Below are 72,089 nucleotides of genomic sequence, written 5' to 3'. Positions count from 1 at the left end.
CAACAGTAACATTCCTTCACTTGTTGAGACAAAAGCATATAGAAAAATAGAAGTTTAATAAAGAGAAACATTTGACAATCACATTTGAGAAAGAAGAGAACTCAGTGGAGATTCAGTCAAGAATTTCCTCTTTTAAATATGTATTGCCACCTCCAAATGTAGAGTCAAATAAATGAAATAGAGTGACAAATAACTTAAGGAAAATGCCCACCTGCTACCGGCCCAATGTCAAGTTAATGAAACCCCAAACATGAGAAGGGTACATGCAGCACTGTTCACTAAATGACTCTTTCTTTGTAAGTTGGAAGGAAAAGATGATTCATTTTTCCCACCTGTTTAGGGACAGTATTAACTATTGGCTCTCATAAATACAGGGTCTGGGGCAACCTTTATTTCTTTTGACCTACTGGGGACTTTGAACCAAGGAAGAAGCCAAAATCACTGCATTCCCATCAAACCCTACTGAGAGAATTATAGAACTTCGATGGAAAGGAGATTCAAGTAGATGGAGTTACCAAATTGGAATTCAAGATAGGGTGACATAGACTCACCCTCCTAGTGATAGCCTTGGCTCCACAGTGCACACCTTTCTTATTGGGGAACCATTTACATTGAAGGCTTTTGTCTTTGATAGGTTGCTTGAACGAAGACCTCTGGACTCAAACCCACCACCCAATCAAAGTAAAAAGAAGTACCAAGGATGTCAGTTTAAAAGTACTTTAATCTGATTGAAAAGCATCCTGACCAAGTGGAAATTAATTTCTAAAATACTCTCCAATTCCTGATATCACTCTTATATCTGTGAAGGAACAAGATAACAATAAAGGGGATTCCATTGACTCATTAAAAATAAATCTTCAATCAAATAATGTGTGGTTCTCTACTCTGGATGGTAACACATTGAAGTTCTTTCCACTGTGGAACTCCAGAAATTGTGTGGGTCAACCAGTTGGTAACTAATAATATGGGCAATTATTTGGTTCTCTCAAAAGTCTGCTTAACTCAAGAAAGAAGTTGTATTAGTGAAAGACTGCATAGACAATTGAAAAACAATAGAAGATTCACACATTTCATTCATTCATTCATTCAATTCAAGTTATTTTGGAATAAACCATAAAATGTTACTTGCAAAAATAAAACAAACATTAAGTTCCTTAATTTCATATGTAAAAAATATAAAAATTTAAATAAGCTTAAAACCATGGTAAGAATGTCACTCATAATGACCATGCAGCCCTTAAATATTTGATGATTTCAAATAAGAAATTTTCGTACTTAGTTGTTTTCATCAGTCTGAAAGCTTCATCAATAGTTTTTATTTTAATTTCAGACATTTAATCTGGTAGATACATGAGGGTGTGCTCTGGATACCATGGATTTAAAACACATGATTACAAGCAGTTGTATGTTGAACATTACAATTGGAACCAAAACAATGAATCATAATTGGTGGGTTGTAAGACATGTGATTTATGAGTTTAATATCACTAATGGCATACCACATCAATTGGCAATTAATTTACATTTTATTTACAATAGCGTCTTATCCAGAATCAGGGAAACCCAACAGATTTCAATGATCTTCAGAAAGCCTTTCTGTGAGCTCAATAGATAACTTGTGCTGATGAATTTCAGATAAAAGAAGTTATTATTCTTGGAAATACTCAACAATATACTTTGCAGATAAAAATCAGAAAAGGACTAACCTTATTCATTGAAGAAGCTTTTATTAATCTAAATAATATTCTCCAGCAACAAAGACTTTCACTACATCCAATTCCATTTGTACATATAAGACACAACACAATACCATCTGAATATTGTTTGATAATAATGATTTACAAAGCTACATTTTTTCTCAAGCCACCTTAGTTAGAGTGGCAGTCAATTGCAAACGTTTTTCAATGGACTTAAATCCTATTGTTAGTGAGATACCTGAGCTATAACAGTACTGATGGTCAGGCCAGAAAGATTCTATACTTGAAAAGGGTGTATTTGAACGTAAGCTCACATTGCCACTATGGGATGTAGGACATTAACTGTGATACTTTAGAAGATGAAATAGTGTTTTGGGTTTCCAGAATCTATCCCGCTACTAAGGAATCATTTGTCCAGGTAGATATCATAAATAGAGATTTATTCACAAAACTTAAAGATACTTCAGAAATTGACACTCCAGAAATATCCCCAGATTCATTTTAGATGTCCAAAGACAGGTCAGTCTGGATGATGCCTATGAAATAGATGAACAAAGACAACAATTGAGGCAAGTGTTTCAGAAAATGTTCTCTGTCAATACATATGACTGTAGACATACATCTCTGCATTACAGAACAATGTCTATGTACCCTGACATGGCATTGGTATTTGTAAAACAGCAAGGTTCTGACTTGTGTCCATGGAATCACTCCTGGAGATTATTAAACATTTGGGAACTCATTTGGTCATTTGCCCAATTGTAATTAACTTGTATAATTCACAACTAGAAATATTAAACCCAATTGGCAGTGGAGAACGTGTGCAGACCTTAAAGAAAAGAATAGGAGTGTACACATGTCAAGGAGGCCTCTCAGTTAAATGGATTATGATTTGTGGTGGCATAGAATGAGAAGTCTGACATTTATTGTTTTGGCTATACATTTGTATTCACCAAAATAAATGCAATCCTAACTATCCCTAACTAGAGGTGTTTTCTCTACCTCAACCAAACTAAAACCAGGGTCTGTCAGGGGAAAGGGGGAAAATGGGAAAGGGAAAATTGACTCTTGAGGTTGATCCGGTGTTGAGAACATGGTGCTTTGAGGGGTGCCTCGATGCTGCGAAAGACAATTTCCAAAGGATGCTGTTCTCTGATTATCAGCTTTTGTCAATTCCATTTCCTCTCTGGTCACTTAAACACAAACCACTAAATTAACAGAAGAGTTATTTTTCTAACACAGGAGAATGACTACCTTTTCCTGGTAAAAAAGTCTGTCACTGTTCATGTTTGCCAAACTTCCAAAAATATAAAGGTACTAGGAGCATGACTCCCTTCTCCGAGTCGACCAGCTAGATTTAGCAAGCTTTTCTTGAAAACTGCCTTCCAACTTTCCCAACCGGTATGAGGGGGAAACTCTCCAAGCTTTCCTTGACTCTTCAATGTTTTCTTGAGTTTACTTCAGTTTTAGATTCTTCATCAACTCTTTAAGTTCTTTCAATGGATTGAGTTTTCTCTCTTTTTGAACACTGTCCTTTAAAATGCCACACAAAGATGAGGAAGAGACTCCCTGAGCTAGCCTTGATTTTCCAATGTTTTATAAATCTTCTTCAAATTGCTCCCCCCACTCCCCTGGGACAAGGAAGAGGCTCCCTGGGTTCTTCTTGACTTTTGAATCCCACAATCTTATGTAACTGATCCTTCAACTTTCCCCCACTGGGAAAGGGAGAGCTCTTTGACTTTTCAATGCTTTATCAATCTTCTTCAAACTGCCCACACTGGGACAAGGAGGAGGCTCCCCACGTCCTTCTTAACTCTTCATTACCACAGTCTTATGGAGCTGACTAGGGAGTTGCATCACAAAATGATCTACTTCTCTCTTGACTTCTAGTTTCGTCATCTCAAGTTTTCCTGGCCCCCTACCAGGCTTACTACCATTCCCAATACCTTCCCTCGAAGAACTCCTCAACGGGTTCGCAAGCGGTTTCAGGTTCATTCTTTCTCTTTCTTCTCCTGTTCTTCATCCGCATGCTTGACTTTGCTACTGGCGGTCTGGGTACATGTTTTGGACCAAACAATCCACCTGTTACAGGTCACGCAACCACCAAAATTCCTTGTACTTCCGATGCAATCACCTACACGGCTATGTAGTAGGCTAGTGTTGCCGGTCGCGGCATAGTTCTTGAACTGCACAGTCCACCAGCTAAAGGTCACACCACCACCACACTGACTCTCAACTTCTGGGTTGTCAACTCCCAGCCAACGGGCAAGACACTTTCCTGGCATCCCTCAGTTCTTTCTTGTCACTTCATACTGCTGCTTTGAGACAGTCTTGGACCGCCCTGTTTCCAACTAGTCGGCTTTTTGGCAGCCTCCTTTTTTGCCGACTTCTTTCTCAGGTTGTACCCTTTGTCCTTCTTTATGGTTTAGCTCAAGTATCTGGGACTTCTCCAGCATAACATCACGACAACAGCTAGTCAAACACTCTTCATGCTTGACAGTAGCGTTATTGGGATCTTCTTTTTCGTCCCAGTACCTATCATAGTGAGACTGTCTGACACAATACAGTAACACATAGTCTCGGACTCTTGGCTTAGGTACGCCAGAGGACTGGGGGTTACCACGGGCCCACAGTCTCAGCTGCCAGGGCCCAACAACCCGCCCCAGTATGCAAATGGAGGACTCAGCTAGGGCCAAGTTAGAACTGTTGTTTATTACACAGACATGGATCATACAGGACATTTGAAAATTCCCAGAATCACTGCTCCCGAGTCAGTGTCAGGGAATTTTGTTTAATTTCAATGTCACAACATGTTCCCTTACCCAAAATACTTAAGAATCTGCCTGGTTGGATGATTGGGGTGGTATCACCTATGGACTGCTCCTATAGATATTGGGTTATTGGTCCTCAAATGTCAGGTGGCTGCCCTACCCCTCCCCAAGAAACTATCTATTACATTGTTGTAGGGTTGCAGGATTACCATTGGCCCTTAACCTCTGCCATTCACCCTTGGATTTATGTTCCCTGATTGGCTGGATCTGATCTCTCAGGCCTGGCACCCAACTCTGTTCTCAGTGCTCTTTGCATCTTCTCAAGGTGATGAGAATGACTATGTGTTCCCAATGTAACTACCACTTTTGCCTGTGACAGTGCCCACAGGGTTGCAATGTTGTTAACGATTCCATGTTTCACTTACTGTCAGTGTTGCTGACAACCGTTTGTCTTTGCACCACGGGTGAATGACCATTGTCTAGCTCAGCTGCATCACATGGTTGGGGACCACCAAATCGAGCTCTCATGTCTCAAATTTATGAGAATTAATCCTGTTTTTTTGCAGATGGCTCCTTGGTGTTTCAGGTTTGGAAGTTGCTGCTTGTCTCTGTCCTTGGCTGCAAGCCCTGGCCTGCTGTTCTGTGCAGCCTGGTTCTACTTTCCCTCATCTCTCGCCCTATGGCTTGTGGCCTCACGTAATCCTCATTGTAATTATACTGTGATTTCTACATAGTTATACAGTGCTATGTTTCCCATAGGTTAGTCGTATTTGGTACTTCTAGGCTCCTTACATGATCATGTAGTTACATAGGGTTAGTTGCGATAAGCAGCTGGAAGCTTGCTGTGCATCTCTTCGTTTGCCTTGCGTCCAGCGTTTCTGCACTTGGCTAATGAGAAAAATAATAAAAGCTTTTGACAGTATGTATACGTATCTGTCCTCTATCGACAGAATTGTGTAAACATGTTCTTTGTGTGTGCATGTGGTGCATGTGTATGTTCATGTACTTCATGCATGGATGCGCGTTTACTTTGTGACTAAAGTTACTATGTAGTGGTGTCACTAATGTCATCAGCACAATGGATTCTCATTATTAGTTGACATCATCCATCGAGGATTCTGGGTCCATAACCATTGTTGAGGCACCTGTGTCCAAAAACACATTCACTGGATAAGGTTTGAATGGTTGTCTAAGAGGTTATCTGTCTGCATATGTGGATGTCACTGGCCCTCCTGGAGGCTATCCGAATAGTGAGTTGCTTTGTGCGCTCTTAACTGTTCGGGCTGCCATATTCCTGGGCGTGAGGAGGTGCATTCCAGGGACCCTCTCTTCAGTCCCCCATCTGGTCGACTTGTTGACCAAACCACCATACTTTGTCACCATTGCTTTGGTAGCCATTTCTTAGTTACTTCTCCAAGATGCCCAAAGTAATTTGCATGGTCATTGAAACACAAGGTCATATAACTTCAATCCCCTTCCGGGTTGCACCATACCCATTTCGCCCACTATCTGTTGTCAAAGGGATTGTCGAATGTTATCATCTCAGCAGGGAACAGTGGGCACTCCTTTATCTTTGCCCTTAGGTTATTTCATTCTTCCAATAGCTTGTCCTTTCCTTCGCCACTGTTTATATCCACTAGCACTTTCATCCTTATAATTTTCTTAGTAGTTTTGTGACATTGTGTAATGCAGATCCTAATCACACACAGTCCTAATAGTACTAATATCAGTAATCCCTTCAATCCATCCGCTAACCATGTTGGCATCCATGACCATTTGTATGTCAACCGTCTCTGGTCTTTTCCTGTTCCCTTGGCTGGCTTCCTCCTTCATTTTGGCATGCTTTTTCGATAATCTTGTCACTGCTTATGTCAGTATGCCATTCTTTCCATCATTTGCTGGCACGAACGTGCAACAGGAACTCCCGATCTTGGCACAAACTCCTCCTTCCATTGCTGTGAGAAGGTCTAGAATATATCTGTTCTGGAGAGCCATCAACCTTACTGCCCGGTGCTATTATTTTATCATGCTGAAGCCATTTACTCTAGAGTTTATTGTCTGCATCAGCTCCCATCTTGTTATCTGCAACCACTTCACGTTTGTGTACCTTTACAGAGCTAGAAATACTGACACAAAAACCATTTCTCTCCTACTGAACAGCCAGTGTTCTGGTGGCACATCCTCCAGTGATGCTTCTGATGCTGATGAGAAATAGTTGTCTATTTTCACTCTGCTCACTTCTACTGACATTTTAGGGAAGCCATCCATCTTGATGTCCTTTTTTGGCACCACCACTGCTGGAATATTGATGTGAACCAGTGAGGAAACTCCTACACAGTTGGGTGGAAGCTTCTCTAAAGTTTTGGATCCCCACACCCAATAGTGATCCATTAAGACAGCTGTGCCAACCTTTATTGCTGGATGCTTTTCTGGGTACCTGCACTCTGCATTTTCTCCAACCTTCACTGCAATGTCATTCTGAAAACATAATACTGTGTTTTCAGTCGTATTATGGACATTGGTCCAGCTTCATTGTCCAGCCAGGTCAGTAACTTTGTGCTCATATCCCATTCCTTCAGGCCCTTGTCATTTTCTCTTTGTACTCTGTTTACTGGTGCCTTGTAAGGCAGGGTTGGGTTTTGGTTTTACCATGTGGGGTTGGGAAAATAAGGTTCCTGACCCAGATGCCTGCCCTTGACCTCAGGAGAGGAGTTCCTCCCCATGAGATTCTGCTGCATGTCACCTCGCCTAGGATAACTATTGGTTAGCGGTCTCACCTCCCTAGCCTCATTTCTTTTGTTTTTTTTGTTTAAAATGCCGACCTAGTTCAAGAGCAGCAGAGCACTACACAGAGTGTGGTTAGTCAGCATTTGGACTAGCAGTATTTAACTAGCAGCGCAGTACTGTAATGTCTGTGCATTAATATGTGTGTCCATTGGAATTAGTCCTTTGTCAGGTGTTGTTGAAAGAGCTATGTTTTGATAGATTTGCGAAATTGGATAATTTTGTGGGCATTCCAAGCCAACACCGGGACAGAGTTCCAGAGGGTGATTGCATGACAAGGGATGGATTGTTTGCAGGTCCTCTCTTTGCAGATGAGTTGTGATTCAAGCTGGTTGGTCGAGTTGCTGTGTGAGGAGCATGTGCAACCACATATGTGGAGCTTAGTCTCCAGGAACGCTGTGTGTAGTCATGACTGCTTTGTAGATGATACATGCAGTCTTGAACAGTATCCTGGTTTGGAGTGGAAGGCAATGTAGTTCACATAGGATGGGGATGATTTGCTCAAATGTCCATGCTCCTGTAATATGACATGCTGCATCATGGTGGGCTGCTTTTAGGGGAGCCAAATGAACAGCTGGAAGCACTGTGAGGAGAGTACTTTACCCATCGATGTGTGAAACCATCACAGCCTGCACAACTGTCTGGAAGTCTTGTGGTGGGATGGAGGGTTTGATTTTTTAAAGGTTAGAGATTCTGAGCCAGGCTATTTGGGACTATTTGGCCATGTGTGTCTGGAAGGAAAGGCTGCTGTCAATGCTTATGCCTAAGAATTTTGCTGAGTCTGAGAGTTGTGTACCAAATCCTTCTAGCCGCATATCATTGAGCCATTGTTTTTAGTGGGCAAACCGATGAGGACGAATTTAGTCTTGAATGGGTTTAGTTTGAGGTTGGTGGTTGACATCCAGGTCTGGTTGATGGCTAGGCAATCGCAGAGATTAATTATGTCCTGCACTCTATTTACTCTCATGTACAACTTGCTAACGCTATTTACTCTCATATACAACTGAGTATTGTCTGCGTATTGGTGGATGGCTACATTGGGATCATTGCAGTGAGTACTGAGAGGCTCCATGTAAAGGTTACAAAGGATTGGTGAGAGGGGACTCCACAGGAGACCTTGAGTTAGTTAGAATGCAACAAGTTCATTCAGACAGCTTGGTATCTGCCTGTGAGGTAGGAGGTAAACCAATTCAGGACAGTACCAGAGAATCCCATCCTGTCGGCAAGGAGGGAAAGAAGGATGAGATGGTCAATGGTGTTGAATGCAGCTGAGAGGTCAAGGAGGAAGAGGAGGTATGAGTCGCTGTTATCCATGATTTGGAGGGCATCATCCACCGTCTCGATGCTAACTTTGGGCAGAACCCTGACTGTCATTTAGGAGAAGGAGGAGTAGCAGTAGTAGCGATTAGTTTGCAGGTGAAATACAAGATAGCAGATCATGCCTTTGGTCCTATCAGGCCCGAACAGGTACACGCAGGTCAGGTCCTTGTCTTTGCCCGTCCTGTGCTGAGGATGCCGCCAATGAGAACGCCTAAGGAGGAATGATTAAATAGTTTGTGGTTGAAGCAACTGAGTGGCACAACCTGGTCATGTGACCAACAGCCTACTCAATGCTGTCTGCCTGGAGCTGGTCGAGAATCCATAAGTAGAGGATTGGAAGGCGTGAAAACTGCCGTTGGGCGGAGCAACTTAGTGGCAGGGCCTGGTCACGTGATCAGTAGCCTACTCAATGCTGTCTGCCTGGAGATGGCCAAGAATCCTTATTTAGAAGCATGGAAGGTGTGCAAACTAGTGGTGGGCCCCCTCTGGGTAGAAGTGAGGCCATCTGAAGGATGGTCACAGATTGCACAGATCCAGAGTTCTTAAGTATACCCTGCTCACAATTTGACTAATGTATATTGTCTCAGTATTCTGTGAACACCAATATAATTGAATTAATTTAAGATATTATTAATGTGTTTCAGTTAATTAAAACTTTACACATTTGATTTGAAAACAAACTATACAAAAGAAAAAATGACATATATTAACAATCCATATAGACAAATTAATAAATCACATTATACAACCAATATAAAACACTTTGTTTTCGATTAACAAATCAAAACTATCATTCCCTATTACCTAAAAATGAAATGATACTCGCTCATCACATTTATATAAAAAGATACACTAAAATACACTTTCATCATTTTCATAATTTCCACTTTGTAACCATATCACCAAACTAAAATCCACGGTGCCCATAATTTCACATTTCATCAATTTTTGGATGTTGTTGAGACCCACTGTGGGTAACTTCAATACTACTTCAAAGCACATTCTATATAATGCCATCTGGAGGGATTTAGCAGGCGAATTTGGACATTGTATGCAAAAATCTTGGGCCTTAATCGAGTCAAGATTATAGAACTTAGGTATCTACAATGCACAAATCATATTTCAGAGCAGACTGTTAGGACATGTTTGGCTGACTCCACATGCTTCTTTTTTCTACAGATTCTATGGAATCTTTCAGTGACAGGGATCTTCAACAGCGGGCCTCGTACAGCCAAAACGGGCAAGCAGTTCAGCCGCAAAAACAGTAGGAACCGTCTCAGAACCTTTGATGGAGACAAGGTAAGGTAAGGTAGGCCTGAGGTTTCTTAAACGTTTAAACCATGTAAATTACAATCCCATATGACTTTAAACTTAGTAGATGGTCAACATTACTGCCCTAATACCACAGTTCCAATGTTCTTGTTATTTCCATTTTGTTTGAATGGTAGTTCGTATTCCAGTCCGGTTTCCAACCCACATAATCAAATGTTTGTTGGACTTGCCTGAGAAAGGCAATACATACTTGGTCTCCATCTCTTTCCCCATAGAAAACCAAAGGTGTTCTTTTAGGGAATTCCTGGCCTTCAGATATAATAGTACCCTTTTTAAAGTCACAAAAGACTTAAGTGAGATCAGCCCCAATTCTAATCTGATAATTTCTATGGGTATGCAAGATAGAAGACCTAATAATCTTTCTCCAATACATGCTTTCAATTTTTTTTAATCATTCTCAATTATCCATAGTTAGACCCTCCAAACCATATGTCACTGCTGTAATAGAACATTACCAATACAACATCCTTGCCCGTCAAGGAAAATCCACCAGTTCTTCTTAAATTTTGTAATATTAATGTGGTTAGCTGCCTGGCCCTCCTAGTGCATTCTTTAACACATTCACCATATTCCTTCTGGGATTCAATTGTTATTCCCAGGTATGTATATTGATTGGTATACTCAATTAGATCACCCTTAATACTTAAATGCGTTCTTGCTATACCTTTCTTACCAAAAAAGATGACCTGGGTTTTATTTTTGTCAATGGTCAGCTTGTTTAGTTGTACGTACAACCATAATGTCTCAGCAATCTGTTTAAGACCTGTAAAGGTACGGTCCAAGATGACCAAATCAACTGCGTAGGCCAGGTCGGAGCAGGCATTTCCATCAATCTTCAGGGGAGAGCCACCCGCTCTACCCAAAACAACAAACAGATCTGCCAGGAAAAGATTGAACAGCAAAGGGGCCATGACACAACCCTGCTTCACTTCACAGCTTACCCCTACAGGGCTGGTCATGCCACCCTCACCGTCCAATCTCACCTGCACCATGTTGTTCCCATGGAGAAGTATCACAAAGTAGAAAATATCCTCGGGACAAAGCAGTCATTTTAGGTTGTGCCGGACTGGCTCTGCTGATACAATCAAAAGCCGCTTTAAGGTCAATAAACATGGCATACGGGCTAGGATTATCTTTTATACTAGTTATTTCAGTTAACATATCCATGACCTGTAAGTTGATTATTGTGTAGCAACCCGCTCTAAAACCAGAATCTATTCAAGATGCCAGACTGGTCCACCGAACTCTGCATTTTTTGGAACAAAAAGGATGTGATCAGATATGGGTTTATAGTTTCCTGGGTCCAGCATGTCTTTCTTCTTATACAATGGTATCAAAATGGCAGTCCGCTTGATTGGGTAGTCTGTCCGCTTTCCAAGACTTTATCTAACAGCCTGCCCAAAGTTTTTGCCAATAGTACCGGTTCCTGCTTTAAAATCACATTGGACAGACTGTTAGGACCTGGAGTTCTAGATGATTTCAGTCTTTTAATTTTGTACACAATATCCTCCTTTTCTATAATAAACCTGTTTTTGTTTGTGTACCTATTATGATTATTTAGTGAACATCGCTCCATCTTGCCGGTCTTACTCAGTTACTTCACCCATTGTATCTCACCAATCGGGCCAATAGTCATTATAGTCTTGGGCCCCTTTGCCTAAAACAATACATGCCATATACCCCGACCATTTCTAAAGAGTCAATGCCTTAATCAAACATTGCCATTCCTTCATTTTACATGTGTTCTTCCACCAGTAAACATAATTACTATATTTATTTGTAATTCTTTTTATTGTAACTAGTACAGCTGAATTGTCTGTACTACTGCTTTTAATCTGGCGTATCTCTTGCTGCATTTCGCGTTCCTTTTCTCTAATAATGTGGTCATATTTCCTTTCAAATTTACCCTAAAGTACTATTTGCGAGGCAATATAATGCCCGTTCTCCATTGTGAAATATGAGATCCATAGTTCGACCTCTTCCCCATTCATTCGGTCGATGTCGGTAAGCAGCAGAGCAGCATCCCTTGCAATAGTTTCAATCAACCCTGGACACGTTTCTAGCAGACCATTTAATGTTGTTTCCAGAGTAATTCATTTCAATGCTGCCCCCTCCTGAGCCATTTGGGCCTAGATTTTCTATAACATATTGTAATGTGACCGTTGCATGGTCACTAAAAGCATTTTCCCTTATACACAAACCTACAACCTCAGACAGCAACAGGGAGCTGGTAAAAAAATAGTCCCAAATGGTTCACCTATTCCCCAGTCTTCAAGTGTAATTACAATGGTGATAACCGTCAGTGCGCCAATAAAGCATATTAAGATCACACCTAGTGACTTCATCCACCAGTTCCCTACCCTGAAAGATCGATCTTGGAGCATAGTGCTCCTAGCATCCTGATGTAAGCTAGGACATAACTCTTGTGAACATGTACACCTACAAGTCAAGTCGCCTCCAAGAATAATTAAGTCATTTATGTCTCCATGTGTTCATTCACTAAGGAAATCAATCAGGGATTCTTGTATTGAGTCACTTAGGGTACCCCCTGGGGGGTTGTAAATGTTCACAATGAGGGTTCTGCCCTTTAACCTGGGTTTTGTGACATCCACCTCTACTGCCAGCAAAGAATCAAGACAGGAGAGGTTGCCAATGTTATGTTGCCTTTAAGGAGTGTTTCACCCCTATCGCTAGGCCACCATAAGGTCTACCTCTGTCCCCTTTCTTTTCCATGGATTGAAAAATGACATAACCTTCAACCAATAAATGTACTCTTACCCAAGTCTCTTTCAAAATAAAAATATGATTGCAACCAGCAGATCAGCTGCATCAACTACCCCCAACAAGTTGGAATAACCCTGAGTGTTCCAAGTCATGATCAAAATTGTTCATCGCCGAGCAGCCGGAAGTGAAGCTAGAGATTCCACCAACCATTGTAGCATTCGCTGTACCCCAGGTAGAGTTATCTCATCCCCACCTGCAGATCTATGTGGAGCAAGAGCACCACTCATAGCCCTCAACCCCTCTCTTGAGAGGACCAGATCTTCTTGGCCTAGATCAACATCAAGCTGAATACCACTGGCTTGTATCTGCCGAATATATGATTGAAACAATGAGGCGGTAGCAGCATTTTGGCAGTGGATTCGTGAACCATTCAAATGTATACATGATAACAGCTCTACAAATTCAAAATCTTCCTTAACCAGCACTCGCAATTGCAGGATTTGGTTAAGAACTGTCAAAAACACTGCACGATTTGCACATGTTTTCCTTCGCATCTGATGCAGATGTTATAAAGTTGTAAGTAAATACATTTGTAGGTTTATCACACTGCACCGAGCACAACTTCTCACATATCATCACACCTGGTCTGCTCTTTTCAGGCGTGTAGGATCTGTTATTAGTGGTTTTAACCTCTGAGTCATTAGCATTTACTTCAGAAGCCAAGACCCCTCATCAGGTGAGGGGTCTGGTGTCGTTAACACACTTTCATTGTTTATTAACCAAGTCGTTAAAGTCCCTGTCTTTTTAGATAAACGTTTCATTGCCTGGGCCACTTTATTCCTTGGTCATTTTGAAGGTTTAACCTTCACAGTTGCTTTTATCAATGACATTGCTGTGGGTTGTTTACACACTAGCAGCCTAGCCCCCTTCTTCTATCCATGATTAAGTGCAGTGGACTGTAATCCTCCTCAATAATCTGGTCACCACTGCAAACTACAATATTTTTCTAATCACCACCTGTTGGTTCTGCAGTGCTTTTGTAGTACAAGCCTCTTGCCAAGTCTTGCTTGAACCTTTTCCATGAATTTCATGCTCCTCGGTTATCACCAAGGAATGCTCCTTAGTCCCTATACCATACGGGCTCACCGTTGGTAAAAATAGGGCATCATGTATTTTCTCACTTAACTTTAGTAGGATTTTCAGCACAAATTGCTTTGTAATCATAAATGATTGTAAGTCACTGTTTGAAGCCATGCTCTTGTTTTCGCTTTTATCTGAATTAAAAGTTTGAACTGATTCAAAGTGTGTGGCTAATTTGGGAGAAACCGACAAACGGTCTTCCGGTGCAACCAGTCCAGCCTCCCATTGAGAAGGAGTTAGTAGCTGTTGTCATAAATGTGTGGGTAAACTATACCTCTGAACACTCAGCTAGTTAGAAAATGAGTCTCCAGAGTAGTCAGGTGGCAGAGCTGCTGACGATACATCAAGCCATCCTCACTGCCGCTAACCATCAACTCCAGGAACTAGTGCAGTATGCCCTCTTCACTAAATCCAGAAAACCTTTGCTATGCTTAGCTCTTCTTCATTCACTTTGTTAGGTATATACTTCTTCGTGCATTTACTTCTTATTACCTTTACTTCATCTTCACATTGTCATGGGTGGCAGGAGATATGGTATGGTTAGCTGTAAGGTCAGAGTTGGGGTTACGGTGGGGTAGAGGTAAGAATATGGGTTACAAACATCCCATGGTGACAGTTCCCCATTGAGATTATGCCTGAAACAGATTTGTTGAACACTTGTTTAATTGTAAGAAACAACTCTTTAAAAAATCTCCTTTTTGTCCATGTCTTAATCTAAACCAGTCTTTCTTTCTCTCTGTAATAGCAGAATATCTCAATGTTTTCCAGCTTGGTGGTCAAACAATGACTATGAAGGGTGGTTGAAAAACCAATAGCCAAAGAAAAAATGAAAACTCAAGTTCTTCCAAAATCAGAGGAGCTGCATTAAAGGAAAAACCGACAATCCCAGAGTGTGAAGTTGCGAAGTAAGAAGAAAATAAAGAAGATGAAAAAATAAATGTGATCTAAGATGAAGAAATCTAACCCAGAATCAAAGACTGCCCCATCACCTCCACAAAAGTACATTAATTCTTTCAATGTCTATACCTAGTTCAACTGATATTTTTACAGAAACAGAGAACTCAGGGAATTCTATGTCACAAATGTGTTTCTCTCCAAAACATATAAATGGGGAAGGATGGTTATGTATTATTTGATTAAATGCAATACTCCCCACTAAATAATGCAAACTTAGAATAGCTCTACACTGAAATAGCAAGTAATTAATGTGAAAGAGACAAAATAGAATATTCTGAAAAACATGCTCTGGCGTAGGCTGTAATAATAGAAAAAGGGAATCTAAAGGTGCTTTTGCATGTTTGCTGTGATATAAATGGCAATGTTCATAAACTGCACAACTTACATGTTAGTATTCTATAAGTAAATTACCCACAGAAGATTCTCACAAATCATACAAAAAGTCTAGTATTTTAAGAAAATTAGCACATGCATTGTAAGATTGTCATTATGAGTCAAAATAACCACATTTGTGTCACATGGGACAAAACATGTTTCATGTACCTTTTGCATTCTGTGAACATACGCTGTGAACTTTGGTTCACCTGAAATGAAATGTGTATGCATAAATCAGCACTTTTGAAAGAAGGAATGGCCAGATCCGTCACATATCCCTTTGTTTCAGGCACTCCAAAGTCTAATGGAACGTCTGTCTGTAAATGAAGACAACAGCCCTGTTTCCAAATTACAAACAATACACTAAATGCAGGCTTCATATTTGGCATTATGCCCAAATAAATGGGCTTGCATTTTTTAGCTGGTAGGAATGTCAACAATGTCAGTGTCTGGCAGATCAGATGGTGTGAACAGACCCTACTGTAACGCCCTTTGTTTAAAAAGTCAACAGATGGACAGATAACACTGATATTTGTCCATGTGCAAAAAAATAAAAATCATCTCCAATGGATAAAAACATGTTCATTTTAAATATGCAGGTTAAAATGAACATAAAAAGTGATTTTAAGCTATAACTTCAGAACGGTTTGTCTGATTTAAAAAATGAAGATAGATTTAGATTTAGTGGAACAACACACATTGCATATACAAATGAAATATTGAAATCCATGAATTGTGCATACATTTGAATATTTTACTAACACAGTTAGGCATGCAGTGACATAACAAAGAATTTCTCCAGAGTTAGAATATGCTGACACACCTGCATATAAAATAATGATTAATTCAGTATGTCCATAAAATCAATTAGGAGAACAAATATTACTCCCATCCAATTTTCATTCATCATTCCTGAGTGGAGGGCTACCTCACTGTGGACGCATCCCCTTAAGATACAGATTATTCAATGGACCAATAAACGCAAGGAGGAGGTCCCTCTTGGGTATGAGCAAGTGAAGCAAACCTATCTCAGGCTCTTTCCAATCCAAAAAGTTCACTTCACATTATGCTACATGAATGGAGTTTGCTGGGTATTTAAGCTCATACAAATAGGATGGAGAAGAAGTTTATGGAAAGCAAAGAAGAAAAAAGAGCCCGCCTGAGAGAAGACACGCAGTAAAACTGATTTGGAGTCCCACTGGAAGTAGCTGGTGGAAAATATCTTTAAGGGGGTCTTTTCTGGATGGGACTGAATGAAGAGTATTTTCCCACGACAGGACCAGATCACCTGAGAGTAATTTTGGGAGTTTTTTGCAGATTGAAAGGAAGAGCTCATATGTCAGTGCTACTTAGCTTTCCTGGACCTTTAAAAAAGGACCTTTAAAAAACAAACTAAAAGTGAGTCCAATTACCACAAATTGCCTAGCCAAATGTCAAGGAATTAAATTAAATCACAGATAGTAATTAATCATATTTTGGGGTACCCTGTTTTCAAGCTATGTCACTAAAAGCAGGAATATAGTAGAAGGTGTATGTGCTTTGTGATTGATTAAAATTGAAGTTGTATGTATAATCAGTGTATTAATTAATTAATCTTTTTATACCACGCTTAATACCGCAGACCAGTCTCTAAGTGCGGGACCATGATTCAAACCTATATTGCTCTTCTTGCTTCGAAGACAAACACGTTGCCACTGAGCTATCCTCCCAGTATTTGGTCTTATCCCTGAAATTTGGGATATATGCAAGCTTTAGAGATTTCCAATTGAAAGTGAAATGTTTTACATTTCTTTCTGAAAAATGCTGTTATGGAAAAAGACAAATATATTTGTTAAAAATGTTTATGGGAAATTTAATTGTAAGTGAATTTAATGCACCTGTAAAGAGTATGTGGATTTGAGAAACACAAGGCCTCAATATAAGTATTAGGCATTATGCAGCTGAAGAAAGACTCCATTTTCAAAATGTGTACCTGCAGGCAGAATGGAGAAAGCTAGCATGTCAAATAACAATGCATTTACACACACAATTTTAATCTGCTGCACCAGTAAAATTATTTAGAGACTTGTTTTTACTACAAAAACTATATTAGTGTTCTCTGGTAAAGTTGCTTCAGATGATTGCCTTTAGATGAATATTAAGGTTTAATGTAATTTTATGTAATTTTATGTGCACAGCTGTGCAGGATGCCTCATTTAGAGTAAAACTGACCTTTTGTGTCTAAGTTTACCTGGCCTCGACAGGTGGTGAGGGATCACAGTATGGGATTTCATGGGGCCCTGTATGTTCTTCTTGTATGTGTTCATCATGCAGCGCTGCTGTCACACAATAAAAGAACACTTTCTCATTTAGCACTTTGCCATTGCTCCAAAATGGAATCTTATTTATGTGACAGTGGTGTGAGGGAATGTAAACCACTTTCATGGAGAATTTATAAATACTGATGCCAGTTTGGAACAATGGAAGTGTGCTAAAAGACAAAGATGATGGGGAAATGAATTTTCTGCAAAGACAATGTGCAGCAGAGGGGTCTAAGAGAGTCCACTCCTCCAGCGTCCTATTGACTGGCAATATCTTTGGCCTTCCCTGACCATGGTGGAGGATGTTGTGAACATTAATATGGAGAGAGTGGCTTAACTGGGTCCTCCATAGTGTTCCTTTGAGTATTAGGACTCATCCTGTTTCTGCAGAGGAGAGAAACAAAAATTCATAACATTTCGGCTCAGCTTGGTCTAGTGTAGTGATAATATTGGAAATATTTCACCCAAGAATAGAGATGTGGAAATAATGTTATGAAAAGATAAAGGTGGGGATTTATTTCAATCCAGAGCAAGACCCCAAAGATATTATAAAGGTGATAAAGATACTTTGGTGTCAGATGGCAAGCTAGTGAAGGGCTTCTAGGATGTGCTGTTGGCCATTCCAGAATTACATAAAAAGTTGATATAGGGTACAAATCAGTTGCTACTGTTGAGATGCATCTGGGGTCATTCGATGGTCTGTTAAAGAAGTGCAAGGATTTGTTCATGCAATTGAACTCCCACACTATGGTGTTAAAGGGTATGATATTTGGGGCACAAGCTATTTTGACAAAAATTGTAGCATTGAAAGAAAATGTATCTCTTTTGTGAAACATGTTGAATACTACTGAGGATTCATGGCTGTCTGGCTATATCCATGTGCCAAAGTCCCAGGGCCCATTTAAGAGGGGGCCCTTTGTGCCACACACCTTGACTTACTGGCAATGGACCATCAATAAGGGCATGGCTACCTCCAAACTCGGGTCCGGGTCCAGGTTCCCTGAATGGGGAAATACTGGGCCATTCCGACGTTGGAGGGCCCGGTATTTCCCCATTCATTGAATCCGGACCCAGACCAACCCCATTCCCATTTGAGCCCCCATAGGGCTCAATGGGAATAGGGAGCATGCTAACAATGGGCCCGTTAATGACGGGCCCGTTGTTAGCATGCTGAGCTGCTCGCGGGACCCGCTAAGGACACCTGGTAAAACCAGCAAGCAGACCTAGTAATAGGGCGGTAAGGGGTTAACGGCTCCGGTGCCTTTACCGGTGCTGTTAACCCTTGACCACCCACCTCGTAATGAGGCCCAATAACTTTAGGATCCGTTGCTGTTGTTGCACTAGGCCTTCATACATCAGAATTTTATCATCCCCATCATTTTATATAATTATAATTGTTTTTTATAATGCACTTAAAACCAAAGAGGTTTTTAAGCACAGACTTGGGATTCAAACCTCTGATGCTCTGCAATGTCTTGCTTCCAAGACGATTGCATTGCCACTGAGCTATACTACCCGTGCCCTCCTCAGGAGGTAGTCCCCTTAATTGGGGGACTGTGTAATGGTCTTAAAGTTGCAGGTTCCCGGAGGTATCTTCAGGGAAACGTGGTAAGAGTAACCACCATTAAGCTGGAGAGCAACAGGGTACATATGCTCCCAGATTTGGGTACAGGCACGATGGACAGGAGTAGTAGGAGCCACCCAATGCCTCAAATCAGCCTCCCCTTCATATGCCATTCCTCTTTGGATATTTCAGGATATTATGCTGCAAATTGCATAGTGGGTGTCTCAGGCAGTTAATTTATCTTTGTCATCTGCCCACATTCCAATAGAGCATAAGCAGTCCCGTATTATTCCTCATCGAAGAAACCTTCTCTGGATCCCAGCGTGCCTGCTCATTTTCAATCTTTCCCTATCCTTCCTTTCCCCATGAAGCTCTTAGAATCTCAGATTTCTCCATTACTCATCTCCTTTCTCGAAATATCTAAGTTTCCAGTCAGGATTCCAGTCGGGCCAAGGCACGGAGCGCATCCTTGTCTCTGTGTTTGATGATTTGATTTGACTGGTCGACTGGGGGCGGGGTTGGTTCCTTGATCCTTTTAGATCTCTCTGCAGCTTTTGATTCTGTTAATTATCGTATGCTGCTGCAATGCCTCTCACGGGCTGGCCTCTCTGTGTAGTTCTCTCCAGGTTCCTAGCTCGTGCTGTCCCACAGGGCTCTGCTTTGCCTCGTTCGTTTTCCTGCACTTTTAAGCATCTACATCAAGCCTCAGTTTTTGCTCATCCGCTCCTGCCGCTTCCACTGCTAACCCTATGCTGATGACACCCAAGTCATTGTCTCAGCTTGGGGGTTGCCTGGTGGCAGTGGGTAGTTGGATGGGTAGCAATTGGAAAAAGTTAAATGGAGACAAGACAGAGGTGTTGGTAGTGGGTTCCTCCCCTCGGCCTTGTTCTGGCTCTCCCTCCCCTTCTTCATTCGGGTCATCTGCCTGCTGGCATGCAGACCTTTGCCACTGCCCCCCCACTCTGTTGTTCAGGGGAAGAATCTTGGATTTATGTTTACTAATTCCTTGTCCACCTCACATCAGCTCTTGTTGTTACCTGTTATCGCCTAAACCGGATGGGCTGGCACACTTTTTCCATTGGAGCAGCCAAACTTTGGAACGCTGTGCCTTTCTCTCTTCGAGCCACTGAGGACCATTTTACATTTTGCCGCCTTTTGAAAACCCACTTGTTCTAGGCAGCCCCCAACCTAGTCATTCCCTAGCGCCATGATGCCCCCAGTGACAGTGTGCTTTATAAAAATACATAACATAATATAGTAGACTACTGTTGTTCAGGAAGGCTTTGCCTGGCCTTTCCATTCCTCCTTCAGTATGATACCAGGCCAAGTTAATGAGGTGTTCCAAAAGTAGGGCCCAATCTTTATAGATCCTGAATTGGCCAAGATATTTCTGGACAAAGTGCGGGCAGAATTGGTTGCCCCAGGAGTTGCCTAACTTTCGTTATCTTAATATAAATCTTATGCTGAGATGATGTAGTTGGTTGAATTAAGGGATGGTGGCATTGTCTCGATTGTCATATAGACATAAAGGTGTGTGTGTGCGGTTTGATATACTTGTGTGTGCTGATCACAGATGTATATGTATTGTAGGTTTGGGTCTCTCTCTCTCTCTCTCTCTCTCTCTCTCTCTCTCTCTCTCAAATGTCCTCAATGTATTTGATTCCCCCCTCATTCCCATGCCTGTTTTGACCTTTTCTATCAATCTAACTCCTTAACCTCCATTCTTCCACCTCCTTTTTGGTTTTGGCGCGTTTGGTGGTGCCAGCACTACCTGATGCCCTAAAGATTGGTATTGTAACAGAGAAAGGAGAAAGGGGAGTTCAGGAGCAGTTTATCTCATTGGCATGGCAACTTGGCGATGCTTGGTGTTGAAATGGATGAAGCACCAGCTGGGCCTTGTTTTGTCAAGGAGGGCTGTGCTTCTGCCATTTTCTAGCATGCTTTAATGAGTTCCTCCCTTCTTCATATATTCTCCCCTCTCCCCTTGTACATCACACAGTGGTATGGTCCCACAGTAGTTCCTTTTTTGTTTTGCTGCTGTCAGGCACATAGCATTCCTCGGTCAGATGCCAGTGTTAGCAGCAGTCGGGTGATGTGAATGGTGAGTTTGTTTGACCCTGGGAATGGCACTGTTATTGTTCCTGCTCCTCGGGGTGCTGCTTGGCTTTGCAGTAGTGTAAGCAGGTACAGCACTGTCCCTGCTGAGTTCCTCTGAGTTCCCCTGAGGCTGTCGCACCCTTCTGCCTGAGGCCAGAGGATAGATCACTAGCCCCAAGTAGTGCTGCTTCCTAGAGCCCGCTTGTGCTACATCACTAGCCCTGCAGTGACCTTCTGCGGACCCGTCAGTCAGTAGAGCTGCCATGAGTGAGTGCCTGATGCTGAACACCCGAATACTGTGCCCCTGTCACAGTTGTGATGCGAAGCAGCGGCTACTCTAGGAGCAGATGTGCATCCTTTCCCTGGCACCACAGCAGGAGGAGAGTTTAGGAAAGTCAATGTTTGAGGTCGGGAGAGTAATGGTCAGAATCACCAGGTTTAAGATAGGGTAGGAAAGATGAACGAGGAAAGAGAGAAGTGCGAAGGTGAAAATAAGCATGCAGCAATAGGTTGTTGAGTTTAGGAACGCAAGTATGTCTGTGAGGGTGTGGTCGTTAAGGGCAAACGATAGTTTGATCGAAAGCAGAACGGTGGGGACGAGCAGAGCAGGGAAAAGGTTTGGTGAGGGAGAGTAGCAAGGTTAGGCTAGAGGTGATGGATGAGTGCAGGAAGAATTGAGCGGGTTCAAGTAGTGGGTGAGATCAGGCAGGGTAAGAGGGATCTGAGGAGATTGGAGGGTGGCGGCTGTGAGCAGGCTGTGGGTGAGGACAGAACAGCCTGGAGGATGTGGGTGAGATTAGGCTGGGGGTTGGCAGTTAAACTCCTGTTACAGAGGAGACAGGTTTGGCCCCTTTAAGAAGGAGGGACTGCAACAGGAAGAGGGGAGCCAGGGGAGATGGGGAAGGGGAGGGGACAAGAGAGGAAAAAACACAAATTGTATGGGGATTAAAGGAGTAAGGAGTGCAGAGTTGTTGTCCCGTGTTGTCCCTGAATGCACTTGTGAGTGAGACACAACAACTGGAGACGAGGTGCCACGACTCACATCCCGCATTCCTGAGGAGGAATCGACGTGGACCAGGAGGAGAACCGCTGCCTGCCTAAATGCAGCAGGGACCATGCTGAAGCCACAGGAGGAGGCCAGCACCAGTGGTGAGGAAACAGGCATGACAAGAAGAGGAGGTTGATGCCCGCAAAGTGGTTCAAGGAAGGTACCAACATCCGTATATGAGCAGCAGGAGCTACGATGAAGCGGCAGTGAGAAGCCAGCACCAGCAGCATAAGAGCAGGAGGAGCCAATGGAGGAAGCCAGCACCCGAAGTGCTGCATGATGGGAGGCCAGGCAAAATGCAACGGAGAGGTGAAGATGGACCAGGAGCGAGCAGAGGCGCACCACAGCTGCGGCTTGTGAGGAGGGCCATGCCGAGACCAGCCCACTGTCAAAGAGGATTAACGAGCGGGGGAAGGCGGGACATCAGGAAGCAACTACGGGAGGTGTTAAATCCAGCGCACACCTCCCATTAAATGAGGCTGTGTATTATACGCACCACGTGGCCCCGCCTTGCCTAAAACACGCGGATAAGAACAAACCAGAAATAATAAAATACAGGACAGAAAACCCCACAACAATAAGATAATACCACTGCTACTGCATCAAACCAAAGAGAGGCACGCACCCAAAAGAGGCAAAGAAAATACCAACGTGGACATTGTGTCCCAACAGTAGCACATGCACCCACCCTGACCAAAGAGGAGAAGCAAATCATTGCGCAGAGAAGGGAGAAACCCATGGCAGCCGGAAAGGTGCACTCTGAGGCAGCACGTGCCCCACCCCCTCACCAATAAGGCGAGACAAATTACAGCTCAGCAAGCCACCCACAGTGATGAATAACAAAGCAACATGAATAAACACACCAGAAAGAGAAGAACATGTCACAAGGTGCAGCAGCAGATGCAGCAGCACAAGTTGCAGCGGGGGTAAACCCCACAAACCCAGTGACATTTCTATGACACCCCAACCCATTCAAGCTAGAGCCACAAGAAGACCAGGGTCAATGATGGCAGGAGTGGATGGAGGAATTCGAAGACTTCATGAGAGCCGTAGGGAACCAAGATGTCCCTAACAAGATAGACATTTTTACAAACCTCGTGGGGAAAGAGATCAAAGGGATCATACAAAACATCCTGCCTCAAGAGAAAATGACATACCAACACCTTACAGCAGCGATCAATGGAAAACAAGTTGTCCTTTCCAACAGAGACTACGAAAGATACATTTTCAACCAGTGCACGCAAGTACCACAGGAGACTATTGACCAATTCAAACTCCACTTCCAAAGGAAAATAACATACTGCGATTTTGCAAACTTTAATGACAACAAAGCCATCAGGCTGAGAGTAATAGAAGGATGTATATCCTTGCAGTTCAGAAAACACCTGTTAAAGAAACCCCTCCCACTACCGAAGATAGCAGACCTCACAAGGGTGTACGAGAGGGTGGATGTGCAAGCAGCCAACATAGAAAATCTGAAGAAAACAGACACAGTGACTGCCATTGCCACCACTACACACGGACAGACCAGATATCCTGGCACAAATTGGCAAGTAGCATGGAATGCCAACCGATGGCCCCCAGCAGAGACAATGCTATAGGTGTGCATGAGATGTGGCCAAGAGAATCACTTCCAAGCCATGTGCAGAGAGAAAACACCATTGCTGCCCGCATATAGGCCATGCCCCAAGCCAGTAAGTACCAAGAGGTATGACTCACTGAGCACACCTAACCTGCAACCATACCAAGAGAGAGACAGCAAGAGAATTGCCCAGAACAGAAACATGGTGACATACACCACCCACCCAGGGTTTATAAGAGCTGTAGAAAATCTGAATGTCGACTCACTGGGCAGACACCCTGAGGTACCAGAATACCTCTCACATGCACAACTTGATCAGGAGGAACAAAGATTCAGCCGAGAATACACCACGAGTGACCCGTACGAAAACCCTCTAGTGGAAGAGGAACTTTCAGCAACCAAGTGCTACTACGAATAAGACAGATACAACAAAGAATACGTCCGACTGATATACGACACCTCGGAAAGTGACAATGTAGACGGGAGGAGTACACACTCCATTTCTCATTGATACGGTGGCCACGGTGAACCTCATGAATTAAAGAGCCTACAACACCATTACAAGCTCCTATCCACAACAGCCATCACAAGCTTGCATCTTCCAGTGGGGAACAACGATACCTCTCCAATCCAAAGGACAGTTCAGCTGTGATCTGATACACAGATGATAATGCACATCCGCCATGATCCACATCATACACACCCCTACGATGGGGAGATGTCTTCTCAGCTATAAGACGGCCACGGCCTTAGTGCGCCTAGCTCCAAACGCTCAGGCCCTACAAACACTCTCACAACGAGAGCTGGACATCGATGAGCTGAAAGTGATGTTCCGGAACTATTCAAGGGAGTGGAAAAGCAAAGAGACACTGTTATAAGACTCCACATCGACCTAACAGTGAGACTGCTACCACAACACCCTTGGAGAATAGGATTTCACCTACAAGCCCAGGTGACGCACAAACTACAACTTCTTCTTGAAAATGACATCATTGAGAGACTGGACGGGCCCACCCTGTGGGTGTCCCCCCTAGTAGTGGTGCCCCAATCTGATGGTCGGTTATGCCTCTGTGTGGACATGCAGATTCCCAACACTGGAATCCAGAGAGAGCAACACCCAGGACTAAACATTGAAGATATGCTGGTAAGACTTAACCAGGCCATCCGGGTTCTCCAAGCTAGATCTAAACCAAGTCTATCACCAGACCAATAACCACATTCACAAAACATGAAGGATTTTTCCACTACATGCAGCTCAATTTTGGGATATCATCTGCTGCCAAGATATTTCAGGAGACTATACGAAGATTAATTGCACCTGTCATGAATGCCTTCAACTATAGCAATGACATTTTAGTGTTTGGCATCACCCAGGAACAGCACGATGATGCCCTAAAGTCAGTGTGCAACACCCGACATAAAGCCGGCCTCACCCTCAACGGACCGAAGTGCACCATCAATAAACGTAGCTTATGTTTCTTTGGTCACATCTTCTCCGACCAAGAGATCATGGCCGACCCCGACAAGATAAGCGCCATCGTAAAAACTGAAGGCACCGAATGAAGTGGCAGAGCTGCGTTCCTTCTTAGGAATGGCAGGATACTGTGCCCGCTATCTGCCCCATTATGCAATGCTCACCAACCTCCTCCAGAAAACTCCTTAAGAAGGACAACCCCTTCGAATGGACGAGCATTCTGCACCATCAAACAAGAACTGGCCAACAACCACCAGCTTGCATACTTGAACTCCAACTGGGAAACTGAGATCAGAGTCGATGGCAGTCCTGTGGGACTAGGCACCATACTCGCCCAAAGAGACCGGAACAACAAACCTGACATGAGGGTAGTTGCCTTCTCCAGCAGTGCACTCTCCACCATCCAACAAGCGTACTCCCAGACTGAATGCAAAAGCCTAGCTGCAGTCTGGGCGTGCGAGAAATTCAACCACTTCATCATAGGACAGATGTTCGTTCGGGAATCCCAATACCAAGATGTCACCACGCATAGAACGATGGGGCATCAGGTTACAAGAGTATGATTAAAACATTGTCCACAAACACAGAGGCAAGGCCAACCCAGCAGACTACTTATCACGGCACCCAGAGGGCCCACCGGAAAGCATCATGGAGCAAGAGGCAGAAGCCTACATTGCCTATCTATCCCTGAATGCCTTAGCCCCCGCCATCCCAAGTAACCTCTTTGTTGACAAGAACAGGACAGACCCCACCATTCAGGCGGCTATCCAGCTGACGCACAACAACAGGTGGCGCCACTTGACGATATAACACTTTGCGAATGGGCAGGTGGACATAAGAGACCTGCAGAGAATGGCGAAGAACCAAAAAGAGCTTGCCACGACAGACCAAGGAACTTTATTGCTAGGAAACCACTTAGTGGCCCCCAAGAGCCTAAGGAAATCCCTGGTGGTTATTGTACACAAAGGCCACAGGGGGGTCGCCAACACAAAAACAATACTGTGAAACCAAGTGTGGTTCCCGTATATGATATAATATATGATATGATATGATAGGGTATTTATAACACGCTTAATACCCAGAGGTTTCTAAGCACAGACACAGGGATTGAACCTGTGTTGCTCCTTTTCATCTTGCTTTCAAGGCAAGCACATTGCCTCTGAGCTATTCTCCCGATATGGACATGATAGTAGAGGACATGCTAAGGCACTGCACACCGTGCCAGGTAACAGCAGCGAATAGATCCCCATGCCCACTCCAAACAGTGCCATTACCCAAAGGGCCCTGGCAAAGGGTAGCAATGGACTTCTACGGGCCCCTAGAAGAAGGAAGCTATTTGCTAGTGACCTTCGACGAATACTCACGTTTTCCCTTGGTAAGTGGTGGGAGTGATAGATGAACTATTCAGCAAGTGGGTAGTCCCCAACACAGTAAAAACAGAAAACGGTCTGCCGTTCCAGGGCCAAGACTTTCAGAGGTTTGCGGCAAACCTTGGGTTCTACCAGCAAAGGACTACTCCACTATGGCCACAAGCTAACGGCATGGTGGAACGGTTTATGGTCACCATCAAAAGGACATGCCAAAAAGCAGACGCAGACCCGATGCTGATGCCCCAAGCCATCTCTCAAATACTGAGGAGCTCCTGGAACACACCGCATGAGACAACAGGATGGACACCCACAGAAATCATGATAAAGTAGAAGCTGAGGACTTGGCTACCACAGCTCGAAGACTACATCCCAGCAGAAGACACAGAGATTAGAGAATGAGAGACTGAGAAAAGGATGAAAGCCAAAGAGTGGACAGATCGGAAAAGAAAGGCAGAAGAACATCAACTCCTGGTTGGCAAAGTAGTACTCGTCAGGCAGAAGTAACAGAGAAATACAGACTCGAGGTACGGTCCGAGCCGCTTCTGGTCACTAACGTCAAAGGACCGATGATCACGGCCCTGGGAGAAGACAGAGAGATCACTCAAAATGCCTCATTCTTCCACAAGCTGTTCCAAGAGGTCTCTGACGGGGATCCACACATGACCAAAGAAGAAGAAGATGAACCCAGGATGGAAGGGACAGAGGATCCCCCACTAAGAGCATCGGAAGGAGAGACCTGTGAATCACCCAGCTGCCCGCAGCGGACAATAAGGAGGCCCCTCACCTCATTGAACAGATGTAGGCCACAAACCTCTGTGATAAGCAACGGGGAGTGTTACAGAGGAGAAGGGTGTGGCCCCTTTAAGAGGAGGAGGGGAAGGGGAGGGGACAAGGGGGTAAAGGACACAAATTGTATGGAGATTAAAGGAGTAAGGAGTGCAGAGTTGTTGTCCCATGTCATCCCTGAATGCACCTGTGAGTGGGACACAACAGCTCCTACCCACAGAAGGAACTGTGAGGCTAGAGGTGGTGGGTGGGGGTAGTTTTAGAGATGTAAAAGTTTCTGGCCGACTAGAGTTGTAGGCTGAGAGTTGATTGACAGATGTGTGTGAGTTTGTGTGTGGAAGAGGGTCACTGAAGGCAAGTGGTAGGGGTTTGAAGGGGTGAGTGAGGGCAAGCCTGACTGTGTGTGTGTAAAGGTTGGTAGGAGGGGTGGAGAGAGCTCATTGGTACTCGGGCACTTTTCTCTTTTTTTGCTCTTATGGGAATATCTTGTGTAAGGAAGCAATTGCATGATCATAACATTATTGTACTGCTGAATGTTACCCGAGCGAAAGAGGAAGGAAGATAAGTCGAAGTCAACTTGGTGTCGAAAGAGAAAGTATATCGTGCCTTCTATTGTAATAAATATACTAATATTGGCCTACGCCAAGCTGTTTGAAAGACGCTTGCGAAAGAAATCTGTGTTGTAAGGTCCTGACCTTAAATCCATGTAAGCTGTTAAAGACTCCATTCAAGCAGTCCCACTAAGTCAGTGCCTTGTCTGGGATTGCTCAAGGGAAGCCCTTATTTATATATTTTTATGTCCAGTTCGTGTACTCTGGATGACAACCCTTATATAACACCCCTCTCTTAGAATCCCCCTGACCCCACTGAGCCAAGAAGTAAGTTTGTTTTGCAAATTTAAAAGGTTTATTTGAGAATTAAACAATATATATATATATATATATATATATATATATATATATATATATATATATATATATATCGCACTTCTATAATAAATTAATAATTGATACAATAGCACAGTTCTGGTGACTTATGACTAGGAACAGGGGAATAAGGTATCAGAGAATGCTTTATGGTTTCAAGGAGATGCAAAGATGAATAAAAAGCAGTACAGAAATAAACTTGATATAATTTCAGCAAAAGATAATGTGATCACTTTTTCTTTGACAATTCACTCCCCCCTATGCAATGTAAGGAGATGGAAGTAACACACACAATTATCAGGAATACACACAAATGCAATACAAAGTTCCAGTTCCCCCCCAGCGAGCTTAGAGGAAAACAGGTATGATTTTAAACACAGGCAAAATCCTTTAAATGTGGTATGCAATGAAGTGAAAAATATGCTAAAATGATTTTAATTCCCTCTAGAGGTTCAGGGTGGGTGACAGCTGGTTTGTATTAGTTCAGGATCACTTTAGCAATGCTCTATGAATGATTATCAGGTTGCAAACGAATTTCAGCAAAGGAAAGCAAGACGCTGCTATTTTGACAAGTGAAGAAATTGAGCCAAATCGCAAATCGCGGCAATTTTTCCGAGTGCGTCGAGCGCGATTACGGAAAAACTATACGGAGTAGCAAGTCGGTTTTAGGTTTGTTGGAAAGCTTAGAATCTTAGCTTTAAAATGACAGTCCTAGCACCAACGGTTCAAGAGATACGGACGATTTAGTGGAGGTAGATTTTCAGAATTGAAATTACAGTTTCAGAATGACAGATGCGCTTTGGAAGGTTTTGAATCAAAAGGATGGACACGATTTCTGATGATGCAGTTCTAATAGGTAAAAATAGTTTGAATTAGATTATTTTAAACTAAGAGATTGGTTTTGCACAGGCCTCAGGATACTCACTCCTAATTTTGGAAGGACTGGGCCTTGTTACGTATCTGGTCAACAGGTTGGACTGGACTTCTGGCTTCTGGTTCTGAAGTCACAGCGATCTGGGTCAGCTCTGCTCTCTGGGTCTGTCAGGCAACGGTTCTGCTCACAGTGGTCTGGTCTGGGTCTGGTCTCTCTGGATACAGCACTGCTTCCTGGGTCTCTGGTTCTGTTCTGGATACACAGGATTCTAAGCAAGCAGCAAACGGCACAGCCCGGTGCTTTTATTCTGATGTGCCCCTTGGAGATCTGGGGTAATCAGTTTGCAAACTTGTAAGGCCAGCTAAGAATACTTTAGCTTGCAGTAGGCCTTCTTGGTTCAAAGTTCTGTAGTCTATCTGGAGTCTGGAGTCTCTGGATGTGAAGTCTGAAGTCTGGATGTGAAGTTGTCAAAATGCTCTGCAGAAAGTGAAATGAAGGTCCTGCCTGTCCTGCACTGTCTCCTTTTATGTGTTTTGAAAGTGGGTTGGCCGGCTCACCTTCTATGCCCAACCCACTCAGGGTTCTGATAGGTTGAAGAATTTTCTGTGCTCTCACTGGAGAACAGAGTTGTGTGTCAGAGTGAGTCATGAGGTGTCATCTTTATGGCATACAGAAAGAACACTCCCCTTTGCTTTTACCTTAGAAAATCATTTTTCATAACTACACATATTTCCCAGATACACAGTTGTTTGACATTACATGTACATATTACAGATTACTTATGGTCCATGCTTGTTCAACTCTGATCTTCCTAAGAGCTTGCCTTCAAAAATGACAACTTATTTTCATTTTTCGTAGCTTTTGCAACATTGGTTTTTCATCAAATCTTTACAGAGACCTGTACCCTCTTCCTGAGCATATTAATCTAAGTTGTCGTGTCTCAAGCATACATACAGTGTCAGTAGTATTAATAATTAGCGGGGTTTTGCCTCAAAACATGGGACGGAGTTGAGTCTAGTCTTATATTGTGGGTACATTTATTAGATTAAGGATCTCCAAATGGTACATTTCTGTCATCTGGTTACAATCAGTTATCAGTGTTCTTATAAAACATATATTTGCCTTCAATTCAATTCAATTCAGTGTTTGGGTCCGCCCCCAGAAACTTGGGTGTCAAGGATCACATGTCTCTTCTTGGTGGCAGAGCTCTGTTTACAGTCCATACCCAAATTAACATACCCCATTCAATTGCAAGAGCCTATTGTGTTGGGTTCAGCAGGCTGCAGGAAGTCCCCTCCCTCTCAATTACCAGGGCCATGTGATATCCTGCCTTCTTGTGTGTAGTTCTGCGGTGAGAAGGTTTCCCAGCCTCTTGCAATGTTAATTGAATCAGCCTGTCTTCAGGGAACAGCAGGTGTTTACATTTTTTAATTAACCAAAAAGGCTTTGAAGTTTCCAGCTGTCTCAGGAGGCTGATTAGCTTCTGAAGTAGCAGATCTCCTGTCAGAGTTTAGACCGCTAGCGCCGGCTTGTGGAAAATGCCGGTATTGCATCCATTTTTGGGATCTGTCTTGAATTAATGCATTTCAAAAAGGGGATTTTGCTTGATAGTATATAATCCTTGCTTAACATGGCATTGGTGTTTTTCCTTTGGCACCACATTTCACTCATGGCGCTCCTGGCCCATTACGCTCGCACTGGTGGGTGGCATGTCAGGCGACCATTTTGGTGTGCGCAAAAACTGCACGGTTTTCCTGGATTCTGGCGCACATGTGGGCTTTTCCGCCATCTTGGATTTCCTAAGCCCACAGCACCAAATGTTGCAGCATAATGACTCAAACGTGGGTCATGACACCCAACAAAGCCGCCATTTTAGGTCAAACCGCCATTTTAGGATTCGCTGTGTAAAAGTCACCCTGTGAGTTAAAATGGTGGACAATGTCATTCCAGAATACAACATGGCCGTCTTGACCTCTGTACATAGCTAATGTGTAATTTGCCTGCAGGCCACTTGTTGAGGTCGTGAACTGAGACCTTGTCCTTCTTTGGCATATGTGTAGAAGGATTACTCGTGCAATTAAACTAATCCAAGAGCATATGTTGAGACAATGTATTCAAATACCGAACAAAGAACATCTGTTTAACTACATTGTATTAATGTTTGAGAAGGCCTGCATGGAAAATAATAGAATACACAGTTATTGCATAGGCTTGTTGATACATGTATTAAAGGCAAACCAGTTATATGCGGTTGTTTGAGACTTGGCACGAACCATATCGGTGATGTATTAAAAGGAATATTAACCCGAAGTGGGGCTGGACATCGTGCCCACCAAATGTATAAAAAGCTAATGCATTCTAATGTACAACGTCTCTCACTGAACACACTGAACCACGCTGGAGTTCGTTGTGTTTTAATGAGGGCCGATAGCTATCTGATTTTGCTCTGTTTTTGTAACTGGATTCAGTATAAAATAAAGTACTTTGTATGTTCCTTTGTAACCCGTGTTTGGTGTATTTCCTTTTGGGGTACTCAGACTCGATATTTTAATTCTGTTTTCACAGTTGACACCCGAATAGGGACCCTCAAGATTGATGCCGGATTGTTGAAGGTTGACGCACACTATCGGACCGGGATCGGACGGTGTGACATAAGGGGCCCCCTGAACGAGACGCGACACCTCAGCAGCGCTGCACGACCCGATCCTTGGACGATAAGCGTGTGGTCCGAGACGGCATCTTGACGAGGGTCTACTTATCGAGGCGGGCAGATTTGTCGAAATCACCATACACAAGGTAAGATTAGTTAGGTAAGATTCTTAGAAATCCGATCGGACCTCCTTAGGTTTGGTCAGGTGAGTCGTGACCCGATTCTTAATTTAACCCTGACAATTTGAATTTTGGCGCATTGTATCTGCAGACACAATTATTGACCAGGTAACACCAAGAATTTGAGATATGCCTGGGAAATTGTCTACCTGCTTTAGGGCATTATAACCAGTGATAGTCAATCTTTGGAATTTAGCCGTCCGGCACCACAGGAGGTGTCACCGGCGTGTACTGTGTAATGTAAGCATGGCATTGGAAGTATAGTATTTAATGACATTTGGCACAGACAAACAAGAAATGCCTCCGAACCTCAGTGGCCAATCAATGGTAGTTTTGACATCCCTCGTATTGAGTATTTAGAGTCAATTCTATTAAAGAAAAAGGCTAGACCTGCAGCATTTGATGTTTTGCAGAATTGGAAAAAAGAAGCGTGCAACAACTTAAAAGTAGAGAGAAACATGCATGCCGTCATAAAACGAGCGCTGAAAAAGCGTTGTTGTATGATCAGGACAAACAATCTGAGGCGACTAAAAATATGGATAGGGCTTTCTCACTCGGTATTCAGAAAATCTATCCTTCAAAAGATTTTCATATTTCTGATGAGTTTATTCACAAAATATTAAATGAACGAAGGCCTGGTGCCTCTGCGCCACCTCCGTATGTTCCTCTTCCTGCTGCTTTGCCTCTTCCTCCTGTTATTCCTGCTCCACCTGTTGTTGTTCCCGTTGTTCTTGCTCCGCCTAACGTTCCCCTTCCTCCAGCTCCCCCACCTCTTTTTATCTACCAGTTATAGTATCTCCATCAAATATGCCTGCTCCCTCTCTTCCAAGTGGTCCTGAGCCACTTGTAATCGATCGAGGTACAGGAACAAAGGTTGTCACTCGCAATACTGTACCGCCGGAGAAGAAACGTGAGTTAATTGCATGGGCTAAGCATTGTATGGAGAAGGATGATCAAGCTAGCGTTTTTGGCACACTTTGTAATATGGATAATTTTCCTGAGAAAAATGTTTTTATTGAAGGTTTAGGGATTCAGTTATGTATAATGTGGGGAAGATTAAATAATGCCTATCTTCCGCAAGCGTTAAGGGATCTAAATACTCTAGCGCTTTCTAGAGACACTGTGGAGAAGGTAAATGAGCATGTCAAGAGGTTATTTGGGTATAGAAAGGAGTTATAAAAATTACAAGGAAATATGTATGTACAGAAATGGTTCCTTCCATGTCGTAAATCGATATCTGAGGAAACGCAAATTTGTAAGAAAGACGCGATTAGATGGATTTCAGACATATCGATAACTCCAGTTGAGGTATATGACACATATAGTCAGTATACGCTAGAAATGCAGAGGAAAGTGATACAGGTAATGGTAGAGTACCTGCAGGATGAGTGTGTAAAAAGGAAGATTAGTTGTCCCACAGAGTTATTGAGCATTTATAAGAGAGCTTTTTCACTTGACACTTCTTCGACTGCTTTAGCGCTCGACTTGGCTCTGTTGCTTAGTAAGCATTCAGAGTCACCTACTTCTCAGTTGCCTATGAGGGAGGTTCCTCCGACATTTGTCCCGAAGGTTGAGATTGCGGCCGATGTTGCACGGAATATAGTCGCTGTGGACATTCCTGCGCATTATTTATTACAGTTCGTTCACGTCCCGTTCTCAAGACAGGAAGTGAATACTGTTAGGCAATCTATTCCTGATATTAGGAAAAATCCGACAGGGTTCTATAAAGAGATAGAGTCCGATTTGCAGTCCTCAGTGTTCGCCCTAGGTGACATTGATTTGTTGTTTCCTGTACTCCTGCCCGTAGATTTATGGAAACAAGCTAGAACTATTGTCGACGTACCTGGGTTGGGAGATACACGGGTGAATATAACTAGACTCGATGGGGAAAGGCCAGCTGGTGAAAGACCGCCTCAGGTGATATTAACTTTGCCTGACAGAATAGTTGCTAAATTAAAAACCATAATTCCCATAAAGAGAATTATTTGGGACAAGCTTACGGCCTGTGTCCAAGGAAAGTCTGAGGGTGCTACCGAGTTCTTTAATCGGTTCGAACAGGTATTCTTGGATTTCAGTGGACAAGACTTAGGCACAGAGTGTGGGAAAAGATTATTTGTGGAGAAATTTGTACGTGGATTGCTGCCTGACATCCAGTCACAACTGATGTCTTCTGATAGCGCTTGGCAGGCGAAATCACAATCAGAAGTACTGCACATGGCTCAGTACTACGAGAACCGTGTCAATAATGAAAAAGATAGGATTGAAAAACAGAAAGGCGATTTAAAAACTAAAGTGCTATTGGAGCAAATTGTTAGAGGCCCCAGAGGGGGTAGTCCCACAGTGGAATGTGCCCTTGGGTCCTGTGAACATTAACCAGTGCGCTTATTGTCGTCGAAAGGGTCATTGGCGAGCACAATGCCCCGTCCTTCAACAAAGGTCAAATAATACATTTGGAAATATGGGTAGGCGACCCGGAGGTCGCACGGGCATAGGGGGCCTAGTTAGAGGTCAGTTTATACAGGACCCTCAGCAACCTTTCTCGCAGGACTATCAGGATCTGATTGTGGACACCAGGAACATATTCGATCATCCTTCCACTGCATATTTATCTGAAGAGCTTCCTTTTGATGATATTCTGTTTCGTTAGGATTGCCCGAAGCAGGGTTTGTAACCTACACCTATTCCCGTCAATCAGAAAGGTCCCGACGTTGAAATGGTGGTGGGAAATAGGAAACATCAGTTTTTGATAGACACTGGAGCACAGAAGCGTTCCATTAATCATTCACGGGTTCCAAACATTCCACTGTCAGGGCAAACCAATGATTCTGTAGGGTTTTTTGGTACACCAGTTGTTTGTCCGGTTTCTATGCCGGTACCTATTTATTTGGGTCCCTTTACGGACCATTGTCCATTTCTGTTGACTTCGGATTGCGGAGAGAACTTGCTGGGGTTGAATCTGTTAAAAGAATTAAATGCAGTGATTTATCGTTCTTCTGATGGAGTGCGCTTGACGATTTCACCACAGCAATGTTCTGCCTCGCAATTCTTGACTAGACCTTTGCCTCCAGAATTCATTGATGTACCAGAGAGCTTGTGGGCTGTTGACGACAATGATGTCAGTGTTTTACAGATTGAGCCTGTCAAAGTAGGTTTGAAACATGGAATTGAGCTGCCACGCATTTCCCAGAATAAGATTTCGGTTGAGGGCGAGCAAGCTTTGAAATGTATTGTTTCCGATTTTGTGCATCGTTGGGTGATTGAAGACATTTCAGGAAGTTTGTGTAACAGTCCAATTTTACCCGTGTACAAGAAAGGCGATAATGCAATTCCATTCCGTTTCATAATTGATTTACGTGCCATCAATAAAGTTGTGGCACCACAATTTCCAATTGTGCCTGTTGTAACGACAATCCTAACCATGATTCCAGCTACAGCAACTTACTTTAGTGTTGTGGACCTGACCAATGCTTTCTTTAGTATTCCTATACACAAGGATAGTAGATGTTTCTTCGCGTTCACCTTAAGGGGACGCTCGTTCACATTTACTCGTGCACCTCAATGGTATGCAGAGAGTCCTAGCATTTACAGTAGGGCTTTGAAAGAACAGCTTGATACCCTTGAATTGCCCTCTACCTGTACTTTGCTTCAGTATGTTGATGATTTGCTTATAGCTGCTGACTCTGAGAGTGCCTGTAAGGAGGACACTGTGTCATTACTTATTCATCTAGCTAAGCATGGTCACAAAGCTTCGCTTAAAAAATTCAATATTGTTGTCAGGAGGTCGCCTATTTACGCTATCTCCTGTCAAAGGAGGGAAGAAGATTGACACCTGAAAGAATAAAACACATTTTTGGCATGTCTGTCCCCAATACACAGAAGGAAGTTATGGCCTTGATAGGTGTGGCTTCTTACTGTAGGTTGTGGATCCCGAATTTTTCACTAGTGATCAAACCGATGTTGGCTTTGACGAAGAAGGGCATTTCTTTGCCATTGCAATGGAACGCGGTACACCAGCAGTCGTTTGACTTGCTTAAGACTGCATTATGCTCTGCACCAGTTTTGGGAACACTAAACTATGAAAAGGCCTTTGTGTTGTTTGTGCATGAATGTGATGCATGTGCTTTGGCTGTATTAACGCAGGAACATGGAGGGAAGAATAGGCTGTGCGGTTACTTTTCTTCCGCCCTTGATCCTGTAGCATGCGCTTTGCCAAAATGTTTGCGTGCTGTCTCTGCTGCTGCCGCGTCTGTAAAACAGAGTGAGGGAATGGTCCTAGGCCATGATCTAACCCTGATGGTGCCTCACTCTGTAGATGTTCCACTGAACCGAACTCAAACGCAACACCTCACTTCTGCACGGTTGACAAGATATGAATTGATCTTGTTTGCTCCTCAAATTCAAATTAAGAGGTGTTGTGTTCTTATTCCGGCAGAACTCCTACCTTTCCCGCAAGATACTACTTGCGGTGATGAAGTGCCACATGATTGTTTGTATACGACCGAACAAGAGACAAAGGGTAGAATTGATTTGAAGGATACTCCCTTGGATAATCTGCAAGGAGAGCTGTTTTGTGACGGCTCCTGCTTCAAACTTCCGGATGGTACATCCACAGCTGCTTATGCAATCACTACATTGAGCACGGTTGTGGAAACTAAGAGAATCACGCATAATTCTGCGCAGGCTGTAGAGATTATAGCATTGACCCGAGCTTGTGAACTTTCTGAAGGGCTTGCAGTAAATATATATACTGATAGTCAGTATGCCTTTGGGGTGGTCCACAACTTTGGGAGACTTTGGTCAGAGAGAGGAACCCTCAAACTTCGCATGGCACCAAAATTTAACATGGCTCCCTAATAGTACAACTACTCTCAGCGCTTGCGCTCCCCACTCAGTTAGCAGTTATGAAATGTGCAGCACATCGAAAGATTACAGATGATATAGGGAAAGGGAATGCTTTCGCTGATCAGATAGCTAGACAAACTGCTACTGATCTCCTTTCAGAGATGTATGTTTCAAGGGAATCTGTAGATGCTTATGCAATAGATGAGGGTGTTGGGTCTGTATGGGATATTCAAGCTGATGCCACGTTAGAAGAATCCAAAAAGGTGGGCTGAAGGCTTGGGGAAACTTGATGATGACGGGTGTTGGGTGCACATAGTAGAAGGGAAAAGGCTACTGCCTGACGCGTACGTCATGATGATGATCATCATGGCCCATGGTCCTACGCATGTATGTGCCCAGAAAATGACAAAAATGTTAGAAAAGGTTGGGGAAATTGAGAACATTTCGAAAATTGCCCAGCGCTACGTCCGGGAGTGCATGATTTGCCTGCAACACAACGTGGGAAAGGGGACAATAACTCCAAGGGGTAGTTTTGGGCCACCCTCTGTCCCCTTCCAAGTGATACACTTTGATTTCATTGAAATGGAACGATGCGATAATAAGAAATATGTGCTGGTGGTTATCTGTGCTTTTAGTAAATGGGTTGAGGCTTTCCCTGTTACAGATTCTACAGCTATTACTACTGCAAAAATCATGTTAAAAGAATACTTCCCGCGGTTCGGTTTGCCAAGAGTTATCTGGTTGGACAACGGTCAACATTTTGTCGCCGCTGTAATTCTGCAGATATGTATAGCATTATGAATTGACTAACGGTTCCATTCGGCCAAACATGCTCAGAGCGCCGGACTAGTAGAAAGACACAACAGTATCATCAAGAACAAGCTCGCTAAGACGTGTGCCGGCACCAAACTAAAATGGCCGGGCGCCTTACCGATCGTGTTGTTATCTATGCGCACAACCCCTCAAACTAAGACTGGGCTCTCTCCATTTGAGGTGGTAATGGGGAGACCTGCCAATATTTGGAACCTTCCTAAATGTAACTCGTTAAGAAATGTTGAAAATGTACTACTTTCAGATTATTGTAGCCAATTGACTAAAAACCTGTATTTGATTCATCACCAGGTACGAGAAGCTTTACCTCTGCGATACGAGGGCCCGGGCCACAGCATACGGCCTGGAAGTTGGGTGCTCATCAAATCATTTGAATGCTCCTCTTGCCTTGCGCCTCGCTGGCGTGGGCCATTCCAAGTCCTGTTGGTCACCCAGACAGCGGTGCGGGTCGCTGGGAGAAAGAACTGGATACACGTGTCCCACATCAAGAAACTTCCTCACCATGTGCCACACGTTACAGAAGAAACCGAACCCCTCGCTCACACTGCAACCAATGATCCCAAAGCGAGAGTGTGTCGGAGAAATTCTCTGAGCCCGTGAGGCTTGGGGAAGCTGCCATTTTGTCTCCACACTCTCCACAAATTTTGCATCCGGAAACTGCTATTTCAAATTCAGTACCTTCACTTGCTTTCCGACACGTTGCTTCCAGCAGGAAGTGACGACATCTTGTTTCCGGATCAATCAGTACCGGGAAACATACGATATAATCTTTCACCACGAAGATAGACTTACGGCACCGTTTTTCTGTGCATTTGATAGACTTACGGCATGGTTTTGCTGTGCATCTAATAGACTTACGGCATGCTTTGGCTGTGCATTCGGAGAAGGAAAAGAGCCATGGAGGGCTTGCTTTTGCCCAAATTTGAGAAAGGGGATTCTGTTGGCTAGGGTTGTGGAAGGACTAAGAAGTCGCTCGACCGGGAGGTCGCCAGCAACAAACTTCCGTTTGAAGACTACGATGCCCGTCACCGCTACCGCTTGTATGGGACTTGTAAATAAGGGGGTGACCAACCGGGACAATGGACAAAATGCCTGGGCCCCGAAAATGTATTGCTGTATTTTGATAATGATATTTGGGTTTTTAATAGTCACTGCCTTATGGTTGTGGTACCTTGAGGAAACACAGTCTTTAGAACTTTTGTTGCCTACTGAAAGTGCACCCATTGTTCCTACTCCCTTTGTACATTTGCATACTCTATCCCCTCGGGATTCCCAGCACAAAGGTACCACAATAACACTTTACTGCTTATCATGAATGCTACACATGCCATTTTTATTAAATCTAACTGTTGGGTCTGCTCACATTTACCACAACACGGGATAAGGGGCTAGGTTGGTATATTCATCCTTTACCGTTGAAACTGCTTGCTATGCTTCTCTTAGAGCATTGTTTTTTGGCTGATGGAATGATAGCATCTCAGGGAACTTTGATGGCACCAATTTGAATAGTTTTGAGAAACGTGTTTTGACTCCCCTGGGATGCTCGCTTTTTGCAAATAAGAGTAAACCGAATGTTGCTTCTATTAGGCCTTCTGATAAACTGTCTCGTCCTTTCCAATCTTTGATTTCCTTTAAGATGGCTCCAATAGGCAATAAGGATGCCATGCCTCCTTCTTACACTGTTAACCATAGCCCGATTCAGTTTCTTTTTGCATACAGAGGAATGGAACTCAGTCAATGGGTGATTTTCTAGGTTGTGCCAATGTTGCAAATTTGACTGGGGAAAACAGACCTTTGTATGTAGGCGAACCTGTCTACTTTGTCTGCGGTAATGTAGCATTCCCATGGTCATCCTGGGATTGGCAGGGAACCTGTTATTTAGGGATCCTGTTACCTGGGGTGTTTATAGCTAGTACAAAAGAAGTTTCAAAGGCTCGTCCACGGCGGGACGAGAATGGTGATACCCCAGCACAAATCTTGTGAGATATAGCTAAATAAATTGTGCCTTTTTGTTGGCAGATAGCGAATTCAGAAGATATCAGAAAACTAGCGAGAGTACTGTAAAGAACCATCAACCGGACCACGGACATACTCTATAATATGACGTTAGAACATAAGGCGATAAGATTAGTAGCACTTCAAAACCAAATGGCATTAGATGTCATTCTAGCTGAGCGTGGTGGAGTGTGCAAATTAGTGGGGTCCGCTTGCTGTGTTTTCGTACCAGATTCCTCCTCAACTATCTTCAAGGCAATACAGAATCTGCACGTCCTTAGTTCCGAAGTGCATGTTCCCGAGGGAAACTGGGATCTAAGCGCTTGGTTCTGGGACTTCTTGTGATCTTAGGGTTGGAAGGTACTTTTGGTCTTATTAATTATTTTGGGAATCCTGTTGTTTCTTTGTTGCTGTATTCAGTGTCTACTTGGTATGTGTTTGATGCTAGGGGGATGTTGCACAGAAGCGATAGGTTCGATAGGACATAAAGTGTATGCCCCGGATAAAACTTCCAAAGAATATGGGGGTCATTACAACCCAGGCGCTAATTGCGCCAACTTTACCACCATGGTGTAAACTATGTTTACACCATGGTGGATGGTGGATTTACCGCCCCATTCCAAGGTGAGTGGGGCGGTAAATCCCCATTTCCCATTTTCTCTTCCCCATTCCCATTTTTGCCCCATAGGGCATAATGGGAGTGGGGAAGGCGCTAATTACGCCACCGTAAATTACGGTGGCATAATTAGCATCATGGCAGGTGAGCGCCATGGATTTTAACGGCTGCTAAAAGCAGCCGTTAAAATCGGAATAGGCGTTAAGGGTTAACGACGGCATTAACCCTTAATGCCTGGGTCGTAATGAGGCCCTATGTGTTGAAAGATATTGCAGCAAATGACCTAATGGCAATAGATATTTCCGATAGTGATTCAGGGTGCATGGACAATGATGCATGGAGTTATTTGCAAGGAGATCCAAAGTAGTTTTTTAGCACTTGGCATAGGCCAAAAGGAGGGTTTGTCGAAAGAGAAAGTATATTGTGCGTCCTATTGTAATAAATATATTAATATTGGCCTACGCCAAGCTGCTCGAAAGTCACTTGCGAAAGAAATCCGTGTTGCAAGGTCCTGACCTTAAATCCATGTAAGCCGCCATTTTAGGTCAAACCGCCATTTTAGGATTTGCTGTGTAAAAGTCACCCTGTGAGTTAAAATGGTGGATGATGTCATTCCAGAATACAACATGGCCGTCTTGACCTCTGTACATAGCTAATGTGTAACTTGCCTGCAGGCCACTTGTTGAGGTCGTGAACTGAGACCTTGTCCTTCGTTGGCCTATGTGTAGAAGGATTATTCGTGCAATGAAACTAATCCACACGCATATGTTGAGACAATGTATTCAAATACTGAACGAAGAACATCTGTTTAACTACATTGTATTAATGTTTGAGAAGGCCTGCATGGAAAATCTTAGAATACATAGTTATTGCATAGGCTTGTTGATACATGTATTAAAGGCAAACCAGTTATATGCGGTTGTTTGAGACTTGGCACGAACCCTAGATCGGTGATGTATTAAAAGGAATATTACCCCGAAGTGGGGCTGGACATCGTGCCCACCAAATGTATAAAAAGCGAATGCATTCTAATGTACAACGTCTCTCACTGAACCACGCTGGAGTTTGTTGTGTCGTACTGAGGGCCGATAGCTATCTGATTTTGCTCTGTTTGTGTAACTGGATTCAGTATAAAATAAAGTACTTTGTATGTTCCTTTGTAACCCGTGTTCGGTGTATTTCCTTTTGGGGTACTCGGCCTCGATATTTCGATTCTGTTTTCACATTGGTAGTACCATTTTTATTTTAATAGTCTGACATTATCTTGCTATCCTCAGTGGCAAAATGTTGTCACTGGACTATCGACTTTAAAATCCCAAAATATGTTATTTTTCGCTTTGTGTTTGCAAATTGTTTTGCAACTCAAATAGTGGACTTTTGTAAATGGCACAGAAGAGGTCATAATGTTCAATCTCGTCATTCCTGCTCTCCCATCACTCTGTACATATTCTGATTTTCTTTTTAAAAAATCATTAAACTGTATTTACATTTTTTCAAATGGAGCTATGATACCACTTACCAGAACGTTTTAAGAAAATGGAATTCGGAGGGTGTTATATACTGCATCCTCAGCTATTTTAGAAGCCTTTTGGCGTACCTCTTCTGGAAGAGAACTGGGAGAGGCAGGTGCGAACCCTAATTTGTTGGATGGGTACATGATTCCTGTGTGTCCCTAGTTATTCATCGCAGTGAGACTTGGGTGTCTGTCTATTAATAGAGCAGAGCCCAAAACAGATTAGCTGCCGGGACTGGTAAAATTGAAAAGCCGTGGGTCGGGTAGTAGGGAGGCAATGGTGTAGAGTTGATCTAGAGCCATGCAGATGGAGCTTTGCTTATTTTGTGGTGGTAGGGGTGGAACCAGGCAATAGGTTGCAGCGTGCATGGATGTTCATATAAATAGTGTAAGGAGGGAAGACATTAAAAAGGTGTGTAGAGTAGTAGAGCGGAGGGTGTGGTGTACTGGACTGATGATATTGATTGGGACCAGTGGTCCTCGTCTGAGACCATTTTAACAGTAGTGAACAAAGGTCCAAGACTCACCCTGCTCTGCCGGACCACCTCAAAGATAAACAGCCAGGACAGAACACTGTTCTCAAGCGAGCTCTTGTTTCAGCAGCAGACCATTTGCAACGGGAAGTAATTACTTATGGGAACCATAAGTGGCAGTGCCCATTGTTGTGGAACTTTTTTCTTAGAATTATATACGGTTTTATTAAGATATTTTTGTGTGATTCTTGGGTGATTGAAAAAGATAGGGAACCAGAACAAGCTTTGCCAAACTATATAATCTTGGCATGTGTTATATTTCACTTTGTGTTTGTAGGTGGTTTTTTGTAGTGACTCTTTAATTTACATGCTGAAACTTGCACTCTCCTCCTTGCACCGTGGTGCCTGTAAATGCAAAATACAAAGAACAACAGTAGACGCCAATACTATTGGCATTGCCAGTGCTTGTTTTTTCAGTTCCTATGTAACTAAGGTTGGTTGTGGGATCCTAATTCTTCATGGAACAAAGTTATCAGTACATTGTGCTGTTTTGTGTTTCCTGCTGCTGATCTAATAAAGGTTTTATACCGTTTGATGAAAACATTTCCAAAATTAGTAATGTCATTTTTTAATGTCATTTTCGGCATGGTTGAAAAATGCCTTGGGATTCAATAACCGGATCCAAACTAGCAAATCTAATCTGAAGGGGGAAAAACATTGTTATAGGCTATTTTTAGCAATCACTTTTTTAAAGAATGAGAAAACATTTTTGCCAAATACTTCTTTTGCAAGTAGTTTTTGCCAACAAAGATTTTACGATAAAGATTTACCATGGAATCCCAAACTGCTGCTAAAAATAACCTAACCCACTTCTCTGTATGTGCTGTTTCCGATCTCTATAAAATACAGACTCAAAAGATAACAAGGTCACTCTTTTTTATGGTAGTTAAATACAACTTTCTATAAAGACTTTCCAAGAACTATGACCTGGTCCCGCTCGTACAAAACATAGTTACATAGATGAAATATTTTAAAGAAGATGCAGGTTCCTTACCTGTCAACTTTCTGAGGAGGCCACCGTGCAGGCAGATATAGATGACACGATGAATAGCCCATCGGAACATATGCTGCGGATGAGCTATGAGAAGATATCAATAATTGATATTCGCAAATATAGAGCTTAACATGTTGATTGATACCTATTAACATAAAAAATACACAAATAGTACAGTATTTGTGTCTTCAGTGCAAAGATGCATCGAACGTATGTAATAACTTCTTAATTATGACAGAATCTCCTGCTATAGAGTTTGGCTCCTTTATGAGCACGCTTGGCGAGGGAGCCGTCCAATCAGGAGGCAAGGAACGCGGCCTGAAACTGGCAATCTCAGCCTGCGCTCCCGTTGATGGCATGTTCGGCCGCCATAGTCCCCACACCCTCTGTTCCATTTTTTTTTACTTTCCCACCTCACCACTTACCTCAATGCAAAGCGCTGCTGCAGCTGCTGTCGCTCCTTCAGCTCTCCTCTGGCTGGCTTCCATGGAAAGGGAAGAGGGGCTCTTTATGGATCCCAGCCTTCCCATTGCATGGCTGCCATCTTTGAACCCTGTTTTCTTTCCCTAAATGGGACATTGCAAGTCGACCCGTTCATGGAAAGAACATACTTTGTATTAGCCCTGTCTAAGCCCTTGGGACATGCTAATGGTGTTAATGGCACTTCGCTCGGGCCTTTATCTCTGGCTGATGTGTTGTTACCACCTGTTTCAGCCCTTGGAACAGGTTGTTAATGCCCTATTAGTGTATGGAGCGAGAATATGGACTTCCATTTCCTTTTTATTTATTTATTTATTGTGCATTTGTAAGGCGCTTATACATCAAGTAAATTGTGTTTCAAAGCACCCTTAACACTCCGCAAGGAACTTGATTGATCATTTCCCCTTCAATGTTCTTTGGCTACAAACTACTCCCGCACATAGAGTCAATCTTGGTTGGGTCCGTTTTCTTTCTTCCACCTACCGCTAGCACCAGAACTCATTACTGCACAACAGGGCGTTATGTGCACCTCTACATACGCACATCTTTACAATTAATGCAATGCAAAATGAAACATGTTTCTCAGTGGAACGAGGACTACTTAAAGGAATGGTTCGGTCAAAATATTTTATTGTCCCTACGGGTCGGCCATGTGTTTTTAAGCCTAAGTCGCACGATTTTAGAAAAATTTCCTATGGACCTTACCTGAGTTTTCGTCCATTAACGCACGCGAAAACAGGCACCAGGGCACTGCCATTTTTTGATAATCCTATCACTTGCCCCATCGCCCTGGCTGACCTGCTTTTGCGGCACTAAATCATATCCCCTGAGCCTGTCATCAGCAGACGCGTACTGCCCATTTCACAACGCCAAAGCACGTCTCGTGTCAACAATCGCTGCGCTTGAGCTAATGACGTGTCGCCATGGAAACGGCAGGAAGCCTCTTTACTCAATAAGTATAAACAGACCATTTCACAACACACAGCAGCAGATTTTCGATTCCATTCCTCTCTCTGTGTTACTTTGTGTATTCTGTGACTCGTTTCTGTGCTCTGGTCAGCTACCTTTGCCGCTTGTAACCCGTGTGAACACCTGTACCATCGCTATAAATTATTTTAGTTTGTTTACCACACAATAGCTACAATAATGCCCTACATGTACGAGCCCGAGTATACCGAGGAGGAACTACTGGAAAGGGAAACACGCGAAAACGATGGGGCTTCGGAAGGCAGTTGGCAGGATGAATCAACGGATGAAGACACTGGACCTAGTCGAATCGACAGTGTTTCCACCTGGTGCACATGCAATCGGTGCGAGCTAATGCCAACCGAGGAGGAGAACTGCTGCTGCTGTGAAAACTCGGGATGCGTGGCCTACATCTCGGAAGGCGAGCCACGACCGTAATGCATCACCGAGCTGCCAGACTTCAGGGCAACCTGCCTCACACGGTCCGTGTTGAGGATAATGATGGTGCTTATGCAAGAACTTCGCGCAACTGTTCGTCCTCATAATCCGAGTAACGAGTAAGTATACTCTGCTTGTGATGCCACTCCTATTTCATGGACTTCTACTATATCCAAAATTACATAAACATATCATGTTAACGCATGAAAGTCGTTCAATAGTGTGCAGTCTCTAGATAGCATTTGTCCAAGCAGAATGCCATTAGTTACAAGAATTGTCATTGACAAGAAACGTTTAATAAACTTATCTTGTTCATTTAAAAACAGTTTGTATCATTCTTTTTCACAGGTGGTACCGGCTGGTGGCCTATCGTTCCTTTACATGGTGGCTTCACGGGAGGCTTGGACACAGCGTTCGAAGAGTAATACCCGCCTCTGCCATTTGTGCCATAAGAGAAACTTTCCCGAGTGACAGCGGTCAGTACAGGGAATTTTCTCTCGCTGTGCTGCAACCTGACCTGTACAATGTGTAAAGTCTTGTATTTTTGTGCCATCAAAAAAGATACAAAATAAAACACCACATATATTTCAACAACGGTTGTTTCGATTTTTTAAATGAATGAAGTGTGTCTCCATTCAAGGATGTACGTCAGACATCTGTGCTCCGAATGGGTGAAGGTCAGGTCGCTGTGAAGCGGGTGGTCACTATCTAAGCTAACATAATATATTCTCAATAATGCATGCACTAAATAACACTTGTTCAAAGTCTTTCAGTAGGTTATGTCTCTATAGAAGTCACACATATATCTATACTATCAATTAACACACTGGTTGAAGTGTGGGTCTGTGCTCACAAGAATCTCCGTTATGTGTCATTTGTTATTGATAGGCAACGATATACTGTGGTAGGGGTCTAATGTTAGTTGGGGATCTGCTAGGTGGGCATCATGGCGTGGTCAGTGGTCTGGCACATGAAGAGAATACCTTGCAGGGACACAGAGTCAGAATGGCAGTAAGTTTCCACTGGCGAGGGTGCGTGGGCAAGGACACATTTGTGGAGATGAATGAGCTATGTGCTTAGTTCAGGCTGGTTGACATGCAGGACAGTGATCTCAGAGGAAGATTGATGTGTTACATTTATTAGCTGTTGTAAATACCTCTGGAGTTTTCCAGTCAGAGTGGGAACGAGGTTGGGGGCCATGTGCTCTGCACGCTGTACTATCGCAGTGAGGCCTGGTCATCAAGATAGAGTCGAAAGGAGGTACAAAAATGGATGCCCTGTGTCCTGCTCAGTGGTCCCATCTAAGCGAATGTCAACCAAAGTTAACATCACATAAGGGCAAGGGGCGAACCCACTACTGGAGGCACTTGGTCCGTGTTTCTACTGAGAAGTAAAGGATGAGAGGGGCCTGATGGCCCCTTGCTCCCACACACTTGCCTGCATACCCACCGTCCCATCCATCCACTCCCCTCCCCTATCAAAGGCATTTCGCACCCATAGATGAGCGCTGCCATGGTGTGCTGTCAGGGGCGATAATGGCCAAGGTGCCAAACACCATATACACTTCAAAAGGTATCCCACGGCAAAGGGGTAATTGCTCACATGGCCTGCTCAGACCCCATGTCTCCAGGCAGGCCTCCCCTGAGGCTGGCCGCCCTCTTGCAATCCACATAAGTGTATCTCCATTCAGCAGTCTTCCCGTGCCTTGTCTGCACGCCCACCAGCCCATCCATCCACCCCCCTCCCCTATCAAAGGCATTTCACACCCGTGGATGAGCGCTGCCATGGTGTGCTGTCAGGGGCCATAACGGCTAAGGTGCCAAACACCATGTACACTTCAAAAGGTATCCCACGCCAAAGGGGCAATGGCTCACATGGCCTCCTCAGACCCTGTGTCTCCAGACAGGTCTCCCCTGAGGCTGGCCACCCCCCTGCAATCCACATAAGTGTATCTCCATTCAGCAGTCTTCCCGTGCCTTGTCTGCACGCCCACCAGCCCATCCATCCACCCCCCTCCCCTATCAAAGGCATTTCACACCCGTGGATGAGCGCTGCCATGGTGTGCTGTCAGGGGCCATAACGGCTAAGGTGCCAAACACCATGTACACTTCAAAAGGTATCCCACGCCAAAGGGGCAATGGCTCACATGGCTTCCTCAGACCCTGTGTCTCCAGACAGGTCTCCCCTGAGGCTGGCCACCCCCCTGCAATCCACATAAGTGTGTCTCCATTCAGCAGTCTTCTTGTGCCTTGTCTTCACGCCCACCGGCCCATCCATCCACCCCCATCCCCTATCAAAGGCATTTCGTACCCGTGGATGAGCGCTGCCATGGTGTGCTGTAAGGGGCGATAACGGCCAAGGTGCCAAACACCACGTACACTTCAAAAGGTATCCCACGCCAAAGGGGCAATCGCTCACATGGCCTCCTCAGACCCCGTGTCTCCAGGCAGGCCTCCCCTGAGGCTGGCTGCCCCCCTGCAATCCACATAAGTGTGTCTCCATTCAGCAGTCTTCCTGTGCCTTGTCTGCACGCCCACCGGCCCATCCATCCACCCCCCCTCCCCTATCAAAGGCATTTCACACCCGTGGATGAGCGCTGCCATGGTGTGCTGTCAGGGGTGATAACAGCCAAGGTGCCAAACACCATGTACACTTCAAAAGGTATCCCACGCCAAAGGGGCAATCGCTCACATGGCCTCCTCAGACCCCGTGTCTCCAGGCAGGCCTCCCCTGATGCTGGCCGCCCCCCCTGCAAACCACATAATACCACGACATACACACGTCATTCATTCACAAACACACCCATGTTTCTAATACTTTATAAACCATTTGATATGTCTCATGAGAACATCTTTGTGCTTTGCAAGTCAACTCCTGAATGTTCTACCTTAGAAGCACTGAGATCTATGCTAATCTGCTTGTCGTCGTGCCATCTGTGACCGCTTCGAGCAAACTCGTCAGTGTGCTACCTGTGGCCATCTACCTGTTCTCCTGCAACATACTGCTCGGCCTGCTGAATCCAACTGTTTGTTGGTCAAGGTAAGGCCATGTATCCTAGTCATATTTCAGTAATTTTTAAATTTCTATCTATTTGCGATTAGAGTACCCAATAGTGGTATGTTCATTTGGCTCATTGCTATTGACTTGAGTTTCAATTTTTATGCTATCGATAGATCTATTTATTTTCATCTGTGTCAATTGTCATCGAATTGCATCCTTCGGGGGTCCAGTCTATAATGTAAGCATGTTTCCTTCTCGTGCAAGACAGAACATCCAAGGGATGAGTCACATGTTCAGAGTTTAGTCACATCAATTACAAATTATTGCAACTTATGCAAACACTAAGCCGCACATGATGAACTGGTATAGTTCCGGGGAGTAAAACAAACTTTGCATTGAACATTGTATGGTTCATTTACTTTTGTATCACATTTTTATTCATCATGATTGTTTAATAATGTCGATATTTACTTTTCAGAATTTTCAACAATGCCTGCCTGTTCGATTAGCGGTTGCCCTTTGAAGACCCATGCTAAATCTGAAGGCACTACAATGCATGTATTCCCGAAAACTGTTGATCGAATAAGAGAATGGGTCAGACATTGCGGATATCCACTGCATGAGCTTGAAAGTAGAGTCCAACAAGTCTTTGAGGACAAGAGGGGTGATTGATACCGCATCTGCAGCCGTCACTTTCTCTCAAACATGTATGCCACATCTTGGGTAACAAAGAAGAATAAACGGCGAACGACACGAAAATTGCTTGCAAACGCTATTCCCACTCTATTCGTCCACATTCCGCCACTGGTGAGCCAAGTGTCCGTTTTTGGCTTTAGGCCTTGCGGTAGTGTGTAGCTAGCCGAATGGATTCTTTGATATTTTAGGTGTTGTTTCCAATTTGTAATACTTTCGACATTGATATGAGTGTATAGCTTTTTGAATAATGACATTTATCAATATATTATTTTTAGATTTCATAACCCACAAATGAAATCTATATATGGGCACAGGGAACTGTGCTATATTGCACATTTTCAAATGCATTACTCAAGTATTCTGTCTCCTTAAATGGCAATTTTAGATATTGGCATTTAATTATCAAACAATAATTTACCTTTACATTCTACTTCTGTGACGTGCTCGCAGTTATCAACCACTTCTAGCGCGTATCAGGTAATTTTACTTGGCTATTCCGCTACAGACTTGTTTTATGAATGTCAAGTAATAGTATTTATGTATCGTGTGATTAGTTTACCAATTGTTTGGTTAGGGCTTTCCAATTGATATACACCTTGGTTTTCGTCCCCTGGTGTTTGTTTTCAGTTATAATTGGTGTTATCCATACTAATGCAAGTACTGTCTTTCAGGGAGATGCTGAAGCATCCACCACATTGACAACAGCCCTAGATGTTCTTCAGCAGCATGAGGTATGGATACTGACAGCTCCATCGACCGTGATCACCAGGACTGGAACACTTGTCGTTTGTTCTACACCATGTTTCATTCGTGGTTAGCCATTGATATGTACCTGTGCGGTCGACCCCAAGTGTGTGTTATGTTTTCAATATTGTAATCCTTACTAATGCAAATACTATGTTTCAGGCAGTTGTTGAAGCGTCAACTCCCGCACTTGATGCAGAGCCTGACAATCAAGTAATTCCAGGGGAAGTGGAAGCGGGACCATGCAGATACGAATCAGTGCAACAGCTTTCGGAAGTGCGCACCACATTTACAACATCCATAGATATTCTTCAGCAGCACGAGGTATGGATACTGACAGCTCCATTAGCTTCCACTACAATCACAAGATCCCATTTAGATGATGCAGATGTAAAGAAATCGGAGAAATAAGTCGATTAAATCTGATCATATTTAAATATTCCTTGATTCTTTTAGACAATGCAACATTTGTGGTTATCTCTTTATATGTACCTGTGCCGTCGACCCAGAGTGTGTGTTATGTTTACAATATTGAAAACCATACTAACGCAAGTACTGTGTTTCAGGGAGTTGCAGATGCATCCTCTCCAATACAATCATTCATGGCAGTCCATGCAGAGCCAGAGGTATGGATACTGACATCTCCATCGAACTAGGTCATCAGAGCTCGAATACTTGTCGTTTGATTTTTCTACACAATGTTTAAATCGTGTTTAGCTATTGAGATGTACCTGTGTGTTCGTCCTCACGTGTGTTTTATGCTAACAATATTGTGATGCAAAGTAATGAAAGTATTGTGTTTCAGGGAGTCGATGGAGCCTCAATCCATGCTGTCTATGCGGATACAGAAAATATAGTCGTTGCAGCGCAACAGGAAGGGAAGAGATGCGGAAACGAATCGGAGCTACAGCGTGCAGATGTTGAAGGTTGAGTCAAAAAAGTTGCAAAGAAAAGAAACAAAAATAAGGTTAGTTACAATCAGTTCATAACTTTAGAAATGTTTTTGTGCTGGGGACTATTTTATGTTTTTTTCCAGTCAATTGTACTATACTTTATCTTGTGTTTAAACTGAACATCCCTTTTCCAATCTGTCCTCTAGTTACCCGTGGGTGTACGAACTATACATACACAGACAGTGAAGCGAATGAGAGATGTTGCTTGCCAGACCATTTACACTATGGAGGAACTATTAATTCAGATGCTGCGTGTTGAGACTAGAGATGCTCATGTACAATGGCCAGAACATGAAATGAATGTGTCCGGAGAATCCAGTAAAGTTGTAATGGACCATTGCTACAGTACGACTGCAACACCACAAGAAGATGACACTGAATGTATTGAAGATAGCTCTGAAGTAGTCGCAGATCAATTCACACAATCTACACCCGCCAAAAAATTGCCACCAAAACAGCTGTGTCGACATCGTTGTGTTCTCCCATCAATGTTGAAGTAACAGATGTTGAAATGACAGAGAATGAACCAGCAGCAGCATTCACCGACGCATCAGAACCTGATATTGGCGATATTTCTTTCAATGCTGCTGATATGTCCTCAACGATGCAATCCGAAATAAGCGTGATGCCGGATGACAGTCTAATGAGAGAGGGCATATACATAGTATTCGACAGTTGTTTGATGGATATTATAAGTATGCTGAAATGTGGGCATTCGGTCAGAGGGAAAGTATGTTGGAAGCCATTGATTCATGTGACTTGTCAAAAACAAGGCAGTAACGTCACAATACATGCCGCCTGTAGATTAAATCATACGTTCTCATGGTCTGCACAACCGATGCTGGGGAAACTGCCAGCAGGCAATCTACTGTGTGCAGCTGCATCACTTTTTAGTGGCTCCAGTTTTAGAAAGTTAAAGTCTTTCTTTCAGTTTGTGGGACTCCATTTCATTTCTAAAACGCAGTACTACAGATACCAACGTGATTGTCTATTTCCAGCCATTAGTGATGCTTAGAAAATTGAATAATTGTCTCTAGCAAGTACATTCGAAGGCAAATGATTCAGGCTAGCTGGCGATGGACAGTGCGACAGCCCTGGATTTTCTGCCAAGTACTGCACCTACCACTTTCAGGACATGGATAGTAAGAAAATTGTGAGTTCGGTGGTCGTGCAGGTGTCCCAATGTAAATCCTCAGTGGCCATGGAGAAACTAGGATTTATAAAATCAGTGGAATATCTACAATCGAGCAGAATGCACATCGACCTCATAGCCACGGACAGACACGTTCCAATTGCCAAGACAATGAGAGAGCAGTTCCCACATATTAAACATCAATTTGATGTATGGCATCTTGCTAAATCAAAAAATAAGAAAATCTCGGCTTCAGGGAAAAAAAAAGGTTTGGAAAGTATTTCACAGTGGTCCCAGTCTATCAGCAACCATCTTTGGTGGAGCTCAAAAACTTGTGAAGGGTCAGTGGAAATCCTACTCTAAAAATGGCGGTCACTGATGCACCACTGTACCAACGTTCACCGCTGGACAGAAAACCTACATTTCTACCAATGTGAACATGGCCCTTTGTCCCCAGAGGAGCAACGGAAGAAAAAGTGGTTGGTTCCATCTTCACCAACACACAAAGCCATTGAGAAGATTGTTTTCAATAAAACTCTATCAAGAGATTTGAGGGGGCTGACAGAATTCTGTCACACAGGAGGTTTGGAAGTGTTCCACAATATGTGCCTAAAGTATAGGCCAAAGCGCTTGCATTTCAGCATGCAGGGCATGAAATATAGGACTCTACTTGCGGTCTTGGCCCATAACGAGAATGTGTGCTGTGAACAATCTAGAACTACAGGTAATGTAGGGATGCTTCGCTACACTACGGCCTTTGCAAAAAGAAGTAAGCAATGGGTGATCAAACCAGTCTATGAGGAAATGGAGTTCGACTTTGTTAAAGGCCTTATTGTTGCTGTACTCGAGAAGCACAGATTTGGAATTTTGAGCGTTTCTGTGCAGAGTACTGATGCATTGCCACCAAACATTGCCACTGTGCCATGTCCACCCAAAGAAGAACTCGTTGAGAAGTACAAATCCTGGTTTAAATCATTATAATCTGATTGTCTTTTTGTAAAAAAATGTTACTGTACAGTGTACATACAAAGTATGCAAACCCTAACCCCTACCTTCACCATCCTCGGTGGCGAACAACCTGTGTGTCATCTTTGACTTCTCTCTCTATTCACCTCATATCGCTGACCTTGTCAATATGTGTATGCATATATTTTTGTTGATGTAACTAAGTTTCGCAATCTCATGTAAATGCTCCGCACTGTTAACCGAGGGGAGGCTTGCGTATTGTAAATAATAAAACAAACAAACAATAAATCTCACTTTCAACTCAACTCCTCGGGTACTTTATGCTTTCCCTGACCTTCCCCCAAAAAGTCAATATCCCCATAGTTATGGTTCTATATGGCTGCAAAGCTCACGGACAACGAGGACAAAATTGGGGGCCTTAGAACGCGCCAAGAGAGCCTTTGCAGATGGGAGAGAAGCCAGTTCACATTTGCACATTGAGGCCCAGTACATAGATGGATTTGAAAATTCAAGTTCTCACAGATGGCTTTACTACGGGATGTTGCAAAGTAAGAATGTATGCTCATTTCGAGTGAAGGTCAGCGGCTTTGATTTTCAGCTCGCGGCCTGAAGAGGCCCAAAACTCGCACTCTCAGTATAAGGTTCTATTGTTTTTTTACCTTGAGAGACAGGGAAAATGCCGAAAGGACTTCATTTGAAGGAGGTGGGCAATAACGTAAGAGATGATAAGGCAGAAAATTCTGAAACTGGACCGAGTTTCATGTTAGTTCAGTATACGAAAAATCGTTGTCACGAGCACAGTGGGATTTACGGACTGCATTACGCAGAGACACAATGGAAATTGCAAATATAATGTAAGTAACTCTTTAGACGCTATTATACCGGAATGAAGAATTAATGAATGGATGAATGAATGAATGAAGAGCAAGTAAAACGTTTGTGGGATCGTCTTTGTAACGGGCACATGGGCATGCAGGTCCACATTCCACACGCATGTAGACAAACAGTCGTTTCTCATTGTGTGTTAACCTCGATTTATTTCGTTAGTTTTCGCATTGATTTTAGAGCCGAACATTCTCCATTGCACTATCCTTGCATGCAAATAGTTTCTGATCGGCCGTAATAAATAAAATGAATAATTGTAATACAGATCGGCTGGCGAGACTATTTATAATTTTTATGTTTTCAAAACAGGTATATCCTACCCTACTCCTACTGCCACCAGTTTCGGACCCCGGCAGACGTTTTTTTTCAACCGCCAGCTGCAGCTTCTCGTAAACAACTACACCACTTTGACGATCTTATGGGACGATCGCCAAAGGCCCATATGCCCTTACGCGGAACTAGCGGCTAGTTGCAACATATCAAACTTTACGCTGGCCTAGTGCCTAGTTGATGGAACAGCCTTGCGGTTCACCGTGCGACCAAAGTGCTTCTTTTAACGAAAACCAACACCCTGTGTACCATAAAGGAACAGCGCGTGACTCATGATAAAACGGAACAGCATTTGCGGAAATAGAGAAAAGAAAAAAAATCACATTCCGAATTAATATGCCAATTGATGAATAATCTATAAACATTTAATGTTAAATAAATGTACTTTACCGAATGTACCGTGTTGCTGTTTGATTTTAAAGTACAGTTTCATATTCCGAATTGTGGCACGCTGTGTTGTGAGTTGATCTGTGTTGGTTTCTGGGTTCTGTGTGAAGTCGCGTAGAAGACGACTGGGCGCGTTTGCCTACGCAGCACATTAACGTCACAGAAATATGAATGTTTTGACAATGTCACGCTCAGGGGCGGGGGATATGATTTAGTGCCGCAAAAGCAGGTCAGCCAGGGCGATGGGGCAAGTGATAGGATTATCACAAAATGGCAGCGCCCTGGTACCTGTTTTTGCGTGCGTTTAATGGACGAAAACTCAGGTAAGGTCCATAGGAAATTTTTCTAAAATCGTACGTTTTAGGCTTAAAAACACATGGCCGACCCGTAGGCACAATAAAAAATTTTGACCAAACCATTCCTTTAAACGACAATCTGATCAATTGTCCTCGTCTATATGTGTCTTTCTCTTTTTTATTTAGTGGCAATTTCATTCAGCACAATCGTGATTTAAGGGATGGGAGACATAAATAAGTCATTTTCTGTTGTGTAGACGAAGGAAAATAATGCGGCCGTGGAGTGTGAGCGATGGCCACAATCCTAGCATTTTACAATAGGAATGTTGTACCACAGTATATATGTGCGTCTCCACCCAGATTAAGACGCAGTCTGAGGTGCGCCCGAACTGTGATTTAAATGTACCTATATAAATGTAGATCCTGCAGGGCGAGGGGGAACCTGTACAGGCTCGTAGCAGATCCTGTACCTGGACAATGAGCCTGCAATGCCTTCATTTCAGGTAAAAGATAATATCCAGGTTTTCTTGCAGAACTGGTCTAGAAGTAATGGGCGATGTTATCTGGAACTGTCTGCTACATTTGCATGCAGAGGATTCTGGCTTGACTGGAAGGGGATTTTGTATGAAAAACCAAGGGGAGCCTGTAGTTTCCCGGCAGTAGAGTGGAGGTGATAGAAAGTAAAGTCAGAACCTGCTCTCCAAGTGCTCATATTTCCATGCTTTGTAATTCAGTCATCATGACTTATTTGTGACCTCCCGACATTTTGCGCAACCTACTTGGAAGTGTACACATTCCAAATGTTGTGGCGAAACAACTCACAACTTGCACGTTAGTAATGACAGCTTCAGGTGATTTGGCATATTAAGAGGCAAACCATCAATTTGGAATTCCTTGATTTTCTGACATGATAATGAATTGACCCCGAGCAAAGGTCACTGGGACGCAGACACTGACGTCAACTTTTGCAATGAAAGGGTTGTGAACTCCAAACAAGCTGGGCAGTCTTTTGAAACATAAGGTGAACAGAGCATGTAAAACATGAATTACCAATGTAGGGAAAGTGGGGGAGCATCTCAAAAGGTTAATATAATCAAGTGGGTTATGGGGGAAGAGCAACAAAGCTGCACTTTGCAATGGAGTCACTTGTGCCAGGCATTTAGATAAATGCAATTCTCAATAAATGGCTGTTTGTGAAAAATAATGAATGTTGATGCATCGTGCCTTCTCCCCATTCACCCATCTGCTCAATAGCCACTTCCTATATATTTTTTTCTTTTTTAAGGAAATCGTTCTCACATCTCTTTTACTTTCAGCCACATTCACTTTTGCCACGTGGCTGCGCTTTTTTGCACCGATTTTGGCCAGTGAAATAACAAAAGCTACACTGCCTGACTTATGCATAAAAGATAGTGTGCACCAGTTGATCAGCACCAATATCAGTACGAAATTGTCCGACTTCGATTCACTGTATGTGACCCGCTCAAGATGACGTTTACGAAAACATTTCAAAACAGAGCATTACGTTAGCAGAGCTGATTTGCCAAGCAGTTTCATCCCGGCAAGCTTCTTCAGTTAATTCAGAAAGCACCCTCTATTAAACATTACATCCCAAATTCCTCCTTTTCCCGTGCTGTGAAATGCAATTAGTCTAGTTCCAGGCATAGGCGCAGATACAAGGGTGTTCAAGGGTGTCCTGACCCCTCCAAAATATAGAATAAGCCCTTTGCCCCCCAATATTCCACCCCACCCTTTTACTTCTCACAAGTTCGCATTCCGTATACAAGCTGTGGACTCAACCTGAAACTGAGTGCTGTCCAAATGAGTATGTATTTCTCATTGTTTGTAGATATGTTATTGCTAAGGTGAGTTTTGTGACAGATGAAATGGGCACTAAGCCCAGTGTGCATAATGTGTTCAGAGGGAATTCACCTTAAGGGGCCGATTCATGGAATTATTTGCATGTTAAATCGGGATTGCGTGCAAATCCCTGTTCGTCGATTCATGGACTTGCGTGGAGTTCGCGCAGGCCTGACACGTCTCTGCGAGCCATCAAGCGCCTTTCGCAATACAACACACAGAGCGTGGGCATGGCTTATGCAGAGGGCTGGGAATGGGGCGCAACACAGTAAATGGGGAAGAACATGCAAAAAAATGGGCTTTCTGACGGACGACCCGCAGTCAATCCCTCGCATGCCCACAATTGCGCCAAATGACACGTATTTATGGAACCACCGGCGCAGCCTTTTGGCATAGTAATGGCCACGCAAATCCCACAATCTCTGAGCCACCCGGAGGCAGGCATAAGTACACTTGCACTCGCACGCAGCACGGAGGTGGGTTTGCATATCGGATATGAGGGTGCATGTAATCAACCGGGGTTCCGATCTAATTTAGGGGTGCATGTACGCAGTGCAGCAGGGTGAACAAATGGTTTACGGGGTTCGCATGCAGATTTTCCAAATTTTTTACGATTCATTTTTTTTAAAATTCTTCTTTTTATCGGGGTTTTCAGTTTACATTGAAACTTTTTAAATTCTATTTCATAACACACTCCTTAAGATCACCACGATTAATATCCATATAAAGGGGTTAGGACGAATTTACCTAAGTAGAAAAGGCCTACTACCATTTATTTGCATATGTATATGTGGGGGGTAAAGTTAATAAAATTGTATAGGTGTACGATGGGGGGCCATGTAGTGGGTCTTGCCCCACACACATAAATATATATGCAAAAAAATGAAGAAAAAAAACAGACTTTTGGTGGTCGGACTTTTCAACTCAGTAATTTCATGCAGATCCCATATAAACTTAAAACAAAAAACAAATAAGTGGAATAAAGATGAAGGAGAAAAGGAAGTAAAGAAAAGCATTACAATTTATTAATATAAGTGTGCATAATAATTTTTGAATAACTTAAATTACGTAAACTTGATCCCAAAATCTTTGCCAAAAATTCTCTGCCTCTTGTACAATCAATTTCAATTTACCAAAATGTTTTCTAAGAACGTACCCAGGGCTAATATCAAAGATTGATTCAATGTTGTCATTGACATTTCCGATAGCAATGGCATCACAACTTGTTCTGTGGAGTGCACAAGGGGGCCCAAAAATCAGATTCTGTCATCCCCAAATATGGTGCACTCAAGTACTAGATGTAACAAGAATTCAATTTCCACAATTCCACATGCTCTACAACCAAATACACTTCTTGATGCTTCCAAATTAGGTCCAATTACCTCTAATCTTGGTTACACATTTAGTCTAAATTTGAGATATAATTACCTCGGCTTTTGTGATGAAATTTTTGAATATAGGATCTCAGATTAGTCTTAGGGATGTAGAGTAGTTGTTTGGTCCTCTACAACTTCAATCTTTCCAAATCCGTCGCATCTGTGCTCTTGTCCCATTGCCAGATCTTATTCTTCTTTACATAATCAGAGTCAGTACATTTAATCGTTGTTTTCTCTTCAAACCTTGTAGAACGCTGGTGGAAGTCCCTTAAAAAAGGGTTTGGATTCAATACATTAGTTAGGCACTCAAACAAATAGAAACCCAAATAGAAACCCTTGTTTAGTATCTCTGTTAATTTTAGCTTGTATAGGACTGACAAACTGTGCTTCATGTATTGGGCCCACAAAGATGCTATGCCCAGTTCAATGCAAAATTACACTGTTTGGGGTAGATCTTGGGAGACCGAAGACCGCCCTTCAAATCATTCCCTCAAGTGAATCTAAGAATTTACAATTTTTAAAAGATACCATCTCACAGCCATAAAGAAGCATTGCTGTCACATTTTACTTATACACTTCAATTACAGGGATTAGTGAAAACATGCAAAGTTTCTATCTCACTACCTTCATGAGGAAATACATTATAGTGTGTTTCCCTTCATTTTTGTCTCTGGATGATAGACGAACATTTGGAGGATAATCCCAGATATTGAATGGTTTCCACATTAGCAACCAGCATTGCTTTTAGTTTCCATGTAAAGGACTTAGGGTTCTGTTTTTCAGTGAAGGTCATTATAAAGGATTGCACAGGGTTATTCCTCAGAGTATTGTTTTAAAAATAACCTTCAACTCCTTCCAATGATCTTTGTAAACCCTTCTGTGTACCAGATCATCTACATATGCCAATATATTTACTCTTAGATCTTTCCATCTAGGGGAATAACTTTCCCTGTTCTTACTTTCTTCTCAAAGATCTGCCAAATACAGATTGAAGAAGGTGGGGGTAAGGTGCATCCCTGTCTCACCCCCTTTCCAATCGGTATTGAGCTAGAGATATTACCCTGATTATTAAGTCTTACCCTTACTGAATTTCCAGAGTATAATAATTGAAGCATCTGCAGAAGGCCCTTATGATATTACACTTTGTTAGTTTGTCCCGCAGTTTCTTGATGTTAATATTGTCAAACGCTGCCTCCAAATCAATTATTGCTATGAACAGTTATTATCCGAACTGCCCACCTATGGCATATATACACGCACTTAGAGTTAGAGCACTGATAGAAGTCCCAACCCCTTTCCGACAGACTGTCTGAAGCGGGCTTAGGATTCTATTTGACTCGGCCCATGCATTTAAATCTTTGAGCAACAGATTGCAAAGATCTTTGCTGCAGAGTCTGTAAGAGCAATGGGCTGGTAATGTTCCAGCCAACCTAGGTCCCCTTTCTTGAAAATAGGTACTATCAATGCACTCTTCGGACAGATAGCACTCTTAACAATCTGTGAGAAGGGTCTAAAGAATACAGGCCACAGAATCGGACTTTCATTATACGTACAATTTGAGACTCCATCCGTACCACTCTCTATGCAATTTTTCAATTGAATAATTTCTATATCTAGTCTATCAAATCTCAAGGACCGCTTCAAACCATTTACTTGATTATCTACGAATGATGCCCCATTATCCATATCTGCTTTACATTTGTTGGTGAGGTAGTCAACCCAGTGTTTCTCTGAGACACAACATCTTTGGCTGATGTATTGGTTCACTCTTGTTCTGTTTAAGGTTCTCCATATTTCACACATATCTCTTTTGATGTTTTTGAAAAGGTCCTTATTTTTCCTAAAATTAGCTTCTAATCTATAGCTTTTAAGCCATCTTCTATAGACCTGTTGAAGACCTTCTACTTTATATTTCACTTCAGCTCTTGATAAATGCTTTTTCTTTGCTTTGCCTTCCCCATTCCCATTTGAGCCCCCTATGGGGGCTCAAATGGGAATGGGGAAGGGCCTTGGTGAATTCCCCCATTCACGAAGGCGGAACCGGTAAAATACCGGCAGCAACCATGGCGCTACTAGCGCCATGGTTATCCGCTGTCCGTGTAATGAGGCCCATAGTCATGACTAAGTACCACATGAAGATTTTGTATGAAGGAGTTAAAGCCATGAGAGTTCCAGCTTAGAATCTTAAACCTAGTGTAGAGGAGCATCCAAGTGCCCCTACAGGAAGACCTGCCAATTCACACCTATTTGCTGGAAGCCAGAGATCATGCCATGCTTGACACCAATGACTGTGACAATTCCGAAGAGAGTCTTCGAGAAAAGGTATCCACTAAGAAAACCCTATATTTTGTATCCCCGAAGAGATGGCAATCTCTTAGAAGAGGTCCCCAAAGGAATATGAAGAATGAAAGAAAGAGAAGTTGGTCACGTCACAAGAGACGAGGGAGGCACACTAAGAAAACTTGCTGAAGAAGACAATGTATGGACCTTATAGAATCTGATGACCAAGTAAAGCGTTGAGTAAACTTGCATATGCGAAATGAAGATTGCACCCGTAAAGTGCACTGCAGAAAATGCAAGCCGTTCAATAACTGTACAGGTGCAGCAACGCAAGTAGATTAAATGGTCATAGAAGCTGGCTAAACCTAGTGTATAGACTGATGGCGAAGCCGCCATTATATAGAAGCTGGACATCGGTTTCACAGCTTAGTAAGCTCAAACCTGTTGAGAAGGACTGAAGGCTGTGTCGCAGCAAAAGCAACTGGGATCGTGGAAGAACCGAGAAGGGCTGTCTGGCCTGGTGTCAAAGGTTGGATCAGCCAAGAACTGGTTATCTATCCTTGGAGAACAGTGAATCTAAGAAGCTGAGTCATCCCTTGTTAAGGTGCAAAGAAAGAACACATGAATGCCAAGTTTTATTCATTTAATGCAATTAAATGCTAGAAAATGGGCCAAATTGTGGTCTCCTGTCACTTGAGCTATGGATGGAAACAGAAGTTGGGCATGCGGCTCAAGAACTAAGATAGCACATGCTCACACTCCCTTATATTCCCAGAGATGAGAATACACTACAAGGCCAAGTTCAAAGACAGTCTGCATGGCAGAAGGCATGGGTGATGAGAGATGATGGGCTATTTGGGTAGGGATGTAACATCATGTCCACCTCCTGGAACCTGGGGTAAAGCTTACATGCTGCTAGTGAGCCAAATGTACCAGAAGGGCATGAGCCTGCCAACCAATTGTAGAGGGCCATATAACAAAGGGCCTTATAGTTTGAGAGCCAATGATATACTGTGTATCTAATAACTGTTGAAGATGACTTGCACTAGGGGTGGGCATACGTTGTCAACCTGACTGTAGAGACCCAATCACAACCCGAACCCTTAAAGAAAGTATACTTAGATGTTCCCCTTAAGCCAACCACAACCCCCCATAGGTTTTTGCCATGTAGTATGACGTCACGTATGACGAAATATCATTATAAAAGCATGCTTTTTAATTAAATGCTTTGAGAGAATGCTCTGCGATGTCCGTTGATGTCCGTTGTAACTCCCTGTTTTAGACAATTGACAATAAAACAGTAAAACGACTTTACCATCTTCCTGAGTTGGTTTGATTATTTGGTGTAAGAGTTACTCTGCATTCCATCCACTCCATGACACGCTACCCGTTAAGGGCCCTAAGGTTACATGGTGGCAGAGGATGGTTCTGACCCATCGATCTGTTAGCTCCAGTATTTTGGACGATCCGACATCCTCCGCCATCTAGCCGGAAGATCGCAGGGTTTCCTGTGGAGAGCAGCCGAATACAAATCTTGCAAGACAAACCGAGACAGTGGGCAGGGTCCCTCTTTGACGAAATCCCTACCTGGTTTCCACTGGTGCTTTTTGGATAGAAGGCGAAAGTGGCTGGTAGGAGGATTAGACAATACCGAGGGCCTTGAGTCAATAAACTAATGAATGGTGAATAGACTAAGGGGAATGGTAAATTAAGGGGACAGGGTTGTGGTAATTTTAAATTAACGGGAACGGGAAATACTGTGTGAAGAGAGACAGAAGCGCCTAGAATCCTGACCCAAGCGGGTCTAGAGGAAGTTGTCTCATACTCCAGTGGGAGTTACTAGGCTATGTTTGAACAGGTTCACATAAGGAGAGTTAAACTCTGTAACCGGGTATTCATTAGAGGCAAGAGGAAAAAAGGGTGATCACTGTGTTTTGTATGTGCAAAGACGACTAGTTTGTCTGTGTACTATGTGTTGAATTAAAGTGTTGAAGGGCAATACGATAAGTTGTGAAAGAATTCAGATAAAGTCAAGGAGTTATACTGTCTATCTGGGGAAGTGGTTGGTACCAATACAGAGGTAGGCAGAGATCATTGAAAAAAGAGGTCTGAGCAGCGGTTGTTGGAGTGCGCTCATATTTGTTGTTTTAAGAGTATTGCAAAATTGGCAAAAGTATTTTATAAAGTCTGTTAAGTATTGACAGTCAATTGAGACTCGTCACAATGAGAGACACTCCTCTGATGCATTTATGTAAGACACTGCCAAAGCACATGCCCAAGTTCAAACAATATAGTGCAGAATGGGTGAAAGGCACGGCAGATAAGCTGATCATGCCGTGGCCACAAGGGTGATCATTGTGAAAAGCAGTATTGCAACACATGACCACATACTTTCTGTCCCCTCTCCCCCCTTCACAGCCTCCTCGCCCCCCCTGCTGTCTCCTCCTCAGCTACCTTGACCTCTCATTCCCTCTCTGTACCCCCTCGATCTCCTTCAACACCTTCGCACGGCATACCTCTGATCTGTACCCCTCCCCCAAAGTCCTTCAAGGATGGCAACCTTCTCCACATTAAAAATCTTAACTCTCTCTCAGCTGTCAAACACTCCTCCGACATCTGCCGCCTTCAAGGAAGAACTTGACCTCGATGTCCTTGGTCTCACAGAGACATGGTTTTTGGCCAGCTCTGTCACAAGCTTTGACACGCTCCTCCCTGACAGCTACAAGATCCTCTCTGCACCCAGGTCCAACTGCTCTGGAGGGGGTGTAGCCCTGATCCTTCCTGAGTTGATTCCTGCCTCTGTCATTCCTACGCAGGCCTACTCCTCTTTTGAATGTCTCGTCTGCAGGCTCTCTCTCTCCCCTAGCCATTCCCTTAATGTGGCTACTATCTATCGGCCACCAGGTCATATTTCCTCCTTCCTCTCTGAGTGGGCGGACCTCTCCTTCTCACTCCTGGCCTCGACCACTCAACTAGTCCTTCTTGGAGTCTTCAACATCCACCTGGATGCCTCCTGTTCTCCCTCTGGACTCTTTTGCAACCTCTGTGACTCTCTCTCACTCACTATTCTCCCCTCTCACCCGACTCACTCTGCATGGCACACTCTGGATGTTCTGATCTCCTCAGACCTTCCCCTTTCTGTCCCTCTCACCACTCCACTCTCCTGGAGTGATCACGTTCTCCTTTCCTCTCATTTTACCCTCTCTACCCCACAGGCCAAGCCACTTCCATCACTGCCACCCACCTTCTCGTTCATCCGACCCATGAAGCATGTATCAGTTGAGGTTTTCACTGCCACTTTCTCACACCCTTTCCCCCTTTGGCTGACTCTCACCCTGACACAGCCCTTTCCACGTTCCACCCTGCTATATCTGATACTCTTGATATCCTTGCCCCTGCCATGAGGATCTGCCTGAAGCCCAAAGCCAAGTGCAGCTCCTCATATGACTCAGACCTTATCACCCTTAAACACAAGTGCAGGGTGGCCGAGAGGAAATGGCGTGCATCTTGTACATCCTCTGACAAACTGGCCCACTGCCTGCTCCAAAGGCAATACCAGCTCTCTGTCCTCACCAAGAACAGAGCTCATATCAAAGCCCGTGTCTCAGCGGCATCTAACAGCTCAGCTGAACTCTTTAAAATCTGCAAGGAACTGGCCAATTCTGCCCCAGTCTCTACCTCTACTGTCCCTTCCCAGTTCCTCTGCACGGCACTGGCTTCTCACTTCATCTCTAAAACTCAGGCCATCCTGTCCTCACTCTCCTCCTCTCCCCTCCCTCCCCATACTCCCTGCTCTTCCTCTGGCCCCTCTGCAGCCACCTCTCCTCCCTCCTTCTCTGCCTTTCCCCTGTTCTCCACAGACAAGGTTTTTAACAAGTCCGATTTATGAAAGTCTTGTCAAAACAGGTTCACCCCTGTTCCTCCAAAACCTTCAAGGACCACATTGACACCCTTGCTCCTGCCCTGGCTGACTTCTGCAACCACTCCTTCGCCAATGGAGTCTTCCCATTCCCCCTGAGGAACCCCCTAGTGCACCCTCTTGTTAAGAAACCCTCTACCGATCCGTCCTGCCCGGCTAACTATCGTCCAATCTCCATCACTCCCTTCCTGGGCAAGCTCCTGCAGAAACTGGCCATCTCCCAGCTTAATCTCCACACTGAATCTGTTGGTTGTCTTCATGACCATCAGTCTGGCTTCAGAGCTGCAAGAAGCATGGAAACTTCTCTCCTGAACATTGGTGAAGACCTGCTCTCCAACCTTGACTCCAACACCCCCTGTGTCCTCATCCTCCTTGATCTCTCTTCTGCCTTTGACACTGTCAACCATGCCATCCTGCTAAATTGTTCCGTGATAACCTAGGTATCACCGGTTAGGCCCTGGCATGGCTGACATCCTTCCTTTCTGACTGACCCTCCCAGGTCCAACTTGGATCCTTCTCTCTGCTATCTTCTTCTCTACCTGTGGTGTCCCCCAGGGGACTAACCTCTCTCCCTGGCTATTCAACCAATAGCTGGCACTCCTTGCCCACTACATTGCACCTCTCTGCCCCAACTTTCAGTGCTATGCAGGTAACACTCAGCTCATTTTCAGGCTACCTTCGGCCACCTCTTCTCCGTTCCTCATCTCTGACTGTCTGTCTGCTATCCAGGAATGGTGTGCCACCAATGACCTCTGCCTTAATGTCAGTAAGTCTGTGATTCTCCTCATCGGTAAACCCACTCCCTCCTTTCCGGTAGCTCTTTGGCCGGCCTCTCTTGGCCCTCTTCCTGCTCCCACCTGCAAGGCTAAAAACCTTGGGGTCATCTTTGACTCCACACTCTCTTTCTTGCCTCACATCTCTGACGTCTCTAAGAAGTCACACTACCAGCTGCACCTCCTCAGAGGTATTCTTCCTTTCCTCTCCTTCCCTCAAAAGCTCACTGTCTCCAGAGCTCTGGTTCTCTCTAGGCTGGACTATTGCTACAGCCTCTTTCTAAATCTGCCTGCTTCTACTCTACGCCCTCTGCAACTCATCCAGAACAGGACTACAAGACTTGTCCTTAGCCTCAAGCCCAGGAATCGTATCTCTCTAGGACTGAAATCTCTGCACTGGCTCCCAGTGACTACAAGGTTTAAGTTCAAAACCCTTGTCATCATCCACATCTGGGGCCTCAGTACCTTCAACTCTCTCTTCCTAAATATCTTCCCTCTCAAGCTCTTTGCTCATCTGCCTCCAACTTCCTCAGGGTCAGTCGCTTGTCCAAGCAACGAGTTGGTGGTAGATCTCGCTCTTCCGCTGGGCCCTCTCTCTGGAACAGCCTCCCTGCCTCCCTGAAACTTGAGGAGAACCATCTTCGGTTCTGGAAGCACCTGAAAACCTTCCTCTTTGCTTCTGCTTTCTCTCCCCATCTCCCCTGCTGAAGTCCTGGCTGATACTTAGACTGAACTGGTTACCTAGACACCCATCTTATCTCAGGCCCAATCCCTGTCAGTTGAACCCCTGCACTGCCGCCGTGGCAACCCCTGCACCTGGGGACTGTTTTCTGTATCTCTACATCCGCTACCAGCACTTATGCCTGCACTCACCCTGCACTTGCCACCAGCTGGCCGTTCTTTTATTTATCTTGTTATTTATTATCCCATGTACTGAAATTTCCCCTCCCCCCCTGCACTTTTCCTTTTTCCCCCCTTCCCTTGCACTTGCGTGACCTGAATGACACCTGGCCTAGTAAGATCGCTGTTCCCCCTCCCTTGACTCGTCACACCTTGAAACACTTATGTATAGGCGCATTATAAAAACCATATGATATCATACCATATCATACTTTCACACTGCGTACACGGGGAGGAATATGGAGAAAAGGCTAGCGATTTTAGAGCTTTGGAAGATGCATCAAGAAGAAAGGGACAATCTGCCAACCGAAGAGTGGATACTTAAAGAGTGTAAGGAGGAAGGTGTTGAGCCCTCAGTTCCCCTTACTTAGGCTGAAGTGAAAGGCGCTAGTGCAGAAGAAATAGGGTTGTATCATTTGAAGGAACTGAAAGCGGCGATGGGGTAGAGTAATCTGATATACAAACCACCCACGTATAGCAGTGACAATAGTCCAGAGGAGAGTAAGAGAAAAGAAGAGATCTTTAAGATCATGCACAAGGAAGAGAGAATTAGCGATCAAATGTATTGACAGAAATAGAAAGGGAGATTAACAGATGGAAAGGAGAAAAGGATAAAGCTGACAAGGCAACGCTAATGCAGAAAAATGGATGGGAGGACAGATATTACTCAAGCCAGATAGGAAAAGCATAGCTGAAGTAAGGCAAAGAGAGATTAGGACGAACAGGATAGAAAAGACTTCAAACGAGAAAATAGGTTGAAGGAAGACGAACACAAGAGAAATGTTAATGTTAATGTTAAAGGACATTTGTACCGTGCACTATCACCACCGGAGTGGTCCCCTGTCGCTCTGGTGGCTCTGAAAGAGGGAGGTAGAGGTGGGTTAGTGGGTGGAGGCTGGAAAAGTGCAAGATTGCAGTGATGTGCTGTTGGCAGCCTCAGCCCGGTGGTTCCGTCGGCTGGGCCTGGGGTGTATGCGGCCGGTAGTCGTTGTGTGCTGATGTGCGAGTCTATGTGTGTTTTTTGTTTTGTTGTTGCAGTGTAGTGAAGTTTGTGCGGTTTGTTGTGCTGGAGGTTTGTGGTTGTGTTTGGTGTGGAGCTTGAGATGTGTATGCAGAGAAGGAGATTGTTAGTGGTGTTGGTTAGTTGAAAGAGCAGGGAGTGACGAGAACAGATATATCAGGCGAAGCAACAGAAAAATCACTGGGCAGAGGAGCAAAGAAAGTATGACAACAGGCAGAGAGCAATAGAAGATAGGGACAAACGAGAAAGGAAAAGAGAGGAGGAAGAAGCACAGAAATTAATGACCAAAAGGATACAGCAACGAAGGGAAGAGGAAGAAAGGAGAGCAGGAGAAAGGAGAGAAGAACAAAGGCAAGAGGAGAAGAGAATAAGAGGGAGGCGATAAAGCAAAGACAATTAGATGAAGAGTCAGAACACAGGAGGAGACAGCAGGATCTTGATATTGGCATCATGTAAAAGGAGCCAGTAGAGCTAAGTCCAGCAATACGATGGGACAGAATAGACGAGTTCCTTCCGGTAAAGGGAGCAATGACAGGGGCATCTTGAGTAGCATTAGATGAAGAAAACGTTGACATAGGCCTATCAATAAATAAAGGAAGGTAGCGAATCTGGAAGCAGAGGAAAGGGGATCAATCCCTAGAATTTGAATCACGAGGCGAAGGAGAAAATCTGTTCAGCCTTGAGCATGGAGCTTTATCCTTACGCAGACTGTACTTAGACAAGGGCAAAGGAGACGAAAGTCACACTAGTTGGGGACTAGACATATCAGACGAGGAAAGAGAATCCTTCTGTGGGAAGAGGGAGGACTGCATGTGCCCCCAGGGAAACCTGCAGACGGACAAAGAACTAAGATGGTCAGATTTAGAGCAACCTAAGGATAGGATGCCAGATCTCATAGCTTACCCAGAGCGTCCTAGAGGACTATTTTATAGTGAGAAAGGAGAATCACTGCCATATGTGAGCAGGTTAAGGTCATTACCAACAAGGAGATGGTCAGGGACAATTGTGGAAAAAGGGGGAGCAAGACCGCGGTATATTCCATGGCCACAGATGGATACGAATAATTTAAAATGCAAACTCCCGAGTTCAGCGTCAGGTGCGGGAACATGGAATTATGAATTAGAAAAAATTACAGGAGGAAATGCATTGGCCATAGGGGACATTAAGGGTCTGTCGGCAGCCATTTTTGGGGGAACAGCTGATGACATTTGGAAGAGAGCAGGCTATTCAAGTGTGACAGCACAGAACACAGCGCATGATGCAGCGCTGTTTAATAATTGCAGAGCTGATCTGTGGCGGGCTCTCACGGTGCAGTATCCTGACACGTCAGATATGGGTGCAATTATGACACATAAGATGAAGGAAGATGAAGACCTTATTGCTTACAATTAGGTCATTCAAGAGCAGTGGCAACTTCAAATGAGGGAGGCGTGGGGAAAAACTGTCGCATTATTTTTCCACATTTTATGTCAAGGGTTGCCCGAGCAAGTACAGAGGCAAATGAAGAAACAAGTGGTGTGAATGGAAGTGAAACCATGGGCTGAAATACAGCTGACGATAGTGCATCACTGTCAGCTATTGCAGGAGAAAAATAAGAAGAAAGATGAGGCGTGGAAAATTGAGGAAGCCAAATTAGTTCAGAAGAAAATGACAAAATGTGCCATAGAAGGTGCAGCATGGACAAGTGGAGCAGGGTTGGGAATGCAGCAAGCAATGGGTACATCGCAGGCAAATAATCGGCGCCTGGTGGACCAAGGAGGGAATGGGTTTATGCCATGAGGTGGAGGCATGAGCTATAGAGGAAGGGGTGGATTCCAAAACAATCAGGGTGGCTTTCAAAATGCACAGAATGAGAATCAGAATGCGCAAGAAGGATTCAGTCAAGGGTTACTAGTCAGACGGGCTCCTCCTGTATGTTGGACTTGTGGAACGACAGGACACATTGCACACGTATGTGGGAGCCAAAGTAATGTACAGAATGGCCAATTCTGAAGAGGGGGGATAGCTCATCCTCCACCATATAGCACATAAACTAGTGAAAGATTTGCACAGGATTTGATGGTTTATCAAACCCAAGTGCCAGGAAAGCAACAGACACCGCAACAATAGCAAGTGCAAATGAATCCACTGCAAGGGCAGTCGCTACACGCCCCAATGCAGACACAACAGTATGCGAACACAGGACAACTATTGACACCCATAATAGGGCGTGTCCCTGTGGTGGGAGGGAATCCTTTTACAGGCACGTGGGTATGTATGTATCCACAATAGGACAGCTCAGAGGGCGACTTGATGTGTTCAGTACTATCAGTGACACCAGACCCTCAAGAGGAACCAAGGGTTGATGTGATGATAGGATGCAAATCTTTTTTCTTTTTTAGTAGACACTGGGACTACTCGTTCATGTATATGAGAGGGAAAATATCCAATGTCAGGAATTGCCATGAAAACTCAGGGGTTCTCTGGAGCTACAAGTCGAATTCCCTTTACTGATGAATCACCCGTCTCTATAGGAGAGTGTGATATGTTTGTTCCATTGTTGTATTCATGACAGACACCAGTTAACATATTGGTAAGTGATTTAATGACAAAGCTTAACATGATGATTTCATTCACTAACGAAGGTATAGGGTGTTCCACTCGTGGAATACACTATTTAAACATGGGCAAAATGTATACTGGCATTCACAGGGCAAGTGTCTCCACAAGGCGTTCCAAACGAGCCAGAAGATTTCCTTTATAGGGTGAGCATTCTACTGACATGGCTACCTAGCTTAGTGGGGAAAACTATGAGGATACCTGCCAAACTCTGGTTTAGACCACGGATACCTATGGATGAAGAGGGAGGACAGACCATCCATCTAGAGTTAGAAACAGCCATAGAATGAATGGAAATGGCGATGCTCAAAGGAACAGAGGATGAGGTTAGATTATGGAGGAGAGTGATAGCTCTCAAAGAAGGTTGCAGGTTGACTCACATTACAGATAACAACATGTTTAGTGAAGACCCAACAGATGATGAAGTGGTGTTCTTTATGAGCATTACATACCGGAAAGAATAGAGAAAAGGTAAATCCCACAGTGAATGGTGATAATGCAGCAGCGTCAAGCATTTTTTGATGAAGACTTGGAGCAGGTGCCACGCATCCTATGGACTACAGGCCCTTATGACGTAGGATTATTAAAGGAAATTGGGGAAGTCAAAATAAAGCTGAAGCCAGCGGCAATTTTACCCCATGTCTCGAGAGGCCGATGATGGTATATTCAAGACTATTTCTGCACCGATGAAACAAGGTATTCTAATACCATAGGAATCATTGTGCAATAACGTGGTGTATCTGATCAAAAAATCAAAGGGGGGTCATGGAGATTCATACAGGACATGAAACCAATTAACCAGGTTATAGATGCAGAGTTTCCTTTAGTTCCTAACCCGGCGACGATACTATGCAGTATGAAGCACAATTGTTCAAGTGATTGATTTGAAAAATTAATTTTTTTCAATCCCATTGCACAAGCACTCACAAGACTTGACTTAATTTACGTTCCACCAGACTCGTCTGAAACAAACTAGGCTGCCTCAAGGGTACTGTGAGTCTCCATCGATCTTTAATAGAGTCCTACAGATGAACCTTGGTAATATTGATTTGAAAAGTGCAGTGATACAGTACGTAGATACATTTTACTTTGTAGCACTACAGAAGATGAGTGCAGACAGGACTCGATTCAGTTGATGACTACTCTGGCAGTCAAGGGATACAAGGTAGAAAAAGAGAAGCTACAGTATTGTCAAGATGAGGTGTTAAACATAGGACAGTTGATCTCACATGAGGGAAAGAAGGTGACACCTGAAAGAGCTGAGGCAATTATGAAAACTGCAAAACCGCACACAGTAAAACAGATGCAACAATTTTTCAGGATATGCAATTATGTTATAGTTCGTACACAAAACCTCTCTTACAGGCTTTAAAGAAAGCACAGGTGAACAGGGAAAAAAATAGAATGGACTGAGGAAATGGAGGAAGGATTTGAGGAGTTCAAGAAGGTAATTTGCACAGCTCCTGTTTTGGGAATCCCCAATTATGCTGAGAAGTTTTTCTTATTCTCACACACAAATGGGACACTCATGACAGCAGTGTTTACACAGATGACTACATTGGTTTACAAGCTCTAGCGTAATACAGTGGGATTTTAGACCCAGTTATGAAAGGTAACTTTCCTAGCGAACAGTCATTGGCAGCCACCTCATTCGCAATTGAGAACTCTACACGCATTGTAAGGGGCTGCTCTATGGCGCTTTTTGTGGAACATGCTTTGTTTGCCTTTTTAGAGAAACCCAAAGGTACATTGACATCCCAGAGAGCTTCTTCTTAGGAAGTAATGATTTTGAATCCAACCATCAAAATTGTCAGAAGTAAAATAGTGAATCCTGCCACATTTGTAGCTGAGCCAGTGGCAGAGGGAGATCATGTGCTTGATTTTGCAAATTATGTTGAGTTTTATGAATACCATGTGTGAAAGAAAATGCCATGATAGGGAGAAATTCTTTTCATTAATGGTTCTCTGAGAATTGATCAAACAAGTGGTGAAAGACATTCTGGCGCAACTGTAGTAAGGCATAGATTAAATGGGGAATTTGAGGTTGTAGTGAGCATAAGGCTACCATCTAATTTCTCAGCACAAGCAGCAGAATTAGTGGCGCTTATTGTCGCGCTCGAGAAACACAAAGGACAGGAAGAAACGGTGTACAGTGACTCCGCCTATGTGACATCAACCGTACACACAGGGCTAGCACATTGTAAAAGGAGGAGCTACCTCTGTGCAGATGGCAACACGCATCTCTATTGGACAGGTTTATTAAGGCACTACAGCTCCAAGCAACCACAGCAATAGTTAAATGCACAGCTCACACTAAGCAAACATATTTGATCTCTTGTGGGAACAAAGTTGCAGACGTAGAAGCCAAATGGTTGCAAGTTCTTCAGATATTTCGGGTTTTGATACTCCAAGTATGAGGGAGGGAGTAGCAACAACCATGTTAATGCGAAAAGGGTTTAATCATTTGCCAAGAACCCAACTAATGGAGATTCAAGGCAGTGCACCGCAGGAAAAGCAGGAATTACGGAAACAAAGGGGGTGTTCTTTATCTCCCACAGAAGCATTATGGAGACAGGATGGACTGGAAAGCCAGTGATGCCAGTAATATTATTAAAGATGGCGCTAGAACTGCTGCATTACCCCGCACATGTGACTAGGGAGAGTCTTACTGCTACAATTGCAGAAGACTGGTTTGCTCTGAATTTGTCAATGTAGTGAATTGCATTGTGTGTCAGAGGTTTACTTCTGGGCATTCACTAAGAACGATTAGAGGAGTTATTCTTTGACCAAATGGTCCTTTTCAGCATTTACAGGT

This window comes from Ambystoma mexicanum, chromosome 12 (assembly GCF_040938575.1).
Source record: "Ambystoma mexicanum isolate Mex_15411 chromosome 12, UKY_AmexF1_1, whole genome shotgun sequence".
Classification (NCBI taxonomy): domain Eukaryota; kingdom Metazoa; phylum Chordata; class Amphibia; order Caudata; family Ambystomatidae; genus Ambystoma; species Ambystoma mexicanum.
Note: the sequence above shows the minus strand (reverse complement) of the source record.